At 40.3% G+C, this 72,089-nt stretch overlaps 1 protein-coding gene across 4 annotated transcripts; it reads left to right on the forward strand.

Moving 5' to 3' along the window:
- The first annotated feature begins 3,950 nt into the window (after positions 1-3,950).
- Positions 3,951-50,463, forward strand: PDGFRA (platelet derived growth factor receptor alpha). Of its 4 annotated transcripts, XM_074275440.1 has the most exons (24): positions 3,951-4,130; positions 16,018-16,078; positions 17,715-18,032; positions 22,546-22,809; positions 23,831-23,961; positions 24,149-24,320; positions 24,415-24,604; positions 26,951-27,066; positions 28,240-28,366; positions 29,141-29,328; positions 30,522-30,616; positions 30,738-30,870; positions 34,917-35,021; positions 36,001-36,111; positions 36,479-36,632; positions 37,271-37,437; positions 38,874-38,989; positions 39,568-39,690; positions 41,270-41,381; positions 43,515-43,614; positions 43,725-43,830; positions 46,680-46,915; positions 47,639-47,829; positions 48,532-48,698. In XM_074275440.1, the coding sequence occupies exons 2-23, from the start codon at positions 16,030-16,032 to the stop codon at positions 47,784-47,786; spliced, it is 3,261 nt and encodes a 1,086-aa protein (XP_074131541.1). In that variant the 5' UTR covers positions 3,951-4,130; positions 16,018-16,029; the 3' UTR covers positions 47,787-47,829; positions 48,532-48,698. The 4 variants fall into 4 exon arrangements, with proteins under 4 accessions (XP_074131541.1, XP_074131538.1, XP_074131540.1 ...); XM_074275437.1 differs by having other exon boundaries at positions 47,639-50,463; XM_074275439.1 differs by lacking the exon at positions 3,951-4,130 and adding an exon at positions 5,332-5,416 and having other exon boundaries at positions 47,639-50,463.
- Positions 50,464-72,089: the final 21,626 nt, after the last annotated feature.

Raw genomic sequence — 72,089 nt, forward strand, 5'->3', positions numbered from 1 at the left:
CCCTCGGAGCGGGAGGCGCAAGGAGGGGTCCCTAAAGAAGGGATATGTCGGAGGCTAGCCTCTCCAGAAGCGCATTGGCCGTGAGCTTTCCCCTCTCTTGAGCACGGGCTTCAAGCGCAGGGTGACCCACGCAGCTCCAAGCTTTGGGAGCCTCGGGCTCCCAGGGCCCGACGGCTAGAGGCAGGGGCGGATCCTTGTGCACCCCCTCCTCTCGGCCCCAATTCTCTCCCCCAGAGCTGAGAACGGCACATCTGTGCGCCACATCCGCACAGCCTCCGAAGAGTTTTCCCAGCAAAAGCTCCCCTCCCCACCCCCGACTCTCCTCCCCCATCCCAGCCCTGCAGGGAAGCGACTGGGCTGCGCCGCGTGCAGAAGGGGGCCTGGTTTGCTTGGGAGTGGGAGAAGGGGGCGGGGGAGAGGGCTGGAGTGACATTTCATTTGTAATCTCACCAAACGGTTTTTTGGTTTTCGAAACCTGAACCAACAAAGGAAAAGCGTTCTCCCCACGAATCCCTTCTGCTCACCTCCATCCCAACCCCCAACGATCGGCCCAATCGAGCTTTTAAATTATTGCCATTTGTTCGGATGATTCCTTAACCATCGTCCGGGCTTTCTCTCTCTCATTTGCTCAAGGAACTTTGTGGATGCCACAGTCGAAGCTCCCTTTGGTGGGACTGAGGAGTGAGCAGAAGGGAAAGAATGAAGGAAAAGGGGAAAGAAGGGGGGGGGGGAACCTCAAATAGTCATCTCTCGCTCAGAACTGAGAAGTTCTAGGCAGTGGAGGGCTCTGCTTTTAATTCCTTGTTGTAATACCAAACCTGGGCTAGAGTAGTTTATGGGGATGATGAATGAACGACTTCCCCCCTCCCCCCTCCGTCTTCACCTCCCTCCCTCTCTGTCTTTCTTTCTTCCCGCCTCTCCTTCCCTTCCCCCTCTGTCTCTCTGTCTCTCCCTCCCTCCCCTTCTCTCTTCTTTCCTCCTTGTCTCTTTCCCTTTCTGTCTCCCCCCTCCCTCTCTGTCTGCCTGTCTCTCCCTCCCTCTCCGACTCTCTGTCTCTCCCTCCCCCTTTCCATTTATTTATCTGATTTGCCTCCTCACTTCCCTAGCCGCCGAAGCTGTGAATGTCTGGCCCGCAGAGTTCAGCACTCTTGCATTCTCCTGGAGCATCTGAGAGATTTAACACGGACTTTATCAGACCCCCCCAAGATCCTCAGTCGAAAAATCTCATTCTTAATCCCTTACCCTATACCTCCCCCCCTCTCAAAAAAATAAGGGGAAAAAACCGAGCTAAGCCGGGCGGGGGTTGGGACCTTCACAGGCACGCGGGCCTAGAAAGGGCAGCAGGGACGGGACCGGGCCAGGGCAGGTCACTCCCCCTCGGGGCACATATGGCGAGTGCGTGGCCCGCCGGGGTTTCGACCAGCCAGGTCCCCATTTAAGAAACAAATAAACAGCAGCCAGCCCGGTCCGGGAGGAGGCTCGTCGCCCGGCTCCCGGCCGCAGCGGACCACACAGGCCACCGGGCCACGTCGAGGGAGCAATCTCGGAGAATCTTAGAACAACACTGGGGGAGAGGGCCGGCCTAGCCCTCTCCGGCCCGCAGCGAGCCACCCAAGCTGATTGACAGGCGGAGCCCGAGGTCGTCCCTGAAATCTAATCTGGGGACCGCAGGGGGCGAGAGAAGCTCGGGATCCCAAGCTGTGGAAAATGGCCGTCTTTCTGGCAGGCCCGGTCCCAGGCCCCAGCGGAGGGCCCGGCCGCGAGGGCTCGGCGCCTTCGTTTTCTTGTCCTCCGGGAGCGCAGGGAAGGGCCTCGCGGACCCCTTCGCGTCTTCTCCCAGCCTCCATCCGCAAGTGGCCGTGCTGGAAACAAGAGGCCTTCCATTTGCTCTCTCCCCTTCCTCCTGACCCCCTACCTTAGCGCTATCGCCAGCTGAGAATGTCACACATGGAAACCTTTAGCAAACGTTTGTTAATGATCATAACAAAGGCATCATTCAAATTAGGCAGGTAATTACAAACAGAAGGACAACTGGGTGCTGGGCGCTCGTCCATTTTCCTTTTTCTTTCAAGGGAGGTTCCCGCCGGACACTGCCGCCTGGGCCTCCATTTACTGGAATAAAACCAGGGCTCAATAAAGCGACTCTGAAATGAACTGTGAAGTTCCCATTTGTGGGCGGGCGGCCTTGGGGCCCTCAGCTCCAGAGGAAGGAGCGACTGCTTGGCTGAGGCAGAGCGGAGCCCCGACCCCCGGTTTATCGGGCTCCCGCTCCTCTCCCTGATTCTCAATCTTGTTTTTAGACAAAAAGTCCAAATGGCACCACCTAGCATCGTGGATTGGGCTTGTTTTCCTTTAATGGTCCCCTGTCTTGTGGAGGATGGAGTGGAGAAGGGCAGAGTCTCTCCGGTTCCTCATCTACAAGCATTACGGTATCCTGTTAGCATTTCGAACAAGGGACTGTTCATCTATTTGCCTCCAATGATTTCCTGAAGGAACATGTGGAAGCAATAGTGGGCTTGTGCAGTGCCCCAGCTGAAGATGCGGTAGAAGGGAATATGCAGAGAGGACTCGAGGCTCAGCCCAAGGGTCCCCCTCCTCTCGTCTCTGGGGGGCGACTCTACGCAACCCCCCAAGCCTCGCACGCCAAGCTGAACTTCGAACGGCAGCTCTCCCTCCCTCCCTCCCCCCCCCAGCAAAAAAAAAAAAAAATGTAAGCTGCAATTCATCTATTCCTCTTCTCCCTACGCTTCAGCGGGGAGATGGGGGAAGGGAAGTTGCCAATCTCTTGCTTTGGGCTGGGGGAGAAAAGAGCCTGTATGAGACGCCCCTCTAAAAACACTCTCTGGAAAGTGCAACGTTGTTCGAAATACATTCGAGACACCTTCCCCTCCCCCAGCGCAGGGTGTACATACATACATACATACATACACACACACACACACACACACCCTCCACACTCCAGGTCCCGAGAGGAGGAGGCCTGTTTTCTAGAACCGCAGTGCCCCCTGGCTCTCAGAGACAGGATGACACCTCTGCAGGGACCCTCGTGCGGAGCTCGCCTCCTAGGAGAGGGCTGCAGATGGCCCTCAGCTTTCCTCCCTGGAGCCCGAGGTGGGGAAATAGGAAAGATGCCCTCCCCCCAATCTGTTCTTGCAGAAGGGAGCGCGGGAGGAGGGGGGAAAGGGCTCCTTCCCCGTGCCCCTTTTCAAAATGCTCTCCCACCTCCACCCAAATCTCAGCCGTCTTGTAGAGCCAGAAGCCCGCATCAGTCTCTCTCCCAGATTACCCTCAAAGACAAAGATGCCCGATTTAGACTCCTCCATTTCCTCCCTGGTCTTTCTGTCCCTGCATACCTATCACACTGGACCTGTAAACAGCCACGGGCTGCAGAGAGCCCCCAAAACACTGTACATTCGTTCTCCCGAAGACTCGGGGTCAAAATCTCCCAGCCACTCTGTGCGATCTACGGCGCACCCCATCTTTCCCACCCCCACCCCGCTAAAAGTTACTTCCAAATGTGTTTTCTTTTCTCTGGAGGCTGTCTCCACAAAGGAACGTTTTAAAAAATTCTCCCTCCCCTAAAAAATACATTTGAGAAAAGTTCCAAAAGTGTGCCGAGCTCATTCATGAAATTGGGAGCAGTTTGGATTTTAATGAAACTTTTCTCCCCGCAGAGCAAGACTATCAAAATACATTCCCCACACCCTGCACCCCATATGGCCAACTCGTCCCTCCCCCCGACCCCCAGTTGTTGATAAAGACTGGGGGTTGGAGGTGGACTCCCTGTCTGAATAAAAGCGACAGGGAACACCCTAAGCTGGAAGGCAGAGCGTCTCCAAAGTCCTAACTGCGAGGGAGACTCTTATTTTGAAGAGGGTTGGAGGGGGGCTTCATTCCTGTCAGCTATTTACTTAAAGCAGATGATTAGTTTTAGGATAGACTTTAACATTGACTCGATTACAAAAAGCGGGTTTTGAGCGCCTGACGCTTTCAGCTAAGAGAGAAAGAAACGAGAGGAGGAAACGGGAAGGGGAAAGTTCCTCGAGATAGGGACATAGATGTATACCTATATCTGATATACCTATATCTGACTGAGTAGGACTTTCATTGCGGAGTAACGTAGAGATAAGGTAAGGGGAGGACGCGTTTGTGAATTTCCACTTTGTTTTCCTTTCTGGGGAAGTCTAGGCTCGAGCTGGAAGAAATGCGGTCATTTTATAAACCTTGGCGACGGGGAAAAATGCTGGAGCTCATCTCTGCCTTCAGAGAGTAATTTCTCCTAAGTAAACCTGAACAAGTCGGGAAGCAAAATAACTTGGGAGCAAGAGAAAGACGGAGGATTTTTTTTTTTAAGTTAGTGGTTTTTTTTTTTTTTTCTGGGCTCCTTTTCTGCACCCCCTCCCCTTTAAAAATCTGAAATGATTTAAACTACATTTTGGAAGGGGGAGAGGGCATCATTTAAGAAAGCACCGAAGCGCTTTAATCTGCTATTTTGCGCTTTTATGTACGTGTGGGGGTGGGGGTGGGGGTGGTGGATTGGGAAGGAATATAGCGCTTTTGCCTTGCTCCTAATGACCATTCCCGGGAAACGGCAAGGTTTTAATGGGGCTTTTAAGTCTTTTCGGGGGGTTGGTGCATCCAGGCTGCCCGCTCTGTCGAGGAGGTCCAGAGTAGTTGTGGGAGAGTCGGGCAAGGGGGTGGATTTGGGGAGAAGGGCGATGAAGGGAGTGGCGTGACTGGGGGAGAAAGGTTTTGCCGGAGAGATCCTGGGACCTCGGAGGACAGGGGACGCCAGGGATGCGTTCGTAATTACTGGACGGCGCTCAACGAGGCTACGAGGATTGAGACCCTGGGGAGAAGCGGCGGCCGCCAGGCGCTTCTGACCGTCTGCGGAGGGCCGGGTGGGGGCGTGTGGAGGTTGGGGGGGGGGCGCTCCGCCGCCTGCTAGCGGGAGACTCTCCCGAGGCGTCAAAGCAAAAGGTCCCAGAGCTCGGCGGTGCTACGGGGCTCTCGGCTCCCAGGACTGGTGGGACGGCCGACGGATCTGGTGTGGAAGAGGCGGCATTGGCCGGCCGGCCGACTGGCGGGGGGAAGGAGTTCTGGCATTAATGACAAACACATTTGGAAGGCGAGCAGAAGCCGTCGGCGCACGGCATTCCACAGACCTGGGACTGAAGGAATTTCGAGCCGCGTCCCGGCTCCCGTCCAGGAGTCCGCGCTATTATTATTATCATCGTGAGTGGATTTGGAAAAACATTTGCTCCTGGAATATTGCCGCTCTCTCGGATCCTCTGGCAAACCGCGGCAACAGGAAGGAAAGGAGGAAAATCGCCAGAAAAGTGCCGGACCGTTTCTCCAAGCAACACATGTGGGGAGTTGAGGGGAGGACTGAGAGCTGAGAAACTTTTTGCGCAAGGTAAGCGATGGGCGCTGGGCCTCTGCCTGCGCTCTCCACAGCCCCTTCGAAAGCCCCACCTCACGGGGGCCCCGGGCCCGGGCCTGGGCCCCCGCGCGCGCCTCTGCTCTCTTGGGACTCGTGGCAAAGTCTGCCGAGCGTGCCCGGCCTTCCCTGCCTCCCTTCCTCCCCCCTCCCGCGGCGTCCATCCCCGGGCTCCCCAGAGCCCCGCTTTTGGCTGCTCCGCCCGCGCGCGTCCTTTTCCCTCGCAGTCTATCCCCGTGTAAATCGGCTTTTACACGTGAGATTAACTTCTTGCGGAGCGCGGGGCGCGGGCGCGGCTTTTGGAAACGATCGGCTTCAGCCTCGCCTTTGGAGAGCCTCGCAGGCAGCGCCCGGCGAGGGACGGGGGCAGAAATAGACCCTGTGGATCTGTGGGCGCCCCCCTCTGAGGGAGCCAAGTTTCTGGGCCGATCAGGCTCTGGTCTCGGGGAGCCTTGTTTACGTGACCACCTCGAACCCTTTCATTCCCTCCGTTTTGGGGAGAACTAGGAAAATTCCCCGAAACATCCAGGAGAGCTTGGCAGCCCCGGATTCTGGGTTTTGGGGGAAAGGAGGAGGGCAGAAGGGGGTGGGAGTCGGGATTCCGACCCCCCTCTTTGGGACCAAAGCATCCCCGCGGTGGGGCAGAACGGAGCCCCCACTGTTGAGGTGGCAGCCTGGGAAATGGGACTTTGGGCCCTTCGGCCAGTGGATTGCTCAACTTTTTTGGACCGAATAGCCTCGGGTGCGTGATGACTCCAGACTAGAACTGAGCAGCAATTTGGGGCGAGCGGAAAGAGATACGAGGAATAACGGAGAGGCTTCAGTCCCCCGCTTTTAGCCACCCAAGTCCCTCCCTGTGCCTAAGGGAAGGCGTAACGGGGAGTCTTGAAGAAGGGGGGAGGTTCTGGGGTGATCACAAACATCAGTGGCCTTACTCCCCCTCCCCCCGCCCTAGTAACTGGCTGCCTTATTATTATTATTATTATTATTCAGGCCTCTGCCATGCTAGATTCCCCCAGGCTTCCCTCTCCCCCACCCGCTGTCCCACATTCAAATGCAGCCTCCTTCCAGATTACCACGATATTCCTTCTCCTCCTACAGCGCCCTCAAAAGTCGAGGTAGCCTAACCTCCACTTAGCCTCTGTGTCCAGACCCAGCTTCCTGCTGGCTCTCGCTTCCCAAACGCTGTTTAATTTGGACCCTGAGAAGAGTGAAAGGGAAAAAAGGGACATTTTGATCGCCTGATTCCCTCCCCCCCCCCCCCCCCCCGGGTCAGGACCCTTCTGGCCTTGGAAGGATTAGACTCAGTTTCTTTGCTGAGCGGCTCTAAAGCCTGGGCTCCCCCCACCGAACGCCCAAACCACTGCAGCTCGGAGACGCGTCCAGCTGTGGGACCCGAGCTAGGGAGGGGAAGGGAGGAGTAAGGAATTGGGTTTCTGGTTTGGGAACGCCACTGGCGCCGAATGGGGTGGAGAAGGGCGCCCCCTGGGGCTCATCGACTAGAGCAGGGTCCTTTTTCTGGCTGCCTTTCTTTCCAGACCGAGCATAAAGAAGCCTCCTTTCTGTCCCCTTTATTTGTTTGTGATGAGGAAAGAACATTTCGCACCCCAGGCTGAGATTGGCTCTGGCCCGGCCGGAGCACAGGAGGCGGCAGCTGGAGAGGCTTTGGTCCTGTGCACCGGGCCAGCGTAGCATCTAAGCAGGCAATGTCAGGGTCCCGCAGGCTTTCTTCGCCGCCCCTCTCCTCGAACGCGGGGGGAGGGGGCGCCCGTTTCTTCTTAAACTTTCTTGAGTCTTACTCTTTAAAGTCCTGGAGCTCTGGCTCTGCTCTAGAGACTCCCTTAGAACCGGATGGTGATTAAATTTAATTGAATCTCCCCCTTTTGTCTCAAGTTAATCACTGACCCCGCTGGGTCTCTAAGGAAGGTGAGCTGGAGGTTTGAAAGTGTGAATGCTAAACGCTTCCCTTTGGACAAAATACGCCAGACCAGCCTTTCGCCCTGTGGAGAAGGCGAGGAAGCCGAAAATGTGAACTGTGGGGGATGGACGGGCGGGAGCTAACGATAAGAGCTAACAGTGCGCCGGGCCCCGTGCTAAATGTCGGGATCCTAAGAAGGGCGATCCACCGCCCACAGCCCTGGGTCTGGGATGGGAGGGGTCCGGGGGAGAGGACTCGGAGCAGGAGCTTCGTGAGGGCTTGTGGATGGATGTAGGGACTTGGGAGAGAAAACGGACTTCTCCCGGAGAGATCCCTCTTGTCTTTCTCCCTGGCTTAACTCGGCGCTCCCCGGGGGCTCCTACGGGATTGCTCTCGCAGGCCCCCGCACCCCCATTCCTATTGCTGCAAGGTCTGCAGGAGGCGCTTGTGTACCGAGGTGTAACCCTAAACTCGACCGCCCCCCTCCGCCGTCCAATCTCCTTTCTCTGAGGTCTCAGCATAAAACAATGCAGACTGCACACATCCTGCCGAAGGCGCGGCGGCCGAGGCGCTGGGACGGCTGCTCCGAGCCGGGGGGCGGCCGTGCGGGACGTGGCCCGGGGGCCGTGCGGGGGCGACCGTGGAGCCAGCCTCATTGAGCCCCACCGCAGGAGGCAAGAGGGCGGTGCGGGGGGAGGGGAGCGGGCACTTTGGAGACTGCGGGGAGCTGGGGGCGGGGGCAGGCCCGCGGCCGGTGCCCGGCTGATGTGGCGCGGTGGCGCGGCCGGACGGTGCCAGCGTGTAATTTCCCTCGGAAAGGGCAGGCTGCGGGGTCGGTGGCCGGTCCTTCGCTGTCGAGGACTGGCGAGCTCCCGAGCTCGCCTGGCTTGGGGTCCGCGGTCTCGCGGCGCCCCCTAGCGGGCGCTCCGGCCTCTGCCGTCCCCTCGTTTCTTTCGGGAGAAGGCAGCCCCCTGGTCCCAGCTTTGGGTCTGAGACGCCCGTTTTCCGCTCTGGGTGAAGTGTTCTGGATGGACTAAAATGTAAGAACTGGGGTTTCCCCGCTCCCCTCGTCGGCGAGACCCAAATCCAGTCCCTGGAGCCAGGCGTTTGAGCCGGGATGGAACGAAGGCAAGGGGTGGGGGGCGCGGAGGGAAAGGGGGGGAGGGGGCTGTCGGGGTGGTGCTGGCAGTGCCCGGGAGGGAAGGGGTAAAGGAGGCCCGGGCTCTGGACGCCGGCGACCACCATCTTTTTCTTTTCCACTGCTGTTTTCCCATCCCTTCCAGTGCCCCTTCCCTTTCCCGGCCGCCCGTTCCCCTTTAACGAGCCTACATTATTGTGCAACGGGAACAGTCGTTTCCAATCAGCCAGCGGTTTTTGGAGCCGGCCAGCGCGGCCTGCCCCGTCTCCCGCCGCGCAGTTTTATTACGGTTTACAATGGTGTGTGAAGCAGATTGGGTAACTCCCGGCTCCGGGAAGCGGCGGCTCGCCGTGGCTGCACCAACAGCAACAACAAATCCCGGCCCCAGACTTTCCCACTCGGGGCCCTCGCGTCCCCTGCAGAGTGGGGACACGCAAGCGCTCCCTTCCTTTGCTCTTTCAAGCCGCGGACACGGAACCAAGGTGTGTGGTGAGGGTAAAGCGGCGCTGCACTCCCCAAATACCGGGGGAGAGGGGGCGCGCCGATGGAGGACGGGAGCCCTCCGTTTGGCGGCTTAGACGGGGAGGCTGTCGGAGGGGGAGGGACGGGGTCAGTGGCTCCCAGTGAGGAAGAACACTCGGAAGCGTCGAGCTCCCGGGCTGGGGCTGCTCTCCCTCCCTCTCCCTCCCGGACGACGGCCCAGGAGAAGTTGTCCCGAGTCACCGGGGATCCCAGGATCCCCGGGGAGTCCACGCTCGCTGCCTTCCCGGAGAACACGGGGCCGTCTGGACAGCTTCGGGATGGCCCCCACTCGGCTCCCCCTTGGGGTCCGACTCGCATTCCCTTCAAAACCCCGCGCATTGTCTACAAAAAGGCGAACTGGAGAAAAGCTCGCAATTCACATTCCTTTCCCTCTACCTGGAGTTGCGACTACGCCTTCCTGCGCCCCGGCCGCGGCCCTGATTCGTGGTTCAAGGCTGCCCTCAGGTGGTCATTTGCGCGAACAGCAGGAGAACCGTTTAAGGGGAGAAAGGACCCGCTCAGAATAACAATTTGACCTTGAAAGATGATGGGAGTTCATTTTACTTGATCCTAGAGGGAAAAAAGGCATTACGTCTTCTCTGTTATGTAGACCGACCCCGGTGGTTAATTATTCCCTGCTAATAACCGACTTTTCCGTTGGGGAGACGGGGTTGCTTCAGTCCAAACAAGCGCTCTAGTTTCTTAGTGACTGTATAGACAATTCAAGCTTCAGCTTAAAAAATACAGGACCCACCCACCCCTGCCCATCCCTGGAATGTCTAACTGAGAGCAAAACAAAACAAAAACCAAAAAACACGCCGGCATGTGCGCGGCTGACCTAAGGAAAGTTAAAAGCTTGGCTAGGAAAAAAGAAAGATCGGAGGAATAGCAGCTGATCTAGACGCTGCGCGCTCGCCTTTTCTCAGATTGCCTCACATCGAGCAGACCACTTGGATCGAAAACCCAACAAAACAGCAAAACAAACCCCTATAATTTTACATTTAGAATTAGCTCAGGAGAGCTGACATTAGAGGAACCTTTGGGAATCTGGATCTCGATGAAGTCATTGTTGAAAGAAATCATAGTTTCCCTTGGAATTTAATGGCCCTTGTCAGTAGTGATGAGGTGGGGGTGGGGGTGCTGAAAGTCACTATTCCTTAGTCCTTGTATTCTTGTTGTTTAGTTGGTTATTGGTTTGGAATTATACAAAGCACGTCTCTCTTTCCTGACAATACAATTCTTATAAGCTATGTGTCTTAATTGCTTTTTTTTTTTGTGGTTTGAGATTTGGGGTTGTGCTTTTAGCTGGATTTTTTTCTGGAGTTTGTTTATTTGTTTTGGGGGGAGGTGATTGACTTCCTTGACAAGTTAGAGAGCTTAATGGCAGAGAAGTGTCAAGCACATTTGTTTCCATGTCTGCTTTCCATTGAGTCTGTGAAAGGCTCGTCTTTTTTGTTCTTGTTGTTGAGTTGTTTTAAGTCACGTCTAACTCTATGTGATTCCATTTTGGGGTTTCCTTGGCAAAAATGCTGGCTTGCTTTGCCATTTCTTTCTCCGACTTATTTTGCAGATGAGGAAATTGAGGGAAACAAGGTTAAGTAACTTGCAGGAGATTACATAGCTACCAAATGTCCCAAGTCAGACTGGAACCCATGAAGATGAGTTTTCCTCATTTTAATCCCAGTTCATCTATCCACTGCATTAGTTGTATTCTTTTATTGCTCATAGATTGATACAATAGATTGATACAATGACAAGATTTATGATTGTGTACATTTGTATAGCGATGAAAACTATAAGCATCACATTTGATCCTCACCTCAACCCAGTCACAGCTGGTTTCATGATCTGGATTTTGCAAATATCGTTAAGAGGAGTTTTAGTACCCTGCCAAGAGCCCCTCAACAAACAACTGGGAGGGCCGGGTGAGAGCTCTTCTGATGTCTAGTCTAAGCTCTTTTCTCTGAGGAAGAAAGTGAGAAGGAAGAGAGAAATGGGGATGGGGGAGGGGAGAGGACAAAGACCAAGGAGCTTAAATGATGACAGAAATCTAACTCTCTTCCCAGATGTTGTTACCTCTTAGGCACTGACACCTCAAGAAGGAATCTTCTGACTTTTCTGTAGCATATCTTACAGGGAGTTCAGCATGTGGCCGACACCAGTGAAACTATCGAATTATTTTAAACAAAATCCCCCCGGTGATTCTGATTTCTGAGACAGGGTTTTACATCCCAGACAAATCAGTAGAATTTACTTTTCTGCCTTTATGATTGCTTGTATTTTATGCGTCTTCCTTTTGAGTGGGCAATGTAATAGAAGCATTTATAAAGGAAGATTCAGGACAGCTCTGTAAAAATAATTGAAATACATTGTCTTATCCTCATCTCAGAAAGTATATCATTCTCCAGAGATTTCTATTATCAACTGGTCCATGGTTTAATTTAATGTCTCAGCTATTGATTTTCATTGGCCTTGGGGGAAACCAGGAGTGTGTTCTAGTAATGTTTACCTCTGAGGCACACATCTGGGAATGTGAGGTATTTATAATGTGCTTAGAATTCTATGGCGGCTATCAGTTCTATGGGAGAAACAAGTTTTAACTAAACATATGTTGTTGTTAAGCATTCAGAGCATTATCTTTTTTTTTCTTTTTTTCCCCCCTTCAACGGGGGTCTGTTTCTTTGCTTCATTTTCAGTGTTTTTGCATAACATACTCAGGGCATCAGAATTTCTCAATCTGAAAAAAGCAGAAGGAAATCTGGCAGAGTCTGGAAGAGTAAATCTATCTTCAGAACAGGGCCCCGTGAGCAATCAGTCCCTGCTTTAAATCTGGGAATGCTTTAAAGATGTATAGTGGCTAAGTCTATCTAAAGAAATACAGGATCCAAATGTGATAAAACCAAGAAAGGAGGCTGGCTCTGGAGGAGCTCTTTGAAGTTCCCTAAGTCTATTATCAGTGGGAGGTTGATACATAAACACATAGGCCATTACTGCTAATTGTAGTAAATAAGACTAGCCAGGCTCAGCTTGGCTGGCATGCTGTGCTGGCCATGGTGTGGAAGCCCCATTGCTCAGAGGATTGTCAGCATCCCGGTGCATTGCCAGCCAGCCAACACTGTGTGACTACATTGTGTTTTGTCCCCCCGTTGTGAAGGGAAGAGAGAGAGATCACAATTTACATTAGGAAATAGTGTGGGTTATTGCTGAAATATTTAGATTATCATTCACACATTTTCTGCTTGAAATAAACAAGAGGACCCTCCTATTTTATACTCAGGAACCACTCTCCCCTAACCTGCCCCCTCGCTCCCAGCATGAACAGAAAGACTTTTCTTTTTCCTAATGAAAATCAGCCAATTAGGAATTTGGCTATATGGAACTATATGGCTATAATGAGGAGGGGGGGGGGGGCTGAGGAAGGTGATCAGGCTTCAGCAAGGATATATTAAAGCTATTATCTGCTTGATATATCAAATGGCTAACTCAATAGAAAAATCCAGCTCATAATCTACTGAGCATCTGGGGTCTATGTAGTATTTATGGATTATATCACAGTTTAGCCTTGTCTGAGGCAGTTGGGTGACAGAGTGGATAGAATTATAAGCTTAGAGTCAGGAAAACACATCTTCCTGACTTCTCAGATTCTTACTTAGTAGCTATGTGACCTTGGGAAGGTCACTTAACCCCATTTACCTCAGTTTCCTCATCTGTAAAATGAGCTGGAGAAGGAAATGGAGAACCACTTCAGGATCTTTGCCAAGAAAACCCCAAATGGATCATGAAGAGTCAGGAAGGACTGAAATGACTCAAGAACAAAAACAACATACATTACTGTTGCTAATTTTGTGTCATCTTAGCTAGGCGTAAGATACTGGAATTAAAGGTGCTATAAATCTGTGAAGGGATACAGTTATTCTCACTTGATAAATTGTTCCATTACCCCAGCACCTTGGACTATGCCCAGTAATTTACAGCCATTTAAATAAATGTTGAATTGGATTAAGTTGAATTTCCCATTCTTGTATGAAAAATAAGCCATGGACACCACAGGGATACTGGGTAGTATTGGAGCCAGATGCCTTGGGTTTAAATTCTCTGCCATTCACTCTCTGTGTGACTTTGGACGAATAATTTTATCTCTTTGGGGCACAGTTTTCCCATCTGTAATAGGTGATGGACTAGTTGGCCCCTAAGGTCCCTTCTAAACCTATGATTCTAGGATTCATTTGGAGAAGGAACATTCAGAAAAGTTTTCTTTTTCTAATTTCTCTAAAGTCAGTTATACACTGAGCTCCATGTAGGTTAGATTACCAACACATCTTAACATTAGGACCAATGGTTGACTTTTTGCCAGAATTTTAAAACTCAAAGATCTCTTTATTTTGCATTGCTTTTATGTGTTAAGAATTTGACACACAAGGAAAGGTGTGGGGGTTAGTGAAATGGAAAGGGAAGGATCACAAAATTAAAGGGAAAAATGAAGGGTTAAGAGATTTTATAGACTTCCTAAGAATAGGGGTAGGGAAGTGACTTTCTCATTACCATTTGGCCACTCTTAATTCCTTTCTTTTTTCTTTCTCTCCCTCTTCTGTTCTACAGGCTTCCTCTGCTGCTTTTCCTCCATCTTTTCTGTCTTTTGCCTTGGGGTATAATCCAAACTGCCTCCTTTGCTTCCTGTGGCAAAAGTTGTATTCATTTTTTGTTGAGGACTAAGGATATAAAGTTCCTGGCTAAAATGTTGACAGAATGTGCTAGAAGTTCTCCTCTGAGGCCCCAAATATACCTGGAACATATGAGAACATTCTGTGTCCCAGTACTCTTTAAGGAACACTTACTTGCCTAGGGCTTTCCTGATTTATGTGTTTGTGAAATTTTCAACAAATCTGGACACTGGCAGCAAAACTTTTGGTTAATTCCAAGAAAACTTTCCCAGTGTTACTAAGGAATAGATCCCCCTTTTTAAAGTGACACTCCCAAAGCAAATTTAGAATTCTAAAAAAAAAGTCTTCATTAAAGTATGTCAAGAAATCCCACATTGCACATTTGGATGTAACCTATAACAAAAAGACATGGAAAATTTTAGTCCCCAAATTTGGAGATTTAGAAAGCTATGAACAACAAAAACTGAGAAGTGTTAAGAAAAATTAAAAAAAAATTCAATTGTAGTGTTTTTCAATCTCTTTCCCCCCAATCACATATCAGATTGCCGCCAGATTAAATTTATTTGTACCTAATTCTGATCATGTTCCTTCTGAGAATCTTTCAGTAGCTTCCCTTGGCATTCTAAAATCTGGATCCACCTAGTATTATTGCATACATCTTTTGAATACAGGGTGTCTCAGAAAGTGTTAGTGCAGCTTTGTGCTTTAATAGTTTAAAGATGTTTGGAACACCCTATATTCTATCTACCCTCCAGTTAAACTGGAGTCTACGCCATTTTACATAATATCTGCTTTTGTTTCAATGTCTTTCTGGTGCTGTTTTTTAGGATAAAGAGATCTTACCCACAATTCCTACTAGTTGAGATTATGGCTGATCTTTTAGATTCAGCTCAGCTGTCTCGAGGTTTTTGACCAGGTCTTGTGTGATTCCTCACCCCCGGTTCACACCTCATTTATATATTGATTTTGCATTGATTTCTATTATCATGTGCTTAATCTTTCTCCTGGATTGTAGACACCAGGAAAGCAGGGACAGTGAAGGAACTTATTATTATTACAATTTGTATCCCTACTAGTGTGTGCTCTGGAGGTACTTAATAAATGGATTTTTAAACTAACTTGGTTGCTTATGTTCTTTATGGTACATTTTTAATGAACCTGTACATCTTAATGGGCTAAAAAAGTATTCACATTTATTTGGATTAAAAATCCAAAAGTGTAAAGTGTAGAAACAAATCATTTCCATCTGTTTTCCTATTATGGTGCCAGGGAATTCAGGTTTTTTAAAAATAGATTTTGATGAATAACTAGTGTTTTGACATCACCTAGATTTTTCTCATAGTCTTTCCCCTCCCAGAAAATATTCCTTATAACAAAATAATTTTTAAAAAGAAAAGGGAAGAGATCATTAAAATCCACTAACAAATTGGAAAAGCTTGACATTACATGCAGTATTCTATATCTTATGGACCCCAAACTCTGCAGAGGAGTGGAGGGGAGAAAATGGCCTCTTAGCTCTTCTTTGGGGTGCTGATAATTTCACAAAACTCAGTCTAAGTTACTTCATGCTGATTTTTTTTTTCCATTCCATTGTTGTCATTGGCTTGTTGTATGTATTGCTTTTTTTGCTCCACTTACTTCATATTTCACTTTTAAAAAGAATTTGGAATGGTCAAGGAACTTAGTGTTTAATAGAATACACTACATTCAATGGGCAAATTAAAAATCTTAGTTGCTGAAGATTAAAACTTGAAAACCAGAACACTGTGTAGTTTTAGTGTTTGAGGAGACCAAATCATTTGAATTAGTCATCAAGATTCTAATAAGTTTGTTGGGAGTCAGTATGGTGCTCTGGGATGAACTCAGGACGTGTAGTCTAGTCAGGGAGGAACATGGGATTGAATTTCCTGATGCTCGATAGTTAAGTGATCTCAACCAAGCCATTCAGTCTTGAGATTTAGTATTTTTTTGGTGTGTAAAAAGGGAATGATGATACTTGGATATAGATTATTTATTACAATTAAACATATTAAAAGACTCCAGTGCAGTACCTTTTGTCATAGAATGTAAGATTCAGCTTTAGACATCCAGTTTTGTTCTTCCTTCCAGGTTAATTAAATATCAAGAAAGCTAATTTTCCTGGACAAAAGAAATGTCGGGGTGGGAAAGAATCTCTTGAATTTTTCCTGGATTCATCTCTTTTAGAGGTCTCTGTGAGAGTTCTAGCATGCCTTCTAGATACCAGAATTAGGGGAAAACCACTGAACAAAATGTTTATGAACATCACTCTGGGTTCTAAAAATTAACTGTGTTTTTGCTTGATCTTTTGCTATTTCAGTTTTCCATAACTATGGGTGCCTCCCCATGGGCGTTCCTGGGCTTGGGATGTCTCCTCACAGGTAAGGATGCCAATTTTATCTTGTCTAAGTGTTTTATGGGGGCTTGGCTGAGATTGGTGCTTTTCAGTATTTTCATTTTTTTCACATAGGCAAAAATAAAATGCAGATTTAAATGCTAATCCAGGCATTGCAGGGAAATATGAACAGGATAGTCTAAAACTCAAGTCTTTTAGCCTCCTTTTCTCCTTCCATATGAACTTTTTCCCTTTCCTCAATTTTCTAGGTAATTATTTCTGATATTTAATTTATTTTGCTTGTTATGGTAGAGATGTATCTTCTAGTTTCCATTTCAAAAAAGGCCATCAAAATGCAATTTTATTAAATGTATGACCATTTTAAGTTCAAATGAAATTTAATAACTCAACTTCTAATTGTTCCCCTTCTCTCTTTGGATCAGATCTATTAAAGGTAGCTTACGAGGCTTGCTAGGATATTCAGATGATGATGAAAAAAATCCAGTTCAGAAATCATCATCATCATCATCATCTCTGGCAATTATATCTTAACTTTTTTTGAAAATAGGCAGATTCTTAAAACTGCTTCAGAATCACTGATTCTCACCAATACCTTCATGATAAATTGGTAGAGGAAAATGAGGGACTTGCAGAGGAATGCCATTTCAACTGAATGTCTGGATAATTGACATTTTTTTCCCCACCCAGATGTTTGGTCTTTGGGAATGTAATGGCTACAGCATTGAACATTCTGTTTTCCCCGGAGTCTGAAAGAATCAGAGCCCCTAGCTTCTCTCCGGTGGACGATGCCTTGGGCCTTGTCCATAAGGTAGAATTGAGTAGGAGAAAGAGATTGAGTAGCTGTGGTTTATTGCACCTCATCAGCTGTGCTTGCCTGAGTTTGGGGCTGCTTGTAAACATACTCTTACAGTCACTTACAGCAATCACCAAATCCTTCATTGGGGTGTAATTCCATCTGCAGACTTCAGGGAGAAGGACAAAACCAATTCGGGTTTTCATATCAGTTCTGTAGTTAGGACAACAGACTAGAAGTGGAGACAGAAAATTGGATTTGAGAATAGAACCCAGGTGTTTTAGGCTCCCCTTCGGACTAATAGTAGGACCACACAATTAGAGGACCTATCACCCGGCACTATTTTCTTGAATTAATTGGAGCGGGGCAGGCTTGCCAAAATTAGTTGTAACGAGTATAATGTGTGTAATCTGTGAACACAAATGAAGCTTGTTCAGTTGGTGTCCATCAGGTCCAATTCTCATCCCATGTGACCCTGGGATTCTCTTTAACAGCATTCCATCATAATGAGTCCATGAATTCTTGATCCTATTATTTTATTGGTCATTCCTCAATAGCATAACATGCTATTAAAAATCAAATGTTAACATTTAATTTATACAAACGCTCACAGAAAATTTGGAGGGGGCCTGAATCTGGGAAGTTTCGTGGGAATTGGAAGCAGGGGAATCTCTGCGACATTTTAATGAGCCCTTCTTGCAGATGCTGTGACTGCTATAGTTCGATTCTGTGTAGGGTTCCATGTTAACGAACTTTACATAGAAGGGGTCCCTGTCGGGATAAGCTGCTCCTTTTGCTTCCCACAGTCTCCCTCAGTGAGACCGTCCTTTCTTGAAGCATCCCATTCAGAAAGGGTTTCCTTTCACAGGGCCGTGGCTCACATTTTGCCAGCTTCCATTACCCACTGTCTTTCCGAATGAGGATGAAAAGGTTGTGCAGCTGCATTCATCTTTTACCCTAAGATGCTCTGGGGACAGTGAAGTGAGCTGGCAGTACCCCATGAAGGATGAAGAGGACCAAAAAATAGAAGTCAGAAATGAGGAGAACAACAGTGGCCTTTTTGTGACGGTCCTGGAAGTGGTCAATGCCTCAGCTGTACACACAGGACTGTACACTTGTTATTACAACCACACTCAGACAGAGGAGACTGAGATCGAAGGCAGAGACATCTACATCTATGTGCCAGGTGAGTGCTTGGGATTCAGACACTTTTAGCATTTCCCTGTCTCATAGGTTGACTCAAGTTGAATTACAGGAAGCACATTGACATGGGGAAACCCGTCAGCACTTGGGGACAAAAATTGGGGCTTAGAATACAACCATCCCAACATCTTTATCTCCATAGTATTTTCCAGACTGAATCAACATAAAGAGCATAGCCAGTCATTCTATTAGACTTTACGGTTGAAGCCAAAGACAAATCTTTGTTATTATTATTATTATTACCATTGTGGTTGTTTTGTACTTATGAAATCAGAGATTAAAAGGGGAAAAGTTCCTATCTGCTGACTCAGTTTTGGAAGGGAGTTTGAGTACATTCAGACTACTTCCTTACCTACACTTACCATACCCACCACTTTATAACCTGTTTTTTGTTTTTGTTTGTTTGTTTGTTTTTAGAATAGTATTTTGTTTTACCCACTCCATAACCTGGTTTCTTTGTTTTTAGAATAGTATTTTGTTTTTCCTAATTACATGTAAAGATAGTTTTCAACATTAACTTTTATAAGGTTTTGAGTTTCTTTTTTTCTCCTTTTTATTCCTCCTCCCCAAGACAGCAACTAGTTATACATATATGAATCATATTGAACATTTCTACGTTAGTCATGCTGTGAAAAAAAGAATCAGAACAAAAAAGGAAAAAAAACACCAGAAAGGAAAAAACAACAACAAAAGTGAAAATGGCATGCTTTGATCTGAATTCAGACTCCATTGTTCTTTTTCTCTGAATGTGGAAAGCATTTTCCATCATGGATCTTTTGGAATTGTCTTTTATCACTGTATTGCTGAGAAGAGCTAAGTCTATCATAGTTAATCATTGCCCAATGTTGCTATTACTGTGTACAGTGTTCTTTTGGTTCTGTTCACTTTACTCTGCATCAGTTCATATAAATCTTTCCAGGTTTTTCTGAAAACCACCTGTTCAGTTTTTTCTTTTTTCTTTTCTTTCTCTCTCTCTCTCTCTCTCTCTCTCTCTCTCTCTCTCTCTCTCTCTCTCTCTCTCTCTCTCTCTCTTTCTCTCTCTCTTTCTCTCTCTCTCTCTCTCTCTCTCTCTCTCTCTCTCTCTCTCTCTCTCTCTCTCTCTCTCTCTCTCTCTCTCTCTCTCTCTCTCTCCTCAGGCAATTGGGGTTAAGTGACTTGCCCAGGGTCACATAGCTAGGAATATTAAATGTCTGAGACCAGATTTGAACTCAGGTCTCCCTGACTTAAGAGCTGGTGCTTTATCCACTGTGCTACTGCCCTCCTGCTCATTATTTCTTATAGAATAATAGTATTCCATTACATTCATATACCACAACTTGTTCAGCCATTCCCCAATTGATGACATCCCCTCAATTTCCAATTCTTTGCCACAACAAAAAAGAGCTGCTATAAATATTTTAGAACATATGGGTCCTTTTCCCATAAACTGTTTAGAACCAAGAGATAGTGATACTGACAGAGGTAGACCATCATCTCAATTAATTGTCACCAAGTTCATATGGAGTAGAATAGAATTGAACACATCTTTCTAGTAGGTACATCATGGGTACTAAAATATATTATTATCTTTAACTTGCACAACTTGAAAAAAGACAAGGCTGGGTGATGTGGTGGAAAGAGCACTGGACTTGGAACAAGAAGGCAGACCTTGGGAACTGAAGCCCTCCTGGTTCAAGCATTTAGGAGCTTTCCCAAGAAAAGTCATTGGAAGGGCAGCTAGGAGGCACACTGGATACAGCACCAGCCCTGAAATCTGGCCTCTGACACTTAACACTTCCTAACTGTGTAATCCTGGGCTAGTCACTTAACCCCAATTGCCTCAGGGGAAAAAAAAAAAAAGAAAAAAGTCATTGAGTAGCTGAGCCTTGGCTGCCTCATTTGTAAAATCAGATACTTGCTTTATCTTTCTTACTGGGCTAGCCTCAAATAATAGGTATGAAAATGCTTTATATATTTCCTAGAACACAAACTATTATTATGAAGTATGACATCTTTGTGGAAAAGTAATGTCCTTATCACACAGAAAAAGGGGGAGACTCTTGGGAGGAAAGTAGTTAAGATACTTTGCCTAAAGGACAAAATGGTATAAAGCTCCACCCCTAAATCTTGAATATTCTAGCTCTAGGAAAGGGTGTCAATGTAAGCAATGTCCATATAATTTAGTTCCCAGAGGCTGAAGAGCCCCCAGAGACAAACCTGGATGGCACAGGATAGGGAGAACTTCCCTAGAAGAAGGCTTCTACTAATTTCATAGTTGTCATTCAGCCAGGGTTACTTTGACTTTTATTATTTATATGCTGTATTTTCATCCATTGCTCACTTTAGCTAAGCCATCTAAATGTTTAGGGAGGCTCCTCTTGCTGCAGATCAGTGTGATAATGGTTAATTACTCATTGGGATTTTGTCTGCATAGGGAAAAGATCAAAATCCTCCTTTTCTCTCCTTAGGGGCAAAAGCACCACCCAAGAAGACTTTTCTCAACACTGAGAGCTAGAGATTTGTTTTGTTTTGTCATTAATAAAGGGCAGGCAAGCTCTTTTCTGGCCTTTTTGCTCAAAGGTCCAAAATTTCTAGCTGTGACCATGGTAGATTAAATTAAGTAAATGGTTTTCTTTTGAAAAGAAAATACCCACTGACTATACAGTGTTAGCCACTTAGTGGTATGCTAGCCAAGACCTTATTTAATGTTGGTCTGAGTGTTATAAATCCTATTTACCACTTGAAATTTTATTTAAAAAAATAAAAATATTTGTACTTATTTCAATAGATCTGGCCAAAGGCAACTGAGGCTTCAAGACAAAACAGATTTTTATTATTCTTTTTTTTTTTTTTTTTTTTTTTTTGGTTAGGATTTTGCAAGGTTCAAAGGCAGTTTAGCTGGGTTTTTTCCTTGGGAGTTTTTTAGGTTGATTCATATTCTAATTCTAATCATAACTGGGAGCTGAAAGGAATCTCAAATTCTACTTCACCCTCTCATCTCACACATTAGAAATGACTTGTTCAAAGGCACATAGCTGTATGGTGATAGAACTAAGACAAGAAATCAAATATTCTGACTTCTATTCACTAATTACCACTTTTTGAATAGTTCATATCTTGCAATTTTCTTTAGAATTAAAAAACACCTATCTCATGATAATCTTGCTTATTGCTTATTGCCCCTGTTTTGAAGATCTGGAAATAGTGGCAAAGAACAGTAATTGGCCCATGATCCTGCAGCTAGAAAGTGATTGCATCAAGATTCCAACTCTGAATTCAGAGTCTTTCATTTTTCAAAGACTTCTTTAGTCTTTGTTCACTTTCTCTTTCCTCCTGGATGATGTTCTGTGGCTCTCCCTTAGCCCTTCTCTAGGCTGCTTGACCATTCCTTCTTAATCTCTTTGACAATTTTTTCATCTATGATATGCTCCCTCAAGGTAGTTTTTCTGAAAGCTCTTCCTAAGTTCTGCTCTCTTCTTCCTCTATCTCTTTTGGTCATTTCATCATTTCCTGTAAGTTCGATTATCATCTGTCCTGGGAGCAGGTCCAGTTCTAGATATTTAACTTTAGTCTCTCTACTGAAGTATTCTCCATAATACTATGCACTTTTGGGACTCCTCAACTCGACATGTCTACAATAGAATTTACTGTCTTTTCCTCTCAAATTATCCCTCCCTTCCCAGTTTTTCTATAACTACTGAGGCTATCGCCATCTTTCCAATCTTAACCCTTTACTGTGATTAATGTATGACATAATCCACTAAAATAGCAGCCCTAACCACTTTCCTGATATTAGTCAGGGAAGTCCCATCTCAACTAATCAAAACTTAATCTCTCTATCCTCACTGTCCCTGCATGTTCAATCCATTGCCAAATCATTCACACAATCCCATGGTTACCACTTATTTAGCTCCTTAGCGCCTCTCACCAGGACTATTGTAATACTTTCTAATGAGTGACTGTTCCTGCCTCTTCCCTCTTTGACCAATTTCCTATGAGTCTGACCATGTTGTCCTTCTATTGGGTTAGCCATGGTTGCTCCCAGTTACCTCTAGTACCAAATATAAAGTCCTATTGGTTCTGTGATTCATATCCTAACTATATTCTACCTTTCCAGGCTTTTTATTTTCCTCCTTCTATTCTGGCCATCCTGATTGGTACTGTTCCTTCTATCTCTATCTCCCATCTCTTTGCCTTGTACTGCTTTTCAAAGTCTTAGATGCAACCTTGACTCAAGTCTTTTTAGTCTATTAAATCCTTCTATGCCTCTGTTAGAGACCCCTGTATTTCCTAAGATGAAAACAGAACATATGCTTATTTTGAAGATGAGCAGTGAATTTCTGATTAATATAGGTGTGCATCGTCAGTATTTTTAGATTATAAGTAGATTGTTATAGTTTATGATTGACAGTTCACTGCAATTCCTCTTATTTTTGAGGGCCAGTGCCTTTAAACCACATCTTCTTGTTGCTTGCGCAGCAGTTAAGACTAATATTTTGTGTTGTTGTTTACAACAGATCCAGATGTGCCTTTCGTACCTTCAGCCATGGTTGATCATTTAATTTTTGTGGAGGAACATGAATCTGTCACCATTCCATGTCGCACAACTGATCCTCAAGCTCAAGTGATTCTACTCAACAGTGATGACAAAGTGGTCCATGCTTTCTATGATAGCAGACAAGGTTTTGTTGGAAACTTTGCCATGGGACAATTCAAATGTGAAACAGTTATCAAAGGGAAAGAGTTCCAAACAATTCCTTTCAACATTTATACGATAACGGGTAGGTTTTTGCCTTCTTCCTTCTCCCTTATCCTTTTTCCTTTTCCCTTTCCCATATCTGTCTCTCATCTTCCTTACCCCCTTTCTCCTTTTTCCTCCCTTATCTCTCCCCTCCCACAAAACCCTGCAAATAGCTTTTATTCTTAAACTAAATCTTTTATATGGAAAATTTGGAGGTGTATTTGTCTCCATATCTGAAATCTGTGATACAAAAACATAATTAATCTGGAGTATATAAACATAATTAATTGAATCATCTCTTTTGTTGGGTTTTGATTAATTGAGCTGTTACTTCTTGATACTATCGGTCAAAGCTGTCATTTTAGTAGATCATATCATACATCAATCATAGTAAAGGGTTAAGACTTGTGTCAATTTCACCTAGATTGATAATTCAGGTCTTGATATAGCAAAATCCCATTCATTTAAAAAAACAATTACTATTGAATAATGAATTTGCTTTTTTTCCTTCAAGCTCAGCAAATTATTCCATGCAAGAAAAGAAAGCCTTACGCCTCCTTTCTAAACTTATCTCTTGCTCTTGTTTGAAGCTTACTTACAGTTCTCTTTGGAGGACTGTGCCAAGTGTGGCATGTACAAAATAAAGTCAGACTAATCTTATGGGGCCAGCTATAAATTTCGTATGTGTACCAAGCCAGAAAAGTCAATTTCAAGAGTTTTTTGCTATGACAAAATCATTTGCAGAGATATATGTATTTTTGTATGTGTGTATGTATATATTATATATGTATACACATTTGTATCTACACATATAATTACTTATGTATTTGCCCAAAAGGTAATGAATTAAATATTACTTAACTATTTTAAATAATAATAAGAACAATTAAATTTGGATTGAAAAATCTTTAAAACTAAAGGAGACTAAACTTCAGATAATGATAGTAACTTGTTAGTTACTCATTCAAGATTCCCTTTGGTTACTCTATTGTATCTGTCTATATACAATATCTATATATTGCATTGTTTCCATCTTTCTGTAACTTATTTTTTCCCTCTAGCTACTCCAGAGCTTGAAGTTGAGATAGAGGCAGTGAAAACCGTTTATAAAACAGGAGAGACTCTTGTTGTAACTTGTGCTGTCTTGCACAATGAGGTGGTTGACCTTCAATGGAATTATCCAGGAAAAGTGGTATGTGTCATTCATGTAGTCATTCAACAAACCATGTACACAATTCCATGTGGGTGAAACAGATCCTATGGAGCTATCTGTTTTTTAATTACCAATTTACTTTTTTAAGTCTGTTAGCTCAAAAGTACTCTTTCCATTTATTGGAGGTAGACAATTTTAAGGCAATTTCCCTTTCTTTATGATATAGAAAAACAAAGGCATTTTGAAAGTTGATGAGATCAGAGTTCCATCTCTCAAGTTGGTATACACGCTGACGGTCCCTAAGGTGACAGTGAAAGATAGTGGAGACTATGAATGTGCTGCCCGTCATGCTACCAAGGAAACTAAGGAAATTAAGAAAGTCACCATTTCCGTTCATGGTACGATTTCTGTCTGTAAGTCTCACCCAGCAATGACCCCCCCTGTACTTTGTGGCAATTCTTAATTAATTAATGGGAACCTTTCCATTTATAGAGAAGGGATTTATTGAGCTCAAACCCAACTTCAGTCAGATGGAAACCATTAACTTGCATGAAGTCCGCCATTTTGTAGTGGATGTGCAAGCGTATCCACCACCAAAGATATTCTGGCTTAAGGACAATATGACCGTAATTGAGAATCTGACCGAAATCATCACTGGCTTAGATAAGATCCAGGAAATAAGGTAAAGAGAGACCTTTCCCAAGTAAGTCTTCCCTCATGCCCGTTGCCTCTGTTTTTATATGTGTGTTCCTAGTAAGGGAATTGTACATGTCTTATGACCCAGACTATAAATGAAATCAATTCAAAGAGCCATAAGCTGGGTTATGAAGCATAAAAGACAAAATTCCTTTGCCTCAAACCTTTTAATAAGTTAATGGCACCCTGGTAAGTATTTAATGATTACATTAGAAAGAGCCATAAGTTGTAAAAACCTCTCCTCCAGTTGAAAACAGATGGCCAGATCCAGCTGTCTGGTGGAATTTTGGCCCGGAGAAGGGCAGCAGGATTGGAGCCACTTGGATTTAACATATTGTCGAAGAGCCCACAGCCCTGCATGGTATATGGCACCTCTGCATTGCTAATGAATAATTAAGAAGACTTCACTGGCTCAATTAATATGAGGCAGCATGGTGTGGGAGAATAGCAAAAAGAGGCAGGATATCTGGATTAAGTTAAGTGACTTGCCCAGGTCCCATAGCTAGCAAATGTCTGAGTTTAGATTTCAGTCTGACTCCCAAGGCCAGCGTTCTCTCTACTGTACCCTTACCTGTCTGGGAAAATACTACATGGTCTTTTTTGAGGGCTTTTCTAGTATCTCTAAAATTAGAATAATAAATACTGGGATAAAAGGTATTTTTTAAAGGCCAGCTAGTCCATACCCTTGTATCTAGTCAAGATCACAATCCATTCTAGAGAGAGGTAGAAATAAATCTCAATAGCACAGCTCTCTAGCAAAAGAGCCCTTTTTAATATCTTACAAATTTCATGCTCAGATGTGATATATTTTTTTTCTACCTGAACAAAATTCCTCCTGCAGTTTATGAGGAGAAACACTTTTGGCAGTGAGTTCCCAGGATTCATAGAAAATATCTGAATTCTTTTTCCCAGGCAGTATAGTGATTGATGAATATCAGGATGTCTTTTAGGAGATTGAAGAAGAGAGGATATTTATATTCTAAATTTGCCATCTCTGTTTCAAAGCTCTAAGGAGGGGTGGAAAATGTCCAGCTTTATTCCTAGCTGGGAGGCCTTGGAAATGTTCTTGATACCGCATCTGAAAAATTAAATATGATGTGAGAGCCAAAATTAACACCGAATGTAAAACAGGCTCACCAACCTTAGGTGAGAGAATGAAGTCAAAGAGTCTTGTAGTATGGAAAGGATAGTAAGCTTGAGGGCTGGGCGTGTTTGGGGAGCAAATGATAGCAGGAATTCTTAGGTTTAGATCAGCATGTTATACTATATTGCACGATCTGTTTTAAATAGAAAATCATGGGATTGTAGAATTATGAAATCATGAGGGATCTTAAGAATCAGGGAAGAATACCGCAACAGCTCATTCTATGAAATCACTGGAAGAGAAACACTTTTTTTTTTTTTTTTTTAAGAAAGGAGGGAACTAAGACAAAAACCAAAGTTTGACATGGTTTCTTCTGTACCCTTGTGAGTTAGGTAGTGCAAGTATTATTTGCTCCATTCTGTAAGTGAGAGGTCATAGATTCAGGACTGAAAGGGACCTCAGGGGCATCTCAATTCAGCCCTCTCATTTCTTTCTTTTTTAAAAAATAGCTTTTTATTGACAAAACATATGCATGGGTAAATTTTCAACATTGACCCTTGCAAAAACTTCTGTTCTAATTTTTTTCCCTCCTTCCCTCCACCTCCTCTCCTAAATGGCAGGCAGTCCCATACATGTTAAACATGTTAAAGAATATATTAAATACAATATATGTATACATATTTATACAATTCTCTTGTTGCACAAGAAAAATCATATTTAGAAAGAAGGTAAAAATGACCTGCAGCTCTCTCATTTCATAGATTCATAGACCCAGAGAGCCTAAGTAACTTGTCTGGTGTCAGCTAGGTGCAGTGCAAACTGAAATTCTCTGACTGTAAAGCCAGCATTCTTTCCATTGCCTCATGATAGCTCAGAGGAGAACAAGCCTCAGGAGGCTGAATCCATTGTCCTTCATCTTACATGTTGCCGAGGTAGAATGTGAATGTGTCTGCTTTCCCCTGATGTTCTGTCTATGGTCATTTCCCACAGTTCCATATATATCATTTGTTTCTGGTTTTTTGAGTATTGGCAAACTGGGAATCTTGGAAAAGAGATGGTGTGAACACAAAAGCATGATCTGGCCTCCACACAATATATATTTCAAATCAATTATTCATTGAAATCTGTAATTGTTATTACTTTCATCAAGATGATTGAGCTCAAAAACATTTAAAAAAAGATGATTGGGCTTTATTTTTCTAATGTTTGAAGTGGAAATGAATCTTTAAAAAATTCCTTTCTTTACAGATATCAAAGCAAATTAAAACTGATTCGTGCTAAGGAAGAAGATAGTGGATATTATACAATTATGGCTCAAAATGAGGATGATACTAAGAACTATACTTTTGAACTTACAATTCAGGGTAAGTCAAGAAAATGAATATGATTTGGGGTTGATATGGCATGAGAATAATGACATTTAACCTCAAGGAATGTTTGGCTTCTTGCCTTTTTTCTCCCAGGTAGAGAAAATCAGAGCTGATGGCCAACCCCCAACTGGCACCAGGGACTAGTGACATCATTGGGCTAGGAGATGTCTGCTAGGTCTTCTTGACCTGGGTGGCTTTGGGAGTCCAGAGCCACTCTGAGACAGGGTTTCAGTACCAATGCAATCCTAAAATAGCTGTCAGCCTCTGCTTCTAGAGCCTACTAGCTAGAGGAATGGGCAGCAGAGTCCCTCATCCTCCAATGGATATGTATAGCTCTCTGGGGAATGGTTTCACATTCAGAAAAGAGCCCTGGTACTAGCCTTTCTCCTATGATCTGTGGCTGAAACAGAAATGGACATTCTACAGTGGTTTTGACCCGAATGACCCTACTCCCAAACCAAATCCGACCCTCACAAGTCTCATAAAAGGACATTGGAACTCTCCTGAGATGCCAGAGTGTGGGTCAAATATGAGGACCACCAGCTCTTTCAGAATTACACAAGGTGATCTTCCAAACTGGGCATAGTATAGAGCCCAGGTAGTCCATTTTCCTCTGATGAACTAACATTTTTCAATCTTGGGAATTTCCAGCTGGGCAAAGAATGAATTATTTTGGCAATTGAAGATTAATGATACACTTAAAGACTCTTTGAAAATTATCTTCTCAGAATTATCCAGCTCCTATAGTTACACTGAAAGTCATGGAACCATAGATTTGCAGAGTTGAGAGGGTCTTCAGTGGACATAAAGAATCATCTTGGAGAATAGTTTAGTTGAGCACCATGATACAAATCAAACTGAAAAAAGATTTGTTTTTCTCATTCCCACTTCATGTTTAACAATCCCAGGTTCTCTAAGTTTTTGCCCTTTCTAGAAGAGAATTATGGGCCATATTCTGAAACTTTCTCTGGAGCTGGGTTTGTTTGCATTGATAAGTAGTTAAGTTAGTACTCCCATTTTACTGATGAGTAGTTAGCACTCACATCTTTTCTCCTGTGAGGGTCATATTTGAACCTAGGAGCTCTGAACATTTATTTTCTCTTGTTCTCATCAACTACCTGTGCCATGAGAAGCAATGGGTTGATGTCTTTCAACCTTGTCTTTTAGTTCCTGCTTCTATTCTGGACCTGGAGGATGACAACCATGGCTCTGCAGGTGGGCAGATGGTCAGATGTGTAGCAGAAGGGACTCCAATTCCAAATGTGGAATGGATGATTTGCAAGGATATTACAAAGTAAGAAGCCACTTACTCCTTTCTCTTTTCATCCAGTATTCACCACATTTACTTCATGAGTTTTTTTCTCACGTGTGGCTTATAGGGAACCTTAGAATCACACTGTCTATGATTGAAGAAGGTCTTATTGACCCAATTCATCTTTATTTGAACTCTTACTTAAAGAGGAAGTTATTACTGGAAATTATGATTGGTTTATCTTGTGGGTAAGAAGGGATAAAAAAGAGCATCTCTGCAGTCAGCAGAGAGAAAGCACTAGCCATCTGATGCTTTGGGGATCAGTCTTTGCTTCTGGTTTATTTCTTCCCTCCTAATCTTATCTGCATTTGTTTTCTTTGTACAAAATCTTTTTAGCTTAATGTAATTAAAATTATTTATTTTGTATTCATTAATGTACTCCAGTTCTTCTCTGGCCACAAATTTAGTCTTTGCATCTGGAAAATGGGTGTCTAGGAACACGGTGGCCATTGTATGGTTGGAGAGGAAAGTAACCAAGAGTCTTTCTTCAAAGGGGTGGGAAATATTTGAATTATACAATTTTGAATGTGTAGTATTTAAAAAAAAAATTTTTGCTCTCAATATTATTAGCTCTCATTTTGTTTATATGGCCCCTGCCATATAACTAACTGTGCCTCATTATATTTAGCACAAACTAAGATAATCATGTGACTCCCAGAAAGTCCTTCTGTGGGCAAAGGAACCATTTTTCTGGATTATCTGCTTCATTGGCCTTGATGACTCAAATTCAACTACGTATATTCTTCGTTTGTACAGGTGTAATAATGAAACTTCATGGACGCTCTTGGCCAGCAACATGTCCGATATAATCACACAGAGACACGATAATAGTGTGGTGAAGAGCCAAGTGACCTTTGACAAAATTGAAGACACCATGGCTGTAAGATGCCTAGCAAAGAACTCGCTTGGGATGGTGAGCCGGGAACTGAAGCTCGTGGCTCCTGGTGAGTTAGGTGGCACTCAGTTAGTGGAAACTTGAGTAGCCTTGGGTAACCCACTCTTCCTCTTTAATAGATCTTATGGAATTGGGGGAAAAGGGTCATTGGCTGGAATCTCAGCTTTCATCTTCTATTTCCAAGCATTCTCCAAGTTGATAAAGCTTTTTTCCTCAAAGTGTAGTAGGGTTTATAGGTAATAGTTCCATCTGAGAAAATGGAGATCCAAGGGGGTCAAATGACTTGTATGATTTGTAAAGCCAATTGGTGTCAGAGCTTGGTTTACAAGGCCAATTTTGTACCCTTTGTTACCACCTGAGTGCAGCTCTAAAATTTTGTGAAGTTTTTTAGTTACTTCTTTCATTTTTGATGATTTCTTTGCAACTGGCAGAATTAAAAATTTTTGGAATTCTTATTTAAAATTCTTATATAAAAAATGTTCAGGACTTACTTAACACAGGTCTCTACTACATATACACATAGCTTTGCAACAAGACAGAGATTAAAAGTAACCAGGATCAAGATTATTAGTAGGGGGGAAAAAACAAACTAATAGCATGATCAAGTGACAGTTTTAATGGGTACATGTTACAGAGCAGGAATTCAGGCTTACTTAAAATATGAGTTGAGGGTTCTCTCCTTTTCTTTCTCTTTTCCTTTTCCTTTTTTTTCCTCCTCCTCCTCCTTCCTCTTTCTTTCCCTCACTTTCTCTCCTCTCTTTTCCTCTCCTCTTCTTTTCTCTTTCTCTTTCTCCTCTCTTTAAAGGTTGGGGGAAGGGCAAAAGACACCAGTAAAATCATGCACTTTCTGAGTTTGTGTTGTGGGAACTTAAGGGACTTGTCCCTTGAAGTGTCTCTGTTGGAAAAACCTTGGAAATAAGAACCTTATGGGAGTCTAGTGAATAAAATCCGACTCCCTCCAACTTTGGTGTCTTGGAAATCCATGATGTCCTTACCCTATTAGGATAGAGGATTGGAGGGGAGGATGGGATGGTGGGGAGTATTACAATAGGAGGAACTTCATAAAGAGGCTGAAGGTTGAAGAATGTAAGTCCTAATTTATTCCTTATAGATGGGAAACGGAAAAAAAATGGGTTAATTAAAAATCTTACATAAGCAGGAAGTCAAGGGATCTTCCAAAAAGAAATGCATTTGACAAAGGTCCATGAGGAAATTCTAAATAAATTTCTTCTTATTCTTCAGCTATTCGTTCAGAATTGACAGTGGCTGCCTCGGTCCTTGTGTTACTAGTGATTGTCATCTTTTCCCTCATTATCCTGATTGTCATATGGAAACAGGTAAGTATCAGTAACAGAACAGCCTGGCTAATGATGCTACATATAAATAGAAATATACATATATATATTCCTTATCTAGTAACCTACCAACTTCTAAAGTGGTTCACCCTTTCAATTGCAGAAACCTCGGTATGAAATTCGATGGAGAGTCATTGAGTCCATTAGCCCCGATGGCCATGAGTACATTTATGTGGATCCGATGCAACTGCCTTATGACTCAAGATGGGAGTTTCCTAGAGATGGGCTAGTCCTTGGTATGTGTTTTCTTTGCCTGACATCTTAACATTCCTGGGATTGAGAAACAGCTTTAATATCCATGGGATCATAGATCAAGACATGGAAAGGAATCTAATCTAAACCTTTACCTTTACACTTGAAAAGATAAAGATCCAAGAGATAAATAAGTTGACCAATGTCTCACAGGTAGTAATCAGGAGAGGAGATATGTTTTTAGACTTCATAGAATTTTCCACTATGTTCCTTGAAACTATGAGGGGAAATAAGTCCTCCGAGGCAAGATATGGGAAAAGCCTGGCTGGATACTGCTGTGGAAATTCGCTTTCAGAAAGATCCATGTTATTGAATCACAGCAATAATTTTTTTTCATCATGTTGCCAAGCAAATTATAGTTAAAGAAATTCAGACAAAGGAAAAAGACTATGTGGAGGCCTGGCAAAACATCTATCCGATGGCTTTTCATTGGGAATAACAGAAAATGAAGCAAAATATATTTCTGTAACTAAAAAGGAACAGATGATATACAAATGAAGGCAACTACTAAAGATATTTTGATCCAATATATTTTGAACATTTTTATGTTCCTTCTGTCAAAAAAAAATGGGATTTTTCTAAGCAAGAAAAATTAAAACAGCCAATATAAAAGCTAAAACTCATTACCAACTTTTCATTCAAACTTGTGATTAGATGAAGAGAAAAATACTTAACCCAAGGAGAATATGTTCTTATCAAGTTGTGAATGAAAGAATGCAGAATGTCAGAAAGTCTCACTGTGAAAGCTATTGGTGCTACCATCAGTATTTGGCTAGTACGTAATGTGAAGATACTAAATGAATCTCTTACGTTGGTCTTGTTTGCAACATTTATGAATCACTTACTGAATTTAATTTTGACCCTCCATAGCTGCTTGATCCAACCTTAAACACTGCATTCTAGGTGGTCCCATCTTCAAACAAAGCTCTCAGGAAACAAATTCTCTCTATAGATAGATGGATGGATGGATGGATGCTTGGATGAATGGATGGATGATAGATAAATGGAATGACAGATAAGCACAGCACAATAATTAGGTAATTTTGTGCCCAAGGCAAAGAAGATAAAAACTGCACCTCCTTATTCTTATTTGAATGTTTGTAAGATCACCTTTATGTATATTAAACCACATCAGGCATGTTCTGATTGAGAGAGTAGAGTTATATTTTCTGTTCCCCTCATCTTTGTGCGTCAAAGGAAAATATATCACTTTCTTCACCTTAGTTAAAGCTCTGATTGAGGAAGTTGAAAATTAATGAAAATATGGGGAAAAATTAATTTAAATTCACAAAAGTAAAATGCTGATTGAATTTGTAGTAACCCCAATAACATGGGTAATTATGCTGATGCCAGTTCAATTAAGCATTGATATGTAGCCTTATTCAGATAATTTTTCAATTTAAAATTTCCCTCTATAGAAATCTGGGTTCAAAATCTTTTCTATATAAAATCTAAGTTGAATTGGAGCTAATTATTCATAATAGTGCAGGAATCACAACTGTTAGAATTAAGCATACTGTTGAAGGTAATGGCTAAAGATAGTACTATGTTTAAATTCTAAGACAGGCAAGGGGCCTATGGATCACCTTAATCATTCTGGGATTGAGGGTCCTGCCCCTTGCTCATTCTTCTTTGGTTCTTTCAATGAGACTAAGTCTGGGACTTGATGGATGGATGTCTTACTGCACTTTAATTTCTTTCTCCCCCATTTCTCTGCTAGCCTAATTCTCCTATGTAGAGTAACCATCTGACTCCTCCCTTTTAAATTTCAACTTCCAATGGAACTCAGAAGGGATTTTATTTATAAAAGAAGAAGAGTTTACAACAAAAGGCAGGTATAGAGTTACAGAAAGCTCATATATTAACTGATCAGTCAAAGCTGGCCAATGTTGAAATTCTAAGCAAGTCCAGTATTTTTTATACTACCAAATCTTTGTAACTCCATGCTCTTGGACATTTCAGGAATCTAAATCTCCTAAATCTCTAAAGAATTTTCTTCTTCTAGGAAACTTTGCCCCTGTACTTGGCCCATCCAGCTCACCATTAATATGATATAGAGGCCTTAGTCAGTCTACTTAGGTTAAATATAACCCTGACCTTCCCCTTTCCTCAATCTATTGTATCATATCATCATTACTATGACTATGTTATCGAACACTTTCTTCACAAGGTACAAATCAGAAAAATATTAGTACGGCTTACAGATTATTACAGAAAATATGGAACTGTTTTGTGATCTGCTTTCATTTAGTAGATGAGTTCTACAAATTTCTACATAGCACATAGAGTTTAAGGGACTTAGTATCAGAAGTTAGATTGTAACTCAGTGTATTTCTAATTGTGAGCAGAATACCATGAATATTCGTCAACAAATATTCCTCCAAAGTTTACAAAGAAGACAATTTTTTATACTCTATTAATCTACATTTTATTTTTGTGAATTCTTGGCATTAATTTAGATGAGGGGAAGGGAAAGGGTGGATAGATTACTGCCTGACAGTCATATCCATATGTTTCTGTGGTCTTTTGAGCTAGTAATGGTTTTTACATTTTAAAATACAATAGCAATATAGGTTGTAGTTGTAGTTTGCTAATTCCTGTCTGGAATAATAAGATGTTACTCTATTAAATCTAAGAATTTATATAGTCACTAGAGAATCATAGATGCAGATAGTTTTAGGTCCAGGATATTTTAAAATGTCAATTTATAAACGAGGTAAATATGAGGTGTCAGGTACTGTGAAGGTACTTTTTTCTTAGAGGCAAAAGTATATGACAACTCCTGTCCTCAAGCAGCTAACCATATCACAAACACTCAGAGAACAAGACAGCATGTGATAAAGTGCTAAGTAGATAAGATTATTCATATTTATAAACAGATTCTTTTTTATTGGATTTGTTTAAATAGCAAATTCTGCAGGCATTTAAAATGTAATTGATGATGGAGAGAGAGAAGGAGGTGGATAATGTATTCATCCATCCATCTCTCTATCTATATGTTCATCTGTCTATCTTAATACAAACACATCTTTATGTAAAGCAAAGTACACTTGACCAGAAGCCCTCTACTGCTATTGATCTTTTCACTACTGGAAACTTCCCTTTTAACCTGTAAACTCTTCCAGGGTGTGGAAATCATTTCTTTCACTTTTCTCCTTGGCTATTAGCATAATCCTATAAACATTCTGTGAAGTGGGTGGGGAGTGGATACATATATTGGGGGAAGTCAGTGCCTTCTTGAAATTGTGCATGAATATTTATTAAAATGAATAGGATTTTTTTGGGGGTTATTAAAAAAAGGAGAAACAGAAAATATAGACTCTCCTGACAGTAAGAGAGTATAAGTAATATAACTACTATCTTTTTGTGAAGAAAAACAGGTGTAGGGAGAACCAGAGAACTTTTTGAAGGATGAATACAAAAGTACTTGATGAATGAGAAGTAGCTAAGATCACTCTATGGAAGCTTGACTCAATGAGATAACTTGTATTAGAGCTGTAACTGGATATTTTCACCTGGGACAAAAACTGTTCATCAGGGAGGCAGTGGATGAGAAAAGGGACACTCTGATACTTGTCCCTTTGTGTTTGGGAAAGAACTTGCCTTCTGAGAGGAAGGCCATGTCAGTAGGGCCTTGGAATAGTTTCCTTGAATGGGGTTTCAGGCTGGTGATGAGTTCTTCATGTTGAAATGGGAGGTGACAGTCACCACAGGGAGCATAGTTTCAGCATTCTGAGGAAAAGCCCCATTTGTCCCAGCTAGTCCCAGCTCTTAGTGCTGTAATGCCATCAGTAATGAATGTAGTCTCATTTCTCTCTGTTGTCTTTTCCTTGCTAATGCCATATGATTAAAGTAATTATTCTAATGCTTTTCTCTAAGGCCTCTGTTCTGTTTTTGACATAAGATGTTGGAGGAATAATTATGTTCACTCACATCACTTGCACATTTGGGAACGCTGAAGGGTAGTAAATAAAGCTAAGGTGATGTGTCTGTAACACTTGACTGAACCAATTATTTATGTTTTCTTTAGGCCGAATCCTGGGCTCAGGTGCGTTTGGAAAAGTGGTTGAAGGGACTGCATACGGATTAAGCCGTTCCCAGCCTGTGATGAAGGTGGCCGTGAAAATGCTAAAACGTAAATATGGCAGCATTTAAAAAAAAATTGTACTTTTAGCTTGCTTCCAAAATCATGAAAATAATATAGGAAAATTTAATCATTAAATCAGTCTGAACATTATAGTAGTTACTTCCAAATCTCAGGAGTCTTTTTTTTCCCTCAGAGCATTCCTTCTCTGGCAAATTTATCAACATTTTGAAGCCAGTGTTTCATAAAAATAAAAGAAAACTGCTACTATACATCGTACATTTTAAGGAAACTTATCATTTTATTTAGATGAGTGTATTGTAGTACTGATCATTGTTTAACTAACCATGTGATCATACCTTAGTTGGAAAGGTAATAATTTTCTCTCTCTCTCTTTTTTTTTTTTTTTTTTTTGGACATTTCATATCATATATTCATCAAGGTGATCAGAGAAAATCAATGAAATAAAATCTGAATATATTAATTTTTCTATTTTATCTGTTATTATACTTATTAAAAGTTGAGGAAGGAATATAAAAAGTCTTAATGTCTTCTAGTACCTCAATGGTTCTATGAGTTCTATTCCCTTTAATGAAGCAGACTATATAATCCATCCTTGTTTGGCCTTCCTCTGTGTCCTCCTATACATTTGCCTCAAGGGAACCACTCTAGAGCATGCTGGGAACCTGGGACCAGAAGATTACATCATATTTATTATTTTTAATGTATTTCATTTATTTTGGTTGTCTTTTTCCTCCTCTACTTCATTTCCATCAATATCATGAAAAAGAGCTGATTTAAATGGTTTCTCTTTACCACAAAGGTTAGGGATTGGATACCTAGCTTCCCTCTCCCTCCAAAGACATCCTTAAATTGAACTTTTGTCCAGTCCCCCTTTAGACAACATATAAATAAAACAATGCAAGGTGACAGGATTAATGCATTTTTTGACTTAAATGATATAGTATGGTCTTTGCAAGTAGAGAGCATGTACAGTTCAAGCTAAATAATTTACTTTACTTCTCAACAGCCACAGCTAGATCCAGTGAAAAACAGGCCCTCATGTCAGAACTCAAGATTATGACTCACCTGGGACCTCATTTAAACATTGTAAATCTTCTAGGAGCGTGTACCAAGTCAGGTAGGCTTGAGGATCTGGGAGCAAATATTTTGTCTGTGATTTTGAAAGCGATCAAATGTGACAATCCCCTCCCCACCTCCCTCTCTTCCCCTCCCCCACTTACACACATACACTTACCATACACACATACATATACATGCATGCAGCACAGTCACACAATGTATGCACACATACACACGTACACACACCCCATTAAATGAGTGTTTTTTTATGGGTTGAAAGAAGTGTCATAAGATATGTTAAAGTTCCACTGTCTTGGAGCAAAAACCAGAGTATTGCCTCAAGAGATCATTATTTGGTACTTTTTTTGGTTCTAAAAATTGTTCTTCATTGTTAATCATTCTCAACTTCTCTCTTGTTCTTCTAGGTCCCATTTATATCATCACTGAATATTGCTTCTATGGGGATTTGGTCAACTACCTACATAAGAATAGGGACAATTTCCTGAGCCACCATCCAGAGAAGGCAAAGAAAGAGCTAGACATCTTTGGGATGAATTCAGCTGATGAAAGCACAAGGAGGTGAGGGAGGACAAAGAGTATTAAACGCTCACCGATTTGTAAGTCTTTTCAGATTGAGAGTATAGATACCATTATTAGCTTATCTGCCAACAAAATTTGGATCACGGATCCATGACTGTTCCAAGCCAGTCTGCCCAGTTGGAATGGACCGATCCTTCCAAGTCATGTGTCGATCATGGCATCATATGGAAAACCTTTGAATGGATTTTATAGTCAGAGAGCTTCTTGGAGCCACTTGACTATTGCCACTTAAAGACAACTTAAGTTCTGTCAAATGTAGTGTGACTAAGGAAGCACAACAGAAGCTAGTTATAACTTGGGGTGTTGAGTTCCACGGCCAGCTGTTCCTGGATTTCCTTGCCAGGGACATTTAGTCTCTTTGTGTCTTCAAGTCTATAGTGGGGCCAAGAGAAGTGATGCTCTTTGTAGAAGCATAGATCCATGACCAGATGTGAAGTGCCCTGAAATGCCAAGTGAGGGTTCATTGAGTCCTCTCTGTACTTAAGAATATCCACTTAGTGGACAGCTGTGTGTAGGATGCTAAATGTTGTTTTCATCAACAACATCATAGAGAGCTTTTGTCACTGATCTGTTGGAAGGGGATGATTGGGTTACATTTACTTTTATGTTTTTTACAGCTATGTCATTTTATCCTTTGAAAACAATGGGGATTATATGGACATGAAGCAAGCTGATACCACACAGTATGTTCCTATGCTGGAAAGGAAACAGGGCTCAAAATATTCAGATATTCAAAGATCGATGTATGACCGACCAGCATCATACAAGAAGAAATCTGTATCAGGTAAATGGGAAAAGGCCCTTCTGCAGTTTACTTTGAATATAGTCATCTTCCTATATATAAATGGCAGCTTTTTGGCTAAATGATCACCTTGGTTAGGAGTAGTGATGATTAGCTTTCATTATTTGATCTTAACTGAATTGGATCTCAGTTTTCTCATCCATTAAAATGGATAATACAAATTCAAAAAAAAAAAAAAAAAGGATACTATAATACTGACATGCTCCAGTAAATTTTAAACATAATAAAAAACACTCAGGATTTTTAGATGTTATGCTCTAATAATAAATATTAATTATTTTTGTATATTTATATGATATTTAAAAGTTTACAAAATGCTTCATATACATCTCTTCATTTGAGCCTCATGTAGATGTCTATATTTGTAAAATTTGCAAGACAATATACCCACATAATATTTTCTATTTCTCCACTTTCACAAACTTGACTGCTGGATGCCAAATGGTTGAATTTATAACCCCCTTTTAAAAATGACTCTAGGATACTGATGGAGGCCAGCACTTCCTTCTCTGTGCTTCCAAGGCAGAGCTGGTAGTCCTGGCTCTTAGTGTTAGGAGAACCTGAGTCACTCTAAATCCTAGACTAAGTTGGCAGTGAGAGCCTGCTTTTACAGAGTTTACTTCGCCAGCCGAAATCAGTACATGGCTGGAGTTTTCTTTTCTCATTCCTGAAAAATTTCAATGGAGGATTAGGAACTGTTGACACAGTTCTTTCTCCTCCTTCCTTGAAAATTCTGAGAATATTCCAATTCATACTAGCTGGAAAAAAATGATAAATTTCAACCACACCAAAACTTAACACAGATCTGAGGGTTGCTATCATTTCTAAATTGGTATTTGATTTTTTTTTTTTTTAACAAAATATGGGAAGAGGAAGATATGAACCAAATACCATGAAAATAGCACTTTTAGTTTGTAGTGTTTTTCTGCCTGGAAACTTGTCTTCATAGGGGGTAATTATATATTTCCTTTCTGTCTTTTTTTTTGAGGGGTAAGACTAATTGGGAAGGATTTGACAACCAAGACTGAAGAAGAAGAAATTTGGGAATTGGATATTAAACATTTTTAGGATGTCAATTTAGCCTCTTTTTTTCCCCCTGAGGCATTTGGGGTTAAGTGACTTGCCCAGGGTCACACAGCTAGGAAATGTTAAGTGTCTGAGACCAGATTTGAACCCGGGTCCTCCTGAATTCAAGGCTGGTGCTCTATCCACTGCATCACGTAGTTGCCCAGTAACTTAGTCTTTCTTAAGAGGAACTTTAGATTGACCCATGTAACTAGGAGACATTTCTGTAGTGACTTTCTCTAAGAGGGAATCTAAGTATTCTTTCTGCAGGAAGAATATCTTCCTTTATCTCTGTTACTTAGCCTATTTAGTCATTGAAATTGTCCCTAATAGTTTCACTTATATCATGACAGATCCAGAAGTCAAAAACCTCCTTTCAGATGACGGCTCCGAAGGTCTCAGTCTTTTGGATCTGTTGAGCTTCACTTACCAAGTTGCCCGAGGAATGGAGTTTTTGGCTTCAAAAAATGTAAGTATCTTCAAGAGAACAGGCTACATCCAATGAGTATCCAGTCCTGAGGTGGGGATAGAGGTGAGCCTTTGGGGGAAGGGCAAAGAGAATCCAGATAAAAGAAGTTATTATTTTTTTTTTCCTATAGAGAGAAAGCTACTATACAGATTAAGGTGCAGGTAGAAAGGGCATTCTTGATCTGTGGATCTCCCATTAATTTTTATAGTTATCTCACTCATCCCCATTGATCTCAGCTCTATGATGAAAACCACAGTAAGTTGAGGCTCCTCTGGATTTCTTTGACATAGCAAATAGTTTTTTTTTTTTTTTTTGCTGGGGCAATTGGGGTTAAGTGACTTGCCCACAGTCACACAGCTACAAAGTGTTAAGTGTCTGAGACCAGATTTGAACTCAGGTCTTCCTGACTTTAGGGCTGGTGCTCTATCCACTGCAACACCTTGCTGCCCTAGCCTTTTTTTTTTTTTTTTTTTTTTTTTTTTTTAAGTTAGGGGGATGGTTAGAATTGAGAAGAAAGTAGTAATATTCTTAGCTCATTTTCATAAGCCAAACCTTTCATGATGAACCTGTTTTTACAGTGTGTTCACCGTGACCTGGCAGCTCGCAATGTGCTTCTGGCTCAAGGAAAAATCGTGAAGATCTGTGACTTTGGCCTGGCCAGAGACATCATGCATGATTCCAACTATGTGTCCAAGGGCAGTGTAAGTATCTGGTCCATAAATTGGTCTCTCCCTTTTTCTTTAGAAATTGCCAGAATACAGATCCCAGCTCTTCAGGACAACTAAAGATAGTGATTTCATGTTGGAAATAGAGTTCCCTTGGGCAAAGCAGAATGGACTAAGACATGACTTTATGCCATGATCTGTTCATTTCTGTCATGTTCACAAATGACTTCATTCTTATAGCTAAGCAGGTTCTCTGGCAATTCATGTGGATGGTGCTGTGCCAAAAACCATGGATAGAGGATGTCATTTTGTTTCTGCAGCCATATATTATCTATTCAAATAGAATAGAGAAAGTCCTTGGCTAAAACAGATGCCTTGCAAATTAATTATTTTTGAAGAAGAATTAACATTACATGGGGAAAAATTCTCAGCTGCCTATCAAAATTTTGAGTTTTCATCATAACTTTTAATAGTACCCATCTTACTTTGGGCAAGCCCTGTTTGCATCTTGGTCTTCTCATCCTTGAAAGGATAAATTATACTAGATGATCTCTGAGATCTCTAATTTGTGATTATTTTAGGGTTAGGATATTTGTCTGAAGAGAGCACACAACATTTGGCACAGTGACTCAATGTAATTTGGTTTTCTGGTGCAACAGTCTGGAAACTACAATTCCAACTTTGATTTTGGATAAGTCATTTGACTTTTGTAGAGTTTATATTTTCCTTGTGATCTAATGAAAATAATGGTCTGTGTCGTTAAACCGTCCCCTCCCCCAACAACATTAAGGAGAATTAGTAAGATAACATAGAAACTTTGATGTCTTTAGTGGGATCCATTCAGGAGACCAGATCATTCCTATACAATTAGGTTCTCATATTACCAAGAGTCCTCAATGCTCCCTCTGACCCTTCTCTAAAAGTACAAAAGTAAATCTGGTATATAAATGCACCTACAATCTCTGCTATTTGAGGCTGAGGCTGGTGGATTTCTTGAGCTTAAGAGCTGTGCTACAATGGGCTAAATCAGTTGGCTGCTGTTTACCCAGAAGTCCTTGGGTATATTGCCAGTTGCTCAGTTTTCTCATTTTAGGCTCAAATCTGTCATTGGGGATTTTTTTCCTTTGGAGAAAGGAGTTAAGGGTGAAGAGTAGATATAGTATACCCCAAAACTCAGACCTTTTTTTGATGTTTGATCATTTTTGCAAAAATGTTTTTTTTAATATAAGAATTATTATTACAAAAGATGAATTTCTGGGAGGATGAAAGGAGAGGAATATATAGGTATAAAAGCAAAAAACAAAAATTCCCTTTCCCCCCCAAAAGAAAACCAAACCCTAGCAACTTTAAAAAAGGGAATGAAAGTTGGGGAAATTAAGGATTCTCCAAAATGAATTCTTTGCAGCAGAAAGTACATTTCTCAGAGTCTTAACTGGTTATAGGGCTAGGATTATTTTTAAAATTCTCAAAGAACCCAACAAAAAAGAAATCTTGTTTCTATTATTGCCCTTTATTTTCATCTGTGGTAGTAAAAACATTGTATTGTCTTGTGATTTGATTTTTTTTTTTTTTTAAATATGTATAAATCTCTTTCCTTTGCCTTTCTTTGATACAGACTTTTCTGCCAGTGAAGTGGATGGCTCCTGAAAGTATCTTTGACAATCTGTATACCACGCTGAGCGACGTCTGGTCTTATGGCATCCTGCTGTGGGAGATTTTTTCCCTTGGTATGTGCCTGAAACAACTCATTAATGAACTTGTACTTGCAAGTATTCCTTCTGTCCTTGAGGCAGTTCAGCAGGGAAATGTCAGGGTGTTACAAATACAAGATGGCAGATCGTGATAAATCAGAACGAAGGTTGTCTTCTGAGGCCATTTCACAAGGAATGGGTCCACGGGTTCATCCATCAGAAAAAGAAGCGACTTATTCCTCCGCTTACCCCCAGATCATTAAAGATACCAGATAGATTCTCATTTCTGTACACTGTGTTCCTGACATAGTGTCTCCTAATCAGATTTGTAGGAGACTGTTTTTAGCAATAATGTGTGAAAAGATGCCCTCACTTTCCCCCTAGTTTTCCCCCTTTTGTAGTATATACTCACCATATCAATTCACCACTTATCTTTTGGCTCTTGATTTTTAAATTAAGTGGGGATCTTATGGGGATAATGATTTCTTACTTTCTTTGTAGGACACTGAAACAGTTCTAGAGCTTAAACGGAACCCCAGAGGTCACATAGTTAAATCTTCTCATTTTATAGATGAGGAAACAGTTCCAAGCAGTGCCCATGGTCACCCAGTGAGCGATTAGAACTTAAGTCTTTTGATCCCTAGCCAATTCTGGAATAGCAGGGAAATGGAGAATGAAGGTTTTGATTCCCTTTTCTCTTCAATATTTTGCAGTAAATGCTTCTCAGTCAGTAAATACAGGATTTTTGACATGAGCCCAGAACTGTACAGTTGACCACAAAGAGATACAATTTAGATAAGACTAAGCTGCATGAAAGAAATATTTAAGAGGCTAATGCTACACTCAATGATACAATAAACATTAAGTACTTACTGTGTTAGACTATGTTCAGTGCTTGAGTTACTAAGGCAGAAATAAATAGTCTCTGTTCTCAAGAGCTTGCTTTCTGTCAGTGATTTAAAAGGATTTCAAAACGGAAGGAAGAAATGTAGGTTGAAATAATCATAGACCATTTGAACTGGCTCCTTGAAAGGCAAGTGTTGTAAAAAAGGTAGAATTTCTTACAGATTCTCTTGTTGTTCTAATAGAATTGTGAAAAAAAAAAGTTTTCTTTTCAAAGCCTTAGTTGCCCAAATTTCCCTTCTTCTCTTATATAATACATGGTAGCATCTCACAATGCCAGTTTATTTTGGATAATCTGGGAAGCACAGCTGTGTCTACACACAAAAATGGACAACTGAGGCAGTATTGAAACCTTTCAAAGCTTAAATCCTAGTTTTTCTTCAAATACTTTTAAGGTTTTAGGTGAAAATGTTTTGTTTTGTTTTTCCTCTCCTTTATTCAAATTATTTTCTTAGTTCTTTATTTGATTCTACAAATATAAACCACACAATTCAACAATGTTGGTGTTCCTTTCAAAATGGTTACCATTAGAACACTGCCTGCAGACATGATTTCTTTTTTGTCTTTGCTTTTTCAGTTTTTAAGGGTTATTCAAGTCAGAACAGCCATAATCATTACTGAGTTACAAAGTGGGTATCAGTAACCATGTGGACTGATAGCTTGATATTATCAGAACTCTCTGTCCAGGCCAGTGCAGACAAGATGGAGAGGGCTGGAGCTCTCTTGGTTTCTTTCTTACTCATTCTTTCATATCTGAAAAGTCAAATGTTATGTTTCTCCCTTTCCTTACATACTTTCCTGGTCAGTAGAAGGAGCCATGATCAGGTCTTGTGGGATGAAATCCAGGTCTCATTGGCAATCCCAAAGGGCTCGTGCCAAGCCCAAACAGGGACATCATTTGATTTACTGTCCAAGTTAGCAGCAACTTAGAAAATCTTTAGGACCATTTCTATTGGCTAGGTCACTAAAGCCATTTTTTTTTCTGTTGTTTCTGTTAACAAGTGAGCTTTTTATTTAAAAATATGAATGGTGTTCTAGTTATGGTACAGGAACACATTACTTCAATAAGGATTTTTTTTTTTTTTTTAAGAGTGGGCATTTGAATTAATTCCAAATAGTTTAGAATTTGATCAGTTATATTCCCAGTTTAGACCTAGCACCACCAGTGTGATAAATTGTGTAAGTACCAATGTTTCCTACAGTGCTTAAATGAATACCCTTAATCCTTGTTTGGTAATGTTATTTTGGGGATGTTTTTGTGTTTAGGAGGCACACCCTATCCTGGAATGATGGTGGATTCTACTTTCTATAATAAAATCAAAAGTGGATACCGCATGGCCAAGCCAGACCACGCCACCAGTGAAGTGTAAGCTTTCTCTGAATCTGTGGTTGGGTGTGTCTTGCCTGTGGGGATGCAACCAGGGTGGGGACTGGCTCTGTTCCTTCTTTTCACACTGGTTTCCATTCCTTCTTTAGTTATGAGATCATGGTGAAGTGCTGGAACAGTGAGCCCGAGAAGAGACCTTCCTTCTACCACCTGAGTGAGATTGTGGAAAACCTGCTTCCTGGGCAGTATAAGAAGGTTTGTCTCTCAGAAATCTGGGCAGGCTACGAGTGGGTCTCCTTGGGGATTGGGGAAGGAGGGAAATTCAAGCAAGCACAATGATAACTGACATTTTATAATGTTTTAAGGTTTGTAAAGCCCCTTGGCTATATTGTCTCATTTGGCCTTCCTAACCACAGTGGGAAAAGTGCAAGGTATAGGGTCACAGAACCTGGCTTTAGATCACTTATAACCTTGGTGACCTTGGGAAAAACTTTTAACCCATCTCTAAGCTTTTGATGCCTCATCTAAAAATAAGGAGGTTTCAATAGGATCAGGACTTCTTAAATTTTTTCCACTTGTGATCCTTCTCCCCCTTTTTTAATTAAAACTTTTTATTTTCAAAATATATACATGGATAATTTTCAACATTCACCCTTACAAACTCTTGTGTTCTAAATTTTTTCCTCTCTTCCTCTCACCCCTTTCTTAGATGGCAAGTAATCCAATACATATTAAGCATGTGTAATTCTTCTATACATATTTCCATAAATATCATGATCCTTTTTTTAATTAAAGCTTTTTATTTTCAAAACATATGCATGGATAATTTTTCAACATTGATCCTTGCATAGCCTTGCGTTCCAAATTTTTCCCTCCTTCCCCTCACCTCTTCCCCAGATGGCAAATAATCTAATATATATTAAACATGTTAAAATATTTGTTAAATTCAATATGTATATACATATTTACACAATTATTTTGCTGCACAAGAAAAATCAGATCAAAAAAGAAAAAAAATGAAAAAGAAAACAAAATGCAAGTGAATAATAAAAAGAGTGAGAATGTTATGTTGTGGTCCATACTTAGTTCCCACAATCCTCTCTCTGGGTGCAGATGTCTCTCTTCATCACAAGATCATTGGAACTGGCCTCAATCACCTCATTTTTGGAAAAGGTCACGTCCATCAGAATTGAGATGATCTTTTTTTAATTGAGAAATTTTCCCATGACTCTGGGTATATGTGTATATAAAATAGGTAAACAAATCAAACATTTACTGATAACATCATCATTTCATGACCCCCACATTCAGTTATATGACTTTATGAGGTCATGATCCAAGTTTAAGATATAGATGATTTCTTAGAAAGTCCCTTCCAGCTATAGACCCACAGTTCTTAGAAGTAAACATCATAGGTGCTATTTTCTCCATTTAATTCATGAGAATAGCTAAGGCTCGATGGTTTGCCCATGGTCATACAGCCAGCAAGTATCTGAGGTATATTAAACTCCAGTTCTTTCTGACTTCCAAATCCAATTTTTTAATCACAACACTGATTACATTTTTACATTTTTAAAGCAATTATTATGTATAAAGTTTGAAGGGCAGAAAAGTAGGGGAGAGTCCAGGGGTACGGTTCCTACTGGCGTGATAATAGAATAAATGGTGACAAGGGAAGAAGCATCTGGATTCAGAGGATACTCTCAGGTCTCAGGTGGAAAGCAGAATTTCCCATTTCCTGCAGGATTCCTTTTTCATCTTTTCTCCTTCTGTTAGCAGCACCTGTAAGTGCTTTATTCCCCAGATGTTTTGTGAATATTTGAAAGGACAATGTTGTTAACCATCTCAGAGCAGCCACACTTCATTAAATGGCTAAGCTGAATTCACTTAAATCCATGTAAAACTGGTTTTTACCAAATGTCTTGGAGGGTACTATCCATGGCTTGCTGTTACCACAGCCAGCTTTGTCCAAAGTAGCAAATGCAAATTGCATGGAAGAGTCATGCTATTTACATGAAAGAAACATTCTCTTCATGAGTTCTGAGGCAGAATTCATAAATACTTATTCAGTCATCTCCTTTAATTTCATTATCCAACTTTGGGGTTCTTCATACTCTTTATCCTTTGACCCAGTTATCTAGCCATTCATGTACTGAAAATTCCAGTCACCTTTAAACAAGCCCTTTTGCTGATCAGAATTTCCATTGGAGGATGATTAGGGGATTAAGAAAGGGAAGAACCTAGGATAGGTCTGTACTACTATTGGCTACTAGTTCAACTAGAACTATGATGAGGTCAGAAGTTGAAACTGTTGTCCAGAAGGAACCCGTACTTAGCCAGGGAATCTGGGACCATTTCCTGATAGAATTCTACTTCTGACATCCTTGAAAATTTAGGAGTGATTGCCAGAAGGAGGATTTTGGAGGAGCTAAGAGCATAAAGAAGTACTATCACTTTTCATTTCTATTGGGAATTCCCAAGTCATGGAAGGGAATCATTGTCTTGGTAGAAGGCATTCTCCCCATAACATTAGGGACCCTCAGTGAAGAGAAGTGAGGGTGTGGTGGCAGGAAGTCATCAAGATCTACCAATGGAGATCTCATGATCCAGTAGATGGAAGTCTTTTTTTTTTTTTTTTTAAACTTCATTTTAGGGCAACTTTGTTTCTTTCTGATCTATACTCTGTATCATTAACCTTTGATTCTACCTTATTAATCATTAGTGACAAATGAATTTGAAAGATTGTTTTTTTAGTTTATTTATTCTTGATTCTATTTTATTTCTACCTGAGTAGAAATACCCAGAAATACATGCAGTGGGTAGAGCACTGGACCTGGAGTTAGGAAGACCTAAATCCAAATATGACCAAAGACTCTTACTGGTTGATTCTAAGCAAATCACTTAACCTCTGTCTGCCTGTTATCTCAACTATAAAATGGGAATCACTCACAAGGTTGTAGAGGAGGATCAGAGGAGATAATGTTTGTCAAGGGGTTAGCACATAATGGGTGCTTCATAAATGATCATTTTCTTCCCTCTCTATTTCCTCTTTTTGCAGTTAAGTCAGCAGCATCTGAGTAATGATATGCAATTGTTGTTTTCAGAGTTATGAGAAAATCCACCTGGACTTCCTGAAGAGTGACCATCCTGCTGTTGCTCGCATGAGAGTGGAGTGTGATAATACTTACATTGGCGTCACCTACAAAAATGAGGATAAGATGAAGGACTGGGAAGGCAGCTATGATGAACAACGGTTGAGTGCTGACAGTGGCTACATCATCCCTCTGCCTGACATTGACCCTATCCCTGAAGATGACCTAGGCAAGAGAAACAGACACAGGTAGGTGTCCCTCCATGGACCATATGATTGGATTTTGACTTAAGGAGGGTGAAAGAAGATAAGAGACAGAGGCCATTTCTTCCAACCCATTCATTTTGCAGATGAAGAAACTGAGGCCCAGAGGAAGGAAATGGCTTATCCAGCCATATTCTACATACCTAACCACCTAGAAATTGATGATCTTTGTTTCTAGCTTCATTATTATTATTATTATTTCAGGGGAGGGAGGTATTGGTAAATCAGGGATGTGCAGCACATGTATAGCGAGTCATTGGGGAGTCCCAGTGACTGGAACAGAGACTACTGATCACCAGCTGTTGAGTCCCAGTGCTCTGCCTTCTTGTTGTCTTCCTTTGGGATGGGCCAATTCTCATTTTCATTTCTACCAGAGCTAAGCAGGGTAGTTGGAGAATTTACTGAAATGGATCGATCACTATGGCAACTTGTTTAGAAGCCATGAAGAAAAGTTTAGAAAGAAGAAGTAAATAGAATGTGTAAAATACTTTGGAGATTGCCTGCCATTTTATTTATTTGTATAATCCCTATTCTTAATCATTACATCATGATAGGTAATTAGCAGTTTATTATGCTTTTTGATAAATGCTAATCCAACTGGGCAGCCAGTGTAGTAATAACAAATTTTGGAAGGGCACACCCTATATATCCATAACCCAGCAGGTTTGGATGTAAGCCTCAGTTTTCCTTATTCTTGGTCTTCCCCAGTTCCCAGACATCTGAGGAAAGTGCCATTGAGACAGGTTCCAGCAGCTCCACCTTCATCAAGAGAGAGGATGAAACCATTGAGGACATCGATATGATGGATGATATTGGGATAGACTCCTCAGACTTGGTTGAAGACAGCTTCCTGTAATGGTCAAGGATCTAATGGATGTATTCCATTTCTGGAAAGAGAGGTACTCACCATTCGGTCTAAAGACTTGAACACCTTTCAGAAAACCACTTTATTGCAATGCAAATGATGCAAGGAGATTCAATTTTTTTTTAAAAAAAGAGAACCTCCCAGTAAAGAGCCCAAGGACCATTGTGAATACGAATGCGTGAGTTATATTGGAATGGACCTTTTCAGTGTTGCTCCTTGCAATACTTTGATAGCATCTCAGTATTGATCGCCGAGTTTCTTTTTACCAGATGGATGGATAAAAAGGAAAGGCAGTGCAACACCCACTTTGTGGTTCAAGGGCATTTGGTGACTCTGATGAACAGAATTTTCATTGCATCATGATGCCATCCTTGTAATTATGTAAATAAGTATCTGAGGATGTGTTTAGATTTGTATTGAATATATTCTCTGGACTTCAGAAGAGACCACTTAAAACATTTATGTACTTCCTCCTGTGTCAGTTGCTGTTGGGCTACCATGGAAGTACGTGCAAAACCACTTTTGAAACTTAAAGGAAACCGGTACTATAGCATGTTACCTTTTTTAATGTTGAATAATAAAGAAGAAAGATAATCATTAACAAACCTTCTTTTGATAGAACTGGGCTGTTTAGAAGCCTAACAAGTCTTTTACATATTGCTAACTATGTTAATAATAATACGACTACTGTCATCAGTAATTCTAAACATGTAATTTAGAACACATTTCCCTTCAGAGAAAGCACAATCCGGAAACATCAAGAGTAATTCAACAATGAGAATCATCAGCTGTATTAAATAGGTAATGAATTTATTGAGTTTGGGGCATTTATACTGAATAACCTCTGGCTATATAAAATAATAGCAGTAGCAGATTAAAGTTAGTTAAACATAGAAGAAAAAACTATGTAGCATCACCCAGGCAGTTTCAAGTTCTGGGTTTTTGTTCTTTGTAAAATCATGTACTGAAGCGATTATCTAATCAATTGTACTAAAAAAAAAATAACCCCTTGAAGTAATGAAACTTGTAAAGCAGTAAATGTTCCCCCTATGTAAATTTATGCTTGGCCAGCCTTTTAATGGAATATACATCATCAGTAACAGAGATTCTGACTGCTGTCATTCTGACATCCCCAGAATCAAAATGTTAATCAGATGGAGTCTTAAAGCCCTGAATAGAACTGGAAAAGGATCTAAAACCCCTCAGCCTTCTATAGCATTGCTGGTTGAGGGACTGTATTATGCATCAGATTATAGAAAGTTGATTTAAGGGTGAATGTGAGCTTCTTTAGAGCAGAAACGTGTGTGTGTGTGTGTGTGTGTGTGTGTGTGTGTGTGTGTGTATCCCTGATGTGTAGCACAATGCATTGCACATAGTAGGTGCCTGATAAATGTTAAATTGAATTGAATTGAGGAATGGGAAAAAAAAAACAAGAACCTGAAATTTGAAATTTGACTAATAGCCAAATAAAAGGGCTGACTTTGGAAGTTTTAATCTCAGATTATTATATCAAGTATCTGGCAAATTATATAGTTCTTCTGTATTAGCTGATGTCAAGAAAACTAACTTGTAGGGTTTTTCCCCGAGTTTCCAGTGGTCTATTTACTTCTTCCCTCTAAAGCAGTTACTATGATTAGGCCTCAGATTAATAAAGACATGGCAAAATGAAGCCATTTATAGTCGCTTGACATGGATAAACCAATTCAACATTTTAAATATGATGGTCAGTTCTATTTTTTTTTCAAAGTCATTTTGGAATAAGTAGATTCATTTTTTTGTTACAAAAAAAGTTAATATTTAAACTATTTGAACCTGTTATGTGTATTGGCTGAGACCATATGAAGGAAACATAGCTTGTGGTGATTTGATGACAAATTATGTAAGCAACAGCTAGGTACCTGATTGATGTCTACTGTCAGCATCAGCCTTTCCCTTCTTGGAGACTCTTCCTAGTTTGAATCCTGAGCCTACGGAGGCCTGCTAAAAAGAACCAGTCTGACTTGAAATGCATTTGTGTTTCCAGAATCACAGTTCAAGCCTTCTCTGTTTAGCAACCAGTCACTCATTCTCATGTAGTCTTCTTCCAATGATGCTTTTCTGTTTTTGCTCTGCACCTACAATCATGTCTTCTGGCAAAATATATTGAGCTCTTAGATCGGTGGCCCCTGGTCCCATTTGTCAAAAGCTTAGCCCCTGGGCTACAATTTCCGATTTGTGGCTTGGAACAATATTTTGTTGTGTGTGTTTTCAAAGTATTGCAAGTTTGTATGTTTGTTTTGTTATGGCTTCCTTGTGAGAAGCCACCAGAAGGAAAATCGCCAATCCTATCAGCTCTCCGTTTGTATGATGACAATCAAAAGCTAGCCTAAGAAATGCGACTTGTGAGTTTTTAAAGGTCAATGATTTCCTTAAAATGTGGTCTGACAACTTGTACAAAATGGTCCTGTTTTGTGAAGAGGGACGTAAGATAAGGTGATGTTATACATCCATATGTATATATGTATTTCTATATAGACGGAGAATACTGCCAAAACATTTATGACAAGCTGTATCACTGCCTTTGTTTATATTTTTTGACTGTGATATACCCCACAGGCACGTTAACTGTTGCACTTTTGAATGTCCAAAAATTATATTTTAGAATAATAAAAAAAAGTTCTTTCCAAAAGAATGGCGTGGTGTATTATGTGAGGAGGGCAAACTTGATTAGGAGAAACTACCAGTATAAAATGCAATACAAATGCCCCATTTTTATTGTTTTAAAATGTACAAATTCAGATCTTTATATTTCAATAAATGATATATAATTTAAAGCTATGCTGAAAGTCTAGCTTCATTTTTCTAAAGCAAACCACATAAATTATAAAATAATGCATTAAACTTTAGAGGTAATGGGATTGTTCAGATTGGGTGCTGGACTTGGAGTTAAGAATCAATCAACAAACACTTATTAAGTATCTGCTGTGTACCAGGCACTGTGCTGGGTATAATGAATGAAATAGTTTCTATGTGAAAGACCTTGACAAGGAGACCTGTGTTCAAATCCCACCTCTAACATTTATTAGCTATGATCACTGACCAAATCATTTAATGTCTAGGACTTGTAAAAGGGTTAATCCATCATCTTTTGTATATATTAACATTAGTGGTAAAAAAAAAAAAAAAACATCTTAATTTTAACTAGGCTTTAAAATAATTTTTCCAAAATTGAATAGAAACCTATTCAGCTACATGAATTTAAAGTTAGATGGTTTGAATGATTAAGGACTGTAAAGATTTTTCTCTCAGCCTAGAGTTTCAAGTTTCTGATATTTGGGGGTGCACTCTGATCCATCTCCTGTGAATTGAGCCATTTCCAAAAAAAACAATTAGGCCTAAAAATCAAATACAATTTAACTTTCCTAAGAAGAGTCTCTCATCTTGATGAAAACTCCATTTCAGGCATCTCTTTAGGGATAGCAAAATGTTAGAAATAACTTACTATCATAAGGCAGCAGAATTAGTGTGGTCAAAAGAATGTTGGACTTGGCAGTCAAGACTTGGAGCTTCAGGTTAAAATCCCAGCTCCCCTGGGCACTATCACTAAACCCACTACCCCTATAAAGCAGGGCCAGTAATTGGATGGCTTACCTATTTCAGAGCTGTGAAGGGAGAGCTGAAATAACTTACTCTGTCATGTCTCATTTAGTCACATATATAGGAAGCTAGATGAGGCATATATAACTTACTATCATATATAAATCTGAATTATATGAAATTCTTGATTACTTATGAGTAGATTTCTTATTTTATATTTAGGGCATTTCCCCAGCTGCAAGAACCACAGCTGACCAAGAAGATGATTATGTGAATATCTAGACGTGGATCTGGGTGTCCTACAATATTCCAAAATCAAATAACAAATGATTTGGATTATATGGGTTTTTGAAATTATATATGCCTCATCTAGCTTCCTATATATGTGACTAAATGAGACATGACCATATTGTTCATCAAATCCAAAAGCCCTCATTTTTGTAACTCATTTTTGTAACAAGACTTGTTCTACAGATAGAATAAATAGTCTGTGGGTCAGATCCTGCCCTTTACAGCCAGGAAGATCCCAACAGTAGAAGTGATGTGATAAGGAACCCTGTAAAGAAGTCTCATTGGCCCATTATCGACAGAAACAATAGCTCATTTACATTTATAAAATTGTTGATCCAGGGCTAGAAGGTACCTTTGAGGATAATCTAGTCTAACTGCCTTATAGATGAGTCAGTAAGACCCAGAGAAATTCCTGAGGCCTCCCAGGGATTTGGATCTCTAAGCCTGACTGTAAATCTTGCTTTCTTTCTGCTCAATCAGTACTGAATGAGCTTCAGCTTCTGTCAACTTAGTTTTCCAGGAATTTTCAGTGAGATTCTTTTGGCTCAATTCAGATGCCTACCTGCTCCTCTTGGACTGACACTTTGGTAACATGTTTTCTAGTCCACTGATCGCAATACTTCAAGCTTTTATACTTCATTTAACTTCCTCAGACAGCTTTCACATCAATTAGCACATTAAATCCTTCAAGAAGGACCATCTCCAGTGGTGCTGATCTACATCTTGCCATTGGATCCAGATGGCTCTGGAGGAAGATGTGAGGCTGGTGACTTTGCTCACTTAAATCCCATTCCCTTGCATGTCATGGCATCATAAATCCAATTCACTTGTGTGATCCTTTTAGAGAATGAAGGATAAAGAACAACAAAGAATCCTTTAGGACAGATGGGGTGGGTCATGTACAGGTGAAGAAACTGAGACATTGACATGTTAAGTCAGCTGCCATTGGGAGTGCTACTAATAGAACTGAATTAGAATTGAAATCCTCTGATTCAGTTCTGTAATTAATAATTTTCCTTCTATGGCAAATGGAAGGAAGGAGACACTTGGGAAGGTTGCACCTCGGGCCTCAGAAAACAAAGTTCTGGGTATCTGTTGCTGTAGATCCTAGAACTTACTAGGACCAGTGTTGAGAAGACCACTAGGGCAACAGCTGGACAGTCTCACCCACTCAAGTGTAGTCATGGGGTAGCAAAGGATGGCCCATTCCTAGATCTTTTTTTTTTTTTTTTAATTATAGTGTTTTATTTTCAAAACATATGCATGTGTAATTTTTCAACATTGACCCTTGCAAAACTTTCGGTTCCAATTTTCCCCCTCCTTCCTTCCACCCCCTCCCCTAGATGGCAGGTAGTCCCATACATGTTAAATATGTTAAACTATATGTTAAATACAATATATGTATATGCATTTATAGAGTTATCTTGTTGCACAAGAAAAATCATTCCTAGACCTTTATAATGTCATAGACCTTTTGGGCACTCTGATGAAACCCATAGACCCATTCTCAGGATTGGAAGAAATGATAAATTTCGTTTTTGTTTTTGTTTTTTTTTTTAATTTTTTTATTTTTTTTTGAGGCTGGGGTTAAGAAACTTGCCCAGGGTCACACAGCTAGTAAGTGTGAAGTGGCTGAGATCATATTTGAACTCCGGTCCTCCTGAATTCAGGGCTGGTGCTCTCTCCACTGCGCCACCTAGCTGCCCCAGAAATGATAAATTTCTATTAGAGTTTAGAAAAGATGTGGACCATGATGACAAATTAAGAACCTCTGACCTCAAGAGAGATCTTGAAATTCCTGAAACTTCACCTTTTGGAAGGTGAGAAGCAGAGCCATGGGATGGAGGTCAGGAGGAGGTCATAGAAATGGTGGTGATTTTGATCTCACCAAGTAACCAGATCATGGCTGCCCTGTGATTTGTTGGCCACCGGTCTAGAAGAGCAACTTGTGAGTTGATGATGGTAGCTCTGGGTAAAGGTGAAGGAGGAACTGATCACCCCTGATCATTGCTCCATCGTGAAGTCTATTAACTGCCCAGTAACTGGTGACTGTCCAGAGTCATGAAGCTACTTGCCCAGCTGAGGTGTAATTAGAAGCCACATCTTCTTGATTCCATGCTCAGCTTTCTATCCATTAAGGGGCTATAATGATATTCATTGCTCAAAAGGAAGTCGCTTTGCTTATCGATTTATTCCCCAAGTAGGAAGCAATTGGCCAGTCTGCCTGAAGAGGAACTATTCAACATTTCTGTAATGAGAACCTTTGCTTTTCAGAATAATAACAATAGTCACAATCACAGGCTTTATTACTTTAATAGCTATATGCTCCATAAAGTACAGCTCAAGGAAATGGCTTAAAATATGTGAACTCATCACAAGCCAGACAATTTTCCCCAGGATAATCAGTGTAATAGAAATGCTTCATCTCATTCACCCAAGATAAAATCCAGCCACATTGTTACAGCAAAATTAATATACTGTGTTCATAACGGATACATTTATTTTTTTTCACAAACACAGAATATGGGAAAATACATATGTGGTCTTAATTAGCGAACTATAACATTCTGTTCCACCCATAAATAGCACCCATGCACTGATGAATAATGAATACATTATCCAAAATGTATTCCTAAATTGCTAACGTTTCCGTCACCAACAGTTTCCCTTACATATAAAGTTGATAGAGATATTAAGAATATGTGGTCTCACATGGCACGGGGAGCTTATTTGCTCCATGTTTCTGGTTTGTGGGCTAATTGGACTTTTAAAAAAATTCTCCACATTATCCTAGCAGATGGTATTTTGCTATATCATTATTCATGGATATTAATGACTTCCCTCTGCAGCATGTGGATGCTGTCTATTTTGAATTTCATTACATTTCATGCCGACTGTTCCAAGTAGAATTGGTTCCAGGATTCTGTCTGGTGCCTAGGCTGAGAATTGGCTGGTTGGTCAAATGTTATACATCTGCATTAGTTAATTCTTTGAGGGGGAGGGGCTTCCTTTTTCCTTTGTCTTAGGTGCCATATTGGTTGAATAATGTACTTTGAAAATTTCATTAGGTTAGGTAAAGCTGCCTGTAATCTTTGTTGATGTGCCAGTCATCTCTAGGACCTTACATTCTTAATTTGTACTCTTTTTCTACTTTGCTTATTTGTCATATTCTGGTTGATATAGGGAGGATGGGGAGTTTACTTTCCAGATTAAAAACATAGAAGTATAATAGATAGTGATTTGGTCAGAGGAAAATGATTGTTTAACAAAAACAGTGCTCAATGGCTTTCCTATGGCTTCAAAATGTCTCTAGAATTCTTAATATATTAATATTATATAATAATATATATTATATTTTACACATAATATATATTATATATATGATAATAATAATAATAATAAAAGGGATCTGAAGGATTCTTCTGTTCAACCAATCATGTGGTATTGAAATCTACACTCTATTGCAGAGGTCAAGAATAAAGTCATGGAATTTTGTGGTTTTTCCCCCATCCTAACTTCTCACAGCCAGCCAAAAGCAAAAGGTACTAAAAGAGAATGTAAGCTTTCCCTGAAGAAACAGGGAAGTTTTCTGATTAAATTAGGATTTTGTGAAACCAGGTAAAAGAAAATCGAGAGAAAGTTGGACAGTGTCCAGTGCTACCTCAGGATGCTTAGAAAGGGTTTGGCCTTGGTTATCAGAAAGCAGTTCCTGATCAGAAAGTTGTCCCTGATTTCACATACACACTCACAAAGCACTCTTCAGATTTGTGGTCTGGTGTTTTGAGATGAAACTTGGATTATGGAAAGGTGGCAGAAACTGTAAGACCTTATCCAATTGTCAGCCTACTCTTCATTACAACATTTATAACAGTAAAGATGGGCTTGTTAAATAGGTGGGAATGGTTTGCTCAAGAGTGACATAATCTGAAATTCTGAGGGCATCAAGCAAGATTTGTAAAGGTCTTGCTGCTCCAGTCCATAACTATCAAATCTACCTTCAACATTTATCTGAAGGATGGCCCTCTTATGGGTTTTTTAAATAAAGTTTTATTCATGGTTTGTTTTTACTTCACAATCCACTCCCAATATACTCCCTGATCCCAAATGATCACTATCTTGTAAGACTGAAAACATAGTTAAATAAAACCAATCAGCACAGTGATCATATTTGATAGTATAAGCAGTATTCCACATTGATAGTCTCCTAGTCTTTTACTAAGAGGAGGGAAGTGTGTTTTATTACCTGCCATTATAATTAGTCAACATTTAGCTACCTTTAATGTTGTTAAATTTTTTTTACCTGTTCTTTTTTAAAATAAATTTTATTCATATCTTGATTGCTGTTTTTTTTTTGTCACCTGCATTTCCTACAATATTCCCTTTTCTCATTCTCAGAAAACTATCCCTCATAATAAGGTATAAAGACTAAAAAGAAACTTAATAAAACCTAAAGAACATATATTTAAGACTTTTGATTCAGTGTCCCATAATCATGATCTGCAATTTCTGTAAAGAAACAGGTGTGGGAAGTAGTGTGTGTGTGTGTGTGTGTGTGTGTGTGTGTGTGTGTGTGTGTGTGTGTGTGTGTTGCAGTGGGATGGGAAACATTTTACATTTCTCCTTGAGGGTAAAACTTGGTTATTAGAACTCTCAAGATTTACTTTCAATTGTTTTCTTCTTGTTTCCTTTTGAATTATTAGTCATTGTATATATTGCTTCCTGGTTCTTTTTATTTCACTTTGCAGCAGTTAATATGCTATTCTCTTTTGTCATTTCCTTATTTGTCATTCCTTACCTCACAATGATATTCATTAAACACAACTTGTTAAAGCTAATTCCCCAACTGATGGCTTTCCATTTGTTTCCAGTTTATAGTTTCTTCAAAAACCTGCTGCTTCAAAAAATCGGGGTATGTATTCAAATCTTTTCTGTTCTAGCTTTGATTTCTCTGGAGATATATTTTATCCAATAGTGAGGTCATAATCACTTAATTGCAAATTGTTTCTTTTGGACTCCTACACTTAATTCGAAATTGTTTCTCGAAATGGTTCTCTTGGGCTCTTGTACATGGCATAAGACTACTGGGATAGCTATGACATTTCTGACATCTGGTTCTGGACAAAGTAAAGCTTTGTTTTCTTTCTCTCTGTGTCAAGGATGCCCTTACTTTTTGCTATTTCTCAGACAGAAAAAGCTCAGTCTTCTTTTCTTTCCCCAGTCCTACAAGAAGCCCTGGCAACAGGGGCTTCACAACCCTTCTGCTGTGGAAAAGAGAAAGCTGTTCCTTACTACCCCAAGTAGCAGGGGTGGGAAAAGGTTTGCTGTTGCCAGGACTGCCCCATCCCATGCCATCTCACCACCCACTCCACTTCTATCAGAATGAAGTGATGGCAGAGTTAGCAGCAAGAAGGAGAATAACAATGTCACTTTCCCATAGCACTTGAAGATTTATCAAGCACTTTCCCTTAAATTCTAGGAAGATTAATTCAAGTATAATCATCTCTTTTGTATCTGAAGAAATTGAGACGGGAAGCATTAAACCATCTCTCCAAGGTCACATCACCATTGCTATTCAGTCACATTGATGTGACCCCATGGACATTGTCCATGGGATTTTCTTGACAAAGATGCTAAAATGGTTTGCCATTTCCTTTTTCGATGTATTTCCACTTTATTGATGCAGAACTGAGGCAACCTACAAGGACACAAAGAAAAGATGGACAATTCTGAATATAATATGTGGTATATATTATATATGCATTCTATTATTATTATTATTATAGCTTTTTATTGACAAAACAGGCATGGGTAATTTTTCAACACTGACCCTTACAAAAATTCAGTTCCAACTTTTCTCCTCCTTCCCCCCACCCCCTCCCCTAGATGACAGGTAGTCCCATACATGCTAAACATGTTAAAGTTTATATATGTATTCTTGAAATGGAAATTTATTGTTCCATATTTTGAATCCTCTCATGTTCTATTATACACTTGGCATTTTCCCTATTTTTTCTTTTTTCCATTTTGTATTTAAGTTCTAAATAAATACATTTTAAAAATAAAGTAAAGTGCATTAGACCAAAAAAACAAAAAAGAAAATAGGGGCTAAATGCCCAGGATGTGTGTGAGTATGCATGTATATGTGTATAATATATGTATGTGTGTGTATATGTATATATGTAGATACACACACACACACAATGATTTGACACAAATTTAATATAAAGACTTTTTTCACATTTGACAACTTCCCTTCTTATTCTAGTTGTATTAATATGGCCTGTAAAGAAGCTTTTTGATCTTAAGTTCCCTCTTCTGCTATAAACACATTATTATATTCATTTAATTACTTTAATCTTTTTTTAAGGTGTTTTTTTTCCCCTACTGGCTCTCTTCCCTCCCTCCCTCCCATCCTTTCTTCTCATTTGATATTCCTCTTTCTTCTCCTCTCCCTCAGCTAGTCACGTTCAATAGTTTTTAAAAATTCATTTTGTACCCCTTTCCAAAAAGGATTTCTCCTCTTCTTTTCATTAGTCAGCTTCTCTTTCTAGGCATTCTTCTCTTCTTTTCTAGACCCATTTTTTATTTCTACTGTAGATCTTCATTATCTGATTCATGAATGCTATAATTAAAGGTGTGAAGACTGAGTTAGCACCCTGGATACCTTAGAATCAGCCAGAGTCAGGATAAGCAAAAGTCCTTGGTCTTTATCCTTAGGGATAGAAGTGAAGGGAATGGACACAGGATCTCAGTGACCTTCCTTTTCCACTTCCACCTCCCAAGTGACTCTGGCTTGTCTTACTCCACCCCCTAATCCTTCCCACAATTCTCTGTATACACCAAAAAATTGAACCAGCACAGAATAGTGGGAAAGGCCATTTTCCAAGCATTTGCTAATAGAGTATTGTCCAATTGGTAGTTAGCTTTAAGTGCTAGGTTGTCTGACCTCAGAGTATCAACTCAAGAGTTTCAGCCCATCTAGGATATACTATAAGATATTTAATATGTATGGGAATGCCTGCCATCTAGGGGAGGGGGTGGAGGGAAGGAGGGGAAACATTTGGAACAGAGGGGAGTACAAGGGATAATGTTGTTAAAAAAATTACCTATGAATATGTACTGTCAAAGAAAATGTTATAATTATAAAAATTTAAAAAAAAAAAAGAGTTTCAGCCCTTTACATCTCCCGCTTTCTTTTGTTTTAGAACACAGGTGGTCACACCATTCCTGACTTCTCAGGGAGGTGAGAACCCCAAAAAGGAGGTAATCATGCCCTTCCTGACATCTCAGGAAGGGAGATGAAAAGCACCAAAGGGAAGTGGGGATTGCTAGTGGTTTTCTGGGCTGAAGAGTCTTATTAGAAACAAGTATGCACAAACCCATCAGCATGGGAGGTATTACACAAGCACATAGCAATAATGCACAGGCTATTAGTAATGACTCTCCCCACAGCCACAGTTTGGTGTAACAAACATGAATTGTACATGCAAGTAGTGATATAACAAACAATGTGAATCAACATGGTGTTGTAAAAGATTTCTAGAAGTCCTAGAGGAGGGTGTGTGTTAGGTTCTTATTAAGTGCTAAGTCAGTACTTAACAATTCTCTAATTCACATCTTTAGTTCACACCTTTAAAAGGAGTTCTGAAAAGGAGTTTACACAATCTTTAAAAGGAGCAAGTTCATTGGTTGAAGTATTTTCCACAAGCCCCTGAGTCCCCACAAGCCCATTCTCTGGGAGGATAAAAGAAGGCAACATTGGGCCTGGACAAGCAGTCTGGATTGGGGAAGGACAAGATTCAGAGGAGATTCAGAGCCAGAATTCAGGAAGAAGAAGGAGAAACTGGCTGGAGGCTCCAGAAGCATCCAAAGAAACTTGCACACAGAGAAAAGGATTCACAGAGAAAAGAAACCTCCTCCCAGAGAAGGATTACAATTGAGAGATGACAGGACTTTACATTTTGGCACCCAACATGGGGCAAGGACTTATTCTGAGCCCTTCAGAGGAGCTAGCCCAGACTTCACAGGTGTGTAAATAACACATATGCCTTCTTCAGAAGCCAAGAGATAGTCCAAAACCAATCTATTATCCATTGCTTCACATGTCAGGGAATGCAATGATCCCCACAAGTTTTTGAAGTCCTGCAACAGTCTTATCATTTCTCAGAAAATCCAATGATTCCTGAGGGCTTTTAAGTCTTACAACAATCTTATCATGTCTCAGAGAATCCAATAATTCCTGAGGGTTTTCAAGTCCTACAACAGTCTTATCATTTCTCAGAAAATCCAATGATTTCTGAAAGCTTTCAAGTTCTACAACAATCTTATTATGTCTCAGAATCCAATAATTCCTGAGGGTTTTCAAGTCCTACAATAATCTTTTCATGTCTCAGAGTATCCAATGATTCCTGAGGGTTTTGAAGTCCAACAATTTTTGATGTCCATGAGTCAAACGCCATAACTGCCAGGCTCTTTCAGTGATGGACACCACCCGATGTTTCTTGAGTCTTCTCCTTCTTTCAAGGGTCTACTCCATTTCTCTCCAATGTTCAAGGTGAATACGGCTTGTTGGCACACATTTAAATTTCTTCTCCATCTGTGGAGATTCAAACAAACCCTCTCCTCCAAGCAGTTAACCTATCTGGTCCCTTCCCTTCACCACTTTCTGGGTCTCTCCACATCACTTGGCGATTATCTAAAAATAATGGAGCTGCTCACACTGGACACTGCCCTTCTGGTGAGTTATAAAACCTGTCTGTGCACAAAAGTGTGCAAAATGTTTAGAATTATATGCAGGTCCATTTTCTGGTTCTATTGCTTGTGGCACACCCATAATTGCAAATGCTTGTATAAGGAATTCAGTGACCACTCCGGCTGTCTCTTTTGCTGCTAGTATTGCAAAAGTGAATCCTGAAAAGGTGTCTACCACAACATGGATAAAAGACAGATGACCAAAAGATTTATTATGGGTCACATCCATTTGCCAAATTTCATTGGGTCTCAAACCATGAAGGTTCTTCCCTGGAGGCAGTGTAGGAATGTGAAAAGGAAGGCAAGCTATACGGGCTTTTACTATGCTTCTAGCTTCCTCTCTTGTTATTCCAAATTGAAAATGTAAAGCTCAAGCAGCTTGATGATATTTAAAATGAGATTCTTGTGCTTCTTAAAATAAAGGAGTATTGGCCAACATGGTTAGAAGGCTATCTGACTTTGAATTACCATCAAAAATAGTACCTGAAAGTCCACTATGAGAGTGGACATGCAAGATATAAATCTTACCTGGCTGCTTTCTCACTTGCTCTTGAAGTTCCTTAAATAGCTGATATATATTAGAGGCTACAAATTTGATTTGGGCTGTGGCAATTCTTTGTACCACACCTACTGAATAGGCCAAATCATATATTATATTTTTATCTCCTGGATGATAAGAGCTAGAATGATTGCATATAATTCATTCTGCTGAGTGGACTGAAAAGGAGTTCTGACTACTCTTTTTATAGTTAAGTCATGAGAGTATAAAGTGCAAATAATTATGTTTGGATGTATCTGTAAAGATAGTTTGTCCTTTAAGAGGAACTTTAGAAACCGTTTCTTCAAGAATTCATTGCCAATTATATAACAGTCTGGTTATCTTTAATGGAGATCTGTGTGTAAAATTTAGAGCTGTGGCCGATAAAATTTGCCACTCTGGGATGGTTTCACAGCACACATTAACTTGTGCATTAGTATAAAAGGTGTATATCTTTTTGGGTTTTATCCCAGATAATTGTACTGCTTGCTTAATGGCCTTTAATAAAATTCTAGCCACAAGCACTGGGTAAGGAATAAGGTTTTGTGCTGGTTGTTCTGGGAGGTTCATCCACTCTATCACACTGTCTCCTTGATGAAGACTGCTGTGGATGCCTATTGTGTAGCAAAAACTGATATTTCCAAGGGTTTTTGAGTAATGCTTTCAACCACATTGGATAAAAACAGTTCAACTTCTCTCAAAGCCTCTTGAGCTTCTTTTGTAAGCTTATGTGGTGAGTTTAAAGCACTGTCTCCCCTTAAAATGTCATATAATTAATGGTTGCAATTAATAGGTAATCAAGCCTGACACTCGACGCATCCATTAGATATCTCCTATCAATTTCTGAAAGTCATTTAAGGGGTTTAGCTTCTCTGTTCTTAAAGAAAGTTTTTGTACTGTAAGCACCTTAGGATATACTTCATATCCTAAATATTGAAAAGGAGCATATTTTTGAATTTTTTCTGGAGGTATGAGCAATTTGTAGTTCCTTAGTGTTTTTATGATCTTTTGTAGACATGCTTCTAACATTTGTTCCTCAGGTGCATATCCCAATATATCATCCATGTAATGTAATAACATTACTTTTGGAAATTCTTTTCTTACTGGAGTAAGAGCAGCAGCAACATACATTTGACACATAATAGGGCTATTTTTCATTCCCTGTGGCAAAACTGTCCATTCATATCTTTTATAAGGCTCTGCTAAGTTAATGCTGGGCACTGATAAGGCAAATCTTTTCATATCCTCCTTAACTAGAGGGATAGAATAGAAACAATCCTTAATGTCTATAACCCAAAGAGGCCATTTTCTAGACAACTGAGTAGAAGATGAAGAGTTCCCATAGTTTCCATCTGTTCATTTACCTTTCTTAAATTGGTCAACATCCTCCATTTTCCAGATTTCTTTCTTACAATAAATACTGGGGAATTCCAAGGACTTAGAGAAAGTTGTAAATGTCCTTGGTCAAGTTGTTCATTCACTATGTCTAATAAGGCCTGAATTTTATCACTAGCTAAGGACCACTGTTCTATCCACACTGGTGTATCAGTTTTCCATTGAATAGGAACAGGTGAGAGTGTTGGCAGGCCTTCAACAGCAGCCCTGCCTAAAAAACCGAAGTATTCATTTTTAACCCTAATTGTTGTAAAATGTTTCTTCCCCACAGATTGATGGGGATTGTTTCAACTATAAAAGGAGTAAAAACTCCTGTTTCACCTTCAAATATCCTCTCAAAGGAGTAACTAACTTCAGCTGCTATTGATCCTCCTACTCCAGACATATAAATGTCTGCCTTAATCTTTGGCCAGTGACTAGGCCAGTTGGCACCTCTACTGACTGTGCGATCTGCACCAGAGTCTACCAGTCCTTCTAATGGTATGCCATTTATATAGATGGTGAGCATAGGTCGGTCAGCTGTCACAACTGCTTTCCAGTATATTCCTGGATTTTGTTGCTTGGAGTCAGAATCTGGGCGACTATCACCAGATTGCTTATTAGTTGTCTGTAAACCTGATCAGTATCAGTATCAGTAAATTTGATGCTACTACTTCTCCTGGCTGATAAATCACACATTGTCTACCTGTGTTAGTGGCTGGGATATTAGCTACACATTCCCTAATTTCCCACATCAGTGTATGGATGAACATTGTGTTGTAAGTACTCTCAGGAGGTGAAATGGTCAAGCCTACTGTGCCTGGAGGCAAAGAATCCATAAGCTGGAGAGGAACAGATTTCACCTCCCCAGGAAGTATCTCAGTAGCCTCAGCTGCATACAACTCTATTCTCCCCAATTGTAACTCCTTTCTTCCATTAGGTTGCTTCCTCGCTGATTGATTATGTAATCCCTTTCTCCCATCAGATGGCTTCCAGGCTGATTGGTCATGTCTGGGTACTGAACTTCTAGGCACTCTCTGTGTGTAGCATCGGCTGCCATCATGCCCCAAGTATTTTTTGCCTTGGGCCCTGGAGCTGGGCCCCTCATCCCGTTTCCCTGAATCAGTCTACATTCTGATAATGGAAGCCTCTGTTGCAATTTGGGGTATTGGATCTTATTCTCCCACCCTGTTTTCTCACTCTGTCTCTATGCCAACATTGAACTTTCAGATGCCCTACTTTATCACATTGAAAGCACTGACGAGTCTCTTGCCAAAAAGGGACCCTGCATTCCCATATTTGGATTTTGGGAAGTCTGCACCATAGCCTAGTTATAAAAGGTATTTGTGCCCATTGTGGCACAATGTCTTATGATGTCCTCTAAAGGAGCATCCTTGCGTACTCCTAGTATAATTCTTCTGCAAACCTCATTAGCATTTTCTTTTTTTTTTTTATTTAGAATTTTTTTCCCCACAGTATATATGCATGAGTAATTTTTTTATAATATTATCCCTTGTATTCATTTTTCCAAATTATCCCCTCCCTCCCTCCCTCTACTCCCTCCCTCCGATGACAGGCAATCCCATACATTTTACATGTGTTACAATATAACCTAGATACAATATATGTGTGTAAATACCATTTTCTTGTTGCACATTAATTATTAGCTTCCGAAGGTATAAGTAACCTGGGTAGATAGACAGTAGTGCTAACAATTTACATTCATTTCCCAGTGTTCCTTCTCTGGGTGGAGTTATTTCTGTCCATCATTGATCAACTGGAAGTGAGTTGGATCTTCTTTATGTTGAAGATTTCCACTTCCATCAGAATACATCCTCATACAATATTGTTGTTGAAGTGTACAGCGATCTTCTGGTTCTGCTCATTTCACTCAGCAACAGTTGATGTAAGTCTCTCCAGGCCTCTCTGTATTCCTCCTGCTGGTCATTTCTTACAGAGCAATAATATTCCATAACCTTCATATACCACAATTTACCCAACCATTCTCCAACTGATGGACATCCATTCATCTTCCAGTTTCTAGCTACAACAAAAAGAGCTGCCACAAACATTTTGGCACATACAGGTCCCTTTCCGCTCTTTAGTATTTCTTTGGGATATAAGACCAATAACAGCAATTCTGGGTCAAAGGGTATGCATAGTTTGACAACTTTTTGGGCATAGTTCCAAATTGCTCTCCAGAATGGCTGGATTCTTTCACAACTCCACCAACAATGCATCAGTGTCCCAGTTTTCCCACATCCCCTCCAACATTCATCATTATTTGTTCCTGTCATCTTAGCCAATCTGACAGGTGTGTAGTGGTATCTCAGAGTGGTCTTAATTTGCATTTCTCTGATCAGTAGTGATTTGGAACGCTCTTTCATATGAGTGGATATAGTTTCAATTTCATCATCTGAGAATTGTCTGTTCATATCCTTTGACCATTTATCAATTGGAGAATGGTTTGGTTTCCTATAAATCAGGGTCAGTTCTCTATATATTTTGGAAATGAGACCTTTGTCAGAACCTTTACTTTTAAAAATATTTTCCCAATTTGTTACTTCCCTTCTAATCTTGCTTGCATTAGTATTATTTGTACAGAAACTTTTTAGTTTGATGTAATCAAAATCTTCTATTTTGTGATCAATAATGATCTCTAGTTCTCCTCTGGTCATAAATTCCTTCCTCCTCCACAGGTCTGAGAGGTAGACTATTCTCTATTTCTCTAATCTATTTATGATCTCATTCTTTATGCCTAAATCATGGACCCATTTTGATCTTATCTTGGTATATGGTGTTAAGTGTGGATCCATATCTAATTTCTGCCATACCAATTTCCAGTTTTCCCAACAGTTTTTTCCGAATAATGAATTTTTATCCCTAATGTTGGTATCTTTGGGTTTGTCAAAGATTAGATTGCTATAGATGTACCCTTTTTTGTCCTTTGTATCTAATCTGTTCCACTGATCTACCGTTCTATTTCTTAGCCAGTACCAAATGGTTTTGGTGACTGCTGCTATATAATATAGCTTTAGATCAGGTACACTTAGACCACCTTCCTCTGACTTTTTTTTTCATTAGTTCCCTTGCAATTCTCGACCTTTTATTCTTCCATATGAATTTTATTGTTATTTTTTCTAGGTCATTAAAATAGTTTCTTGGGAGTCTGATTGGTATAGCACTAAATAAATAGCTTAGTTTGGGGAGTATTGTCATCTTTATTATATTCGCTTGGCCTATCCAAGAGCACTGAATGTCTTTCCAATTATTTAAATCTGACTTTATTTTTGTGGCAAGTGTTTTGTAATTTTTCTCATATAATTCCTGACTTTTCTTTGGTAGATGGATTCCCAAATACTTTATACTCTCAACATTTGTTTGGAATGGAATTTCTCTTTGTATCTCTTGCTGTTGCATTTTGTTGGTGATATATAAAAATGCTGAGGATTTATGTGGATTTATTTTGTATCCTGCCACTTTGATTAGCATTTTCTTTATCAAGTTGCCTTATCATAATGTCTGTTATTGCATTTTCACCATTAGTTCGTATGACAGCTGTCTGCAAACATCCCACAAAATCAGCAAAGGGTTCATTTGGCCCTTGTGCTATTTTTGTGAAGGCCTCATCCTTGTTGTTTTCACCTGGGAGAAAAGCCCATGCTTTGATAGCAGCAGAAGCAATTTGCTCATATACTGGTATGGGGTAATTAATCTGTACTGAAATGTCTGCATAAGAACCTACACCTATTAGTTGGTCACAGGTGATTGAAGTATTAACTCCACTTTGACTATTTTGCTGGACTTGTATCCTACAGAGCTCACTATATTCAGAAAGCCACAAGAAGTTTTGTCCAGATTCTAAGCATTTCCTTGCTATAGATTTCCAGTCACTAGGGGTTAAGATTTCATAAGCCAAATTCTGTAATAACAACTTAATATAAGCTGATGTAGCCCCATAAAGAGTGCAAGACTTTTTCAGGTGTTTGAAGATTTCTATGTCAAAAGGAGTGTATCTTCTACTTTCTTGACCTGAAGAATTAAACTCGAATCACAGGATACATTCTGATTTTGAAATCAGCTAAATCCTGCCCTTCTTCTGTGGCTTTAAGTACTGCCTTTTGCAATCTAGTCATAGGAAGGGGTGGTTTCTGGGGAGGAGGTGCGGCTGATATCACTGCCCCTCCTACTCCTCCTCCTCCCTCCATCCCTGAAGGTGGAGTTGATGGGGGCATGTCAATAATCTGCTCTGTAGTTGGGGTTGAAGCTGCCTTGTGAGAGCGAGAATCACCATGTCCTTCATCCTTACTTAACTCCTCATGCCCTCTGGTGATGTTGCTATTAATCTGTTTTTTGTCTTCCTCTTTTTCCTCACACTTTCTCATCTGGCTGTTCTTAAAACTTTTTTTTTTTTTTTTTTTTTTTCTATAACTTGCAGGATTCTTTAAGGCCAATTGTATTATAGTGTATGTATAGAATGTTTCCTTGGAAATTGAACTGGGACCTTTATCATTGTAGTATTCACATAGTTGATCTCCTACTAGTTTCCAATTATCTGGCCCTATTTCTTCTTCCTTTAAGAACCAAGGGGATGTGTGTTCTAATGTACCCGAGTCTAGTGCTCTGCAACCAAGTTATAATTAAGCCTTGTCCCTGGATCAACTTAAGTATGCTTTTTAAGTATGCCCCGTCAGGGCAGGGGCAGGGGTGGGGCTGCGGCTGGGGATGAGGGAGAATCTTTTCCTAATATTTGCCCCATTTTAGCTAAAAAAGGTTACTAGTTTAGCCCTTAACAAAGTAAGTTCCCTATTTGTCTATCAAAATACCCTATTTCCTGGTCCCTGAGAAATTCTTCAGCAAAATTAGGGTCCTTGGTCCACACATTGAGCACCAAATGTGAAGACCTTGTTAGCACCCTGGATACCTTAGAATCAGCCGGAGTCAGGATAAGCAAAAGTCCTTGGTCTTCATTCTTGGCTTTAGGGGTAGAAGTGAAGGGAATGGACACAGCATTTCCTCAACCTTCCTTTTCCATCTCCACCACCTAAGTGACTCTGGCTTGTCTTACTTCACCCCCTGATCCTTCCCACAATTCTCTGTGTACACCAAAAGATTGAACCAGCACAGAATAGTGGGAAAGGCCATATTCCAAGCATATGTTAATAGAGTATTGTCCAATCTGTAATTAGCCTTAAGTGCTCGGTTGTCTGACCTCAGTGCATCAACTCAAGAGTTTCAGCCCTTTACAACATGGTCTGTCTGCCTTTTTTCTCTGTATTCTTCATGCAATCTAAACTTCCAAACTATCTATTCTTGCTCTCCCCTAAAAGTGCTTTCTACCACATAATTATATAACTTGTTCCATGGATTCCCCATTTTGTCTTATTTGCAGAACATTGTTAGTTATTGAAGGTGTCAAAGAAGATTCTGCCCCATAGTATAGTGGGTCCCTTCCAGATGAGGTTCCTAATTATACAGCCCATTACATTCATGCATATTTTATCTTACTGTCCTCTCCCCTATATTTGCCTGCAAATCTCACTATGTTTATATTCTCTCACCACTTCAGGTGCCAATTGCCTGCAGGGTTTCCAACTACCCAACCCACCCACCCATCCCATGACAAAGACTTTTCAAACACCCATCCTGGTGACTTGGGTCACTTCTGTCCCTCTGTTCTCTGGCCTGGCACCCACAGTTCAAAGCCCGATTTCCTTGAAATTAGTAGTTCAGAAAAGTTCTGAAGCCTTGAACCAGGCCTGTGAAACTTGGGAAAGAGGGATAGGTTACTCAGGAGGGGTGAGTTTTGAGATATGCATGTGTTGTGTCTTTGGGTCTGTTCATGCAATCTTCTTGCTGGTAACATGAAAGGTGAAAGAGAGGGACTGAGTGAGGTCAGAGTCAGTGAATGTCAGTTCCTGGAGGTTAAAACTTAAAAAAAACCCCAACAAACTATTATTTTGTATATCCTGAGCCAGGAAGACAGCTGAAGTTGCTTTATCTTTGTTGCATACTTTTTCTTTTGGAAATATTTGAGAAACTATAGGAATTGGCAAGAATGTCCAGTCTGAGGGGCAGCTAGGTAGTGCAGTGGGTAGAATACCAGCCTTGAAGTCAGGAGGACCTGAGTTCAAATATGACCTCAGACACTTAAGACTGCCTAGCTGTGTGACCCTGGGCAAGTCATTTAACCCCACTTGTCTCAGCAAAAAACCAAAAGAATGTTTTGTCCATCTCTTTTCTATTATTATTAAGAGGAAAGCAATTTTCACCATCAATCTTCTCAGATCAAGATTATTCATTGTGATGATCTGAATTCTAATATATTTTTTTAATGTTGTCTTCTTTTAAATTAGTGTAGTCATTGTATATATTGTTCTCTTGGTCTTTAGGTCAGTTCATACAAATCTTGCCAAATTCTTCAAATAGATCATTTCTTATGGTGCCATAACATATCATTATGTCCAAATGCCTCAAAGGACAGGCATCTATTTTGTTTCTTGTCACCACAAAAAAAGAGTTGAGTAAATATTTGCTTTATATGGGATTATTGTCCTCAGTCTTTTACTTTTGGGAGGAGGTATAAGTTTCCAAGGAGGAACATGTCTAGGTCCAGGACCAAATCCCTTTCTCTTGCAAACTAAGTACATACATCTTTAATTACTAGAATGCTTAGATAACACATTACCTTATGAAAGGTAAGACCTGACCACCGTAATGCTGATGAAACCCTAAGTGATCATGGCACTGTCATCATTTGGCTTCTGAGGTTGTATATTTGCTTCATGGCCAACTCCCATGTCCAATAAAAGTGGGATTGACTCAATATTGAGTCAAAGGAGAGAATGTCATTTGCACAATCACCAATGATATTTCCTGCTGATCTTCCTCTCTCTCCATCTCTCTCCCAAGTACTTGTAGCTTGAGAGAGACTGAAGAGAATAAAAGCATAATGCAGTTCAAGTGAGAGCAGCTGTGGCAGTGGGCTAGCAGCTGCTGCTGAAGGTATTTATTGTGTCTCAGTTGGGTCGCTGTAGCTTAAATGATGGGATTGTCTTTAGTATATCCCCAGTGCCTTTCATAATAAATGTTTGTTCATTGGAAGGCCATTTAGGGCCATTTATTTATTAACATTTACTCCCTGGGGAATATCTCACATCTACAAGTGTTAGAATTTCCAAGAACTTATTTTCTTCTTTGCCAGGATGAACTAGAAACATTTCATAGATGGAAACATCCATAGAATGCCGACCTCCATTCCAGTGGGAGAGACTCCAAATTAATCAATATTGCTTGAGTTGTAGCCATATTTAATTCTCAACTGATTTTCAGTAAGTAACCCCAATGTTTATCTTTTGGAAACAACAATAATAATTTAGATAAGACTGTATACATCCTACTCCATTTGGATGGAGAGACTATAGACATGAAGTAGTACAGGGACGTCAAACTTAATTTCCCAGAATAGTACTCGATTTCAAATGTAATTGAGAAAAGGTTATCAAAATAAATAAAAATACAACACAACATAAATAATATTCATTTGTGGTTTCCTAAGTTGATATGCAGCCCAAAGGGATTTGATTCTATTTGAGTTTGACTCAATTAATTTAGTGGATAGAAAGGAAAGAAGAAAGAGAAGAAAAGAGAAAAAAAAGTGAGCTCTTTAAAACAGAGTAGCTATTTGTTCTGTTACTTCATTTATAGCTATATATTATGAATGTAGGTGAATATTTGTACATATGTCTATATGCATGCATCTCTAGGGGCAGTAAGGAAGGAATAATGGCTTGGGATGCTGGAACAGGAAAACTTGGGTTCAAACATGGTACCCAGCACTGAATAGCTGTATAATATTGGGCAAGCCATTTAAACTCCATGGTCCGTAAGTGTGAAATCCTAGATGCTTTGTAATCAGTGTGGTGGAGGCATTTTGCTCATCTCCCACACTATCTTTGTTTCACTCTTGTCTTGAAATGGCTTTCCTCTGAAACTGTCTTCTGCCTCTTAAAAGAATGACTCCATTTCTCCAATTAAAAGGGCTATTTCCATTCTGTTTCTTTTTCCTTTTCAAAACATAGCTCATCCCATCTTTGTAGCAGAACTGTTGTATTTGGGGGGAAAAAAAGCAAGAATTAAGAGCCTGGTTGGACATATGTATGTAATGAATAGCCCTATCACACCCAGAAGAGTACTTTGAGCTTTGAATTCACATAAATCTGGTTCAGTCTATTTTTTCCACTTTTAATTAATGTTTTTTATTTTTAAAACATATGTACAGATAATTTTCAACATTTACCCTTGCAAAACCTTGTGTTCCAGATTCCCCTTCTTTCTCTCCCCCCTCTCCCTCCCTCTCCTAGATAGCAAGTAATCCAATGTAGGTTAAACATGTGTAATTCCTCTATACATGATTCCACAAATATCATGCTGCACAAGAAAAATCAGATCAAAAAAGGAAAAATATGAGAAAGAAAACAAAAAGCAAACAAGCAACAACAAAATGAGTGAAAATGCTATGTTGTGATGCATACTTAATTCCCACAATCCTCTTTCTGGGTGGAGATTACTCTCTCCATCACAAGATTATTGGAACTGCTTGAATCACCTTACTATTGAAAAGAGCCACGGCCATCAGAATTGATCATTGTATAATCTTGTTGCTGTATACAATGTTCTCCTGTCCATGTAAGCATCTCCATGTAAGTCTCTCCAGGCCTCTCTGAAATCATCCTGCTGGTCATTTCTTACAGAACAATAATATTCCATCACATTCATATACCATAAATTATTCAACCATTCTCCAAATGATGGGCATCCACTCAGTTTCCAGTTTCTTGCCACTACAACGAGGGCTGCCACAAACATTTTTGCACATGTGGGTCCCTTTTCTCCTTTAAGATCTCTTTGGGATATAGGCTCTGGATTCAATCTTAAAGGCTTCTTAGTAATAATTTGATGGGCCAATGCTCTTATTCATGATCTTCCCTGGGAGCATCTGAAATTAGTGCATTTTTAGCTCTCCTCTAGGTGTCCTCAGTTCCTTTTGCAGGGGCCAAGCTAGCAAATCATGGAACATAGAAATTCATCATGGCCAGTCAAGAACACAAAAAAGAGCCATAACTGAGACTCTCAAGAAAATGTATCCTTCTACTGAGCCTAATTCCCAAGGACTGGTTTCCAGTCCTTCAAATTTACTGTATTAATCTGGGTGAGGCTTTCTTTTTAAGGGGAACACAACAGGAATTGACCAAAATTCTTAGAGACCTTTTATGGCAGATACTCAATAAATATTTGTCGAATTAAGCTTGTTGAAGCGACACAGTCCTCCAGATTTATAGTAATACCCTAGATAGTCCCACCCTCTACAGAGAAAGAACTTAGAGGTTATTAAGGAGTCAGATAGTCTACAATTCTCATGACTCACAGTCCCAGCAAAGGGAAACGTTGCCCCTTCATTTAATGCTTCTTTGCTGCAATGATCCTTCTGGCCATTCAAAATGGGCAACTTCCCAATAGTCTATGTTTCTATCTTCTGATATTTCCTTTATACACATTTTCTTTAGGACTCTGTTTGCAGACTTCTTGCTAAAGGAAACAAAAAGTTCCTTCTTCTCTGACTGACTCTGTTTCTATATTTCTATCTATTTCTGTCTCTTTTTCTCTGTCTTTGTTTCTGTTTCTCTGTTTCTCTCTCATATTTGATTGTACTCTTTCTTTTACTAAAGGCCAAGAGTAAGTATGCAGTTACTAAGAAGTAACTA

The sequence above is a fragment of the Sminthopsis crassicaudata genome, chromosome 6 (assembly GCF_048593235.1).
Source record: "Sminthopsis crassicaudata isolate SCR6 chromosome 6, ASM4859323v1, whole genome shotgun sequence".
Taxonomy (NCBI): Eukaryota; Metazoa; Chordata; class Mammalia; order Dasyuromorphia; family Dasyuridae; genus Sminthopsis; species Sminthopsis crassicaudata.

What these genes read in the sequence shown, in the direction of transcription:
- PDGFRA (XM_074275437.1), top strand. Translation starts at nt 16,030, where the DNA reads ATGGGTGCCTCCCCATGGGCGTTCCTGGGCTTGGGATGTCTCCTCACA. An exon ending in CTTGGGATGTCTCCTCACAG is followed by an intron (nt 16,079 to 17,714) that starts GTAAGGATGCCA and finishes TTCCTTTCACAG; the next exon opens with GGCCGTGGCTCACATTTTGC. An exon ending in CAACATTTATACGATAACGG is followed by an intron (nt 22,810 to 23,830) that starts GTAGGTTTTTGC and finishes TTTTCCCTCTAG; the next exon opens with CTACTCCAGAGCTTGAAGTT.